Source organism: Arachis ipaensis, chromosome B10 (assembly GCF_059453495.1).
Source record: "Arachis ipaensis isolate K30076 ecotype BB chromosome B10, ASM5945349v1, whole genome shotgun sequence".
Classification (NCBI taxonomy): Eukaryota; Viridiplantae; Streptophyta; class Magnoliopsida; order Fabales; family Fabaceae; genus Arachis; species Arachis ipaensis.
Genome location: NC_142435.1, coordinates 37,627,441 through 37,699,529, shown reverse-complemented (window position 1 = coordinate 37,699,529; position 72,089 = coordinate 37,627,441). Strand labels below are relative to the sequence as shown.

The 72,089-nt window shown below is 38.4% G+C and overlaps 2 non-coding genes and 1 pseudogene across 2 annotated transcripts; 1 reads left to right on the top strand and 2 right to left on the bottom strand.

Annotated features, from left to right (window-relative positions):
- Nucleotides 1-15,669: 15,669 nt before the first annotated feature.
- LOC148579724 (small nucleolar RNA R71) lies at nt 15,670-15,777 on the top strand. The gene has a single exon (XR_015895730.1). It is a non-coding gene; the product is annotated as a small nucleolar RNA R71 (small nucleolar RNA).
- A 38,211-nt stretch (nt 15,778-53,988) lies between these two features.
- On the bottom strand, nt 53,989-54,092 carry LOC148579723 (small nucleolar RNA R71). The gene has a single exon (XR_015895611.1). It is a non-coding gene; the product is annotated as a small nucleolar RNA R71 (small nucleolar RNA).
- An 11,882-nt stretch (nt 54,093-65,974) lies between these two features.
- On the bottom strand, nt 65,975-67,159 carry LOC148579722 (uncharacterized; annotated as a pseudogene).
- Nucleotides 67,160-72,089: the final 4,930 nt, after the last annotated feature.

The following is a 72,089-nucleotide window of genomic DNA, read 5'->3' as shown; positions in this document are numbered from 1 at the left end:
TAGAGATTACAGAAATAAGATAGACTGGACTCTTAGTGCGAAAATCCACTTCTTGGGCCTACTTGGGGAGTGTTCAGGCTGAGTTTGGGGTGACTCCACGTGCTGGAACTCCTCTTGGGGCGTTAGACGCCAGGCTTGCTCCCTTTTGGGCGTCCAAACGCCAGCTTGCTCCCTTTGGGGTGTTGAAACGCCAGATAGGGGGTCAGATAGGCGTTCAACACCCGTTTTGGGACTTCCTCTTCAAAGATAAGTATGGATCATTATATATTATTGGAAAGCCTTAGATGTTAGCTTTCCAATGCCATTGAGAGCGCGCCAATTGGACTTCTGTAGCTCCAGAAATGCTCATTCGAATGCACGGAGGTCAGAGTCTGACAGCATCTGCAGTCCTTTCTCTGTCTCTGAATCAGGCTTTTTCAAAACTTGCCAGAATCACCCAAAAATCACCTAAAAACATAAGAAAAACACAAAAACTCAAAGTAACATCGAAAAAGTGATTTTTGCATAAAAACCTACTAAAACTTGATAAAACTTAACAAAACATAACTAAAACTCTATGAAAATAATGCCAAAAAGCGTATAAAATATCCGCTCATCAGAACACCAAACTTAAACTGTTGCTTGTCCCCAAGAAACCAAAAACAAAGTAGGATTAAAAAGAAGAGAAGGAGATAATAAATCTCAGAGATTTCAGTGAAGCTCAGTTCTAATTGATGAGCGAGGCTAGTAGCCATTTACTTCTGAAGAGTTTTGGCATCTCACTTTCCTTTGAATCTCAGAAGCATTGACATCCTTAGGAACTCAGAATGTGGATGATATTATTGATTTTCTTAGTTTATCTTTTCTTGATTCTTGAACACAACTTCTTTTTGAGCCTAGCCATGACCCTAAGCATTTTGTTTTTCAGTATTACCACCGGATATATAACGCCACAGGCACTTAACTGGGTGAACCCAATTGGATTGTGATTCAGCTTTGCTAGAGTCCCCAGACAGTGGTACCCAGAGTTCTTAGGCACACTCTTTTGCTTTTGGGATCACAACTTTAACTGCTCAGTCTCAAGCTTTTCACTTGACACCTTCATACCACAAGCATTTAGTTAGGGGAGGCAGCTAATTTGAACTTTTTAGGCCAAGATTTTGTTTCTTTAGAACCTCCTAACCATTGATGTTCAAAGCCTTGGATCCTTGCTCTTGCCTTTTAGTTTTAAGAGCTATTGGCTTTTTCTTTTTCTCCCTTTTTTTTTTGTTTTCTTTCTCTCTTTTTTTTTTCGCTTTCTCTTTCTCTTTTTCTTTTTGGGCCTTTTTCTTGCTTTAAGAATCAATTTTATTGATTTTTCAAATTACCATTAATACTTTTCCTTTTTCATCCCTCTTTCAAAAGCCAACACACTTTACTCCAACATCAAATATGCACTGTTAATTCATGCATTCAAAAAGTAAAAGCAAGGCCACCATATCAAATAATTGGACTATTCTTATTATATAACTCGAAATTATGTATCTCACTTTTCTCTTTTTTCAAATAAATTTTTTGTTTAAGCATGGTGAGAGATATATGAAATATTTCGTAGCTTAAGACAAAACAAAAAGATGATCATGCACTAAAACCAGAAAACAGACAATGAAACACAATGGAAAACAGAAAAATGACATTAAAATAACATAAGCAAGGGGGTAATAGAATGTGACCACCTTAGTGATGGTGGCTACTACTTCCTCTAGTGGATCCAATGGAGCATTTAAGCTCCTCTATGTCTTGCCCTTATCTTAGTTGTTCTTCCCTCAAGGCTCTTTGATCTTCTCTTATTTCATGAAGATTGGTGGACTGCTTTAGGTGTTCTAACCTCAGCTGATCCATGTTGGAGCTCAATTCTCCCAAAGAGGTATTCAGTTGGTCCCAATAGTTTTGGAAAGGAAAATACATTCCTTGAGGCATCTCAGGAATTTCTTGTTGAGGCGGCTGCACACGCTCTTGTTGTGGTGCCTGCGCAGGCTCTCTAACATGCTCCATCCTTCTTTTCGTGATGGGCTTGTCCTCCTCTATGGGGGTGTCTTCTTCTGTGACAATTTCAGCTGAATTGTATAGATGACAGATGAGATGTGGGAATGCCAGCCTTGCTTGGGTGGAGGGCTTTTCTACCACCTTGTACAGCTCTTGAGGTATCACCTCGTGTACCTCTACCTCATTTCCAAGCATAATGAAGTGAATCATTATTGCTCGGTCTATGGTAACCTCATAATGGTTACTTGTTGGGATGATAGAGCGTTGGATAAATTCCAACCATCTTTTTGCCACGGGCTTGAGGTCAAGCCTACCTAGTTGGTATGGCCTGCCTTGCGCATCCCTCCTCCATTGTGCTCCTTCCACACAAATGTTCGCAAGCACTTGGTCTAACCTTTGGTCGGTGTTGACCCTTCTAGTGTAAGAGTGTGGGTCTCCCAACATTTGTGGCAATTTGAGCGCCACTCTTACACTCTCCGGACTGGAATCCAAGAATCTCTCTTGGACCATGGTGCGCCAATTCTTGTGACTTGGGTTCACACTTGTATCATGCATTTTTGTGACCCATGCATTGGTATAGAATTCTTGCACCATTAGTAATCCAACTTTCAGGATAGGATTGGTTAGGACTTCCCAATCTCTTCTCCAGATTTCTTGTTGGATTTTTGGGTACTCATTCTTTTTTAGTCTAAAGAAGATTTCGGGGATCACCCTTTTCTTTGCAACTACTTCATAGAAGTGGTCTTGATGAGCCTTGGTGAGGAATTTCCTCATTTCCCAAGGTTTGGAGGCGGAAGTAATGGCTTTTCCTTTCCTCTTTCTAGTGGACTATCCAACTTTGGATGCCATACTTAGGAATGGTAGAAGTCAAAAAGTAAACCTTTTGCAACACTAAAGTTAAGAATTTTTCTCGACCTCGAGCAAATATGAACAAAAGGGAAGAGAATAGTAGAGATAGAGAGAGAGAGAGGGTTTCGGCCAAGTGGGGGTTATTGTGTATGAGGTGTGTGTTTGAAGGGTTGTATGATGGCTTATTTATAGAAGCGGGTTAGGGTTAGGTTTCGGTCATGAGGAAGGGGGAAATGGGTGGAAAAAAGTTTGAATTTGAAGTGAGTGGGGGTTGGTGGGAGTTATGATGGGTTTAGGGAAGTGTGTGTATTGGGAAAAGAGAAAGTGGTGTGTGGGTTCAAGGTATAGAAAGGTGAGAGATAGAGGGTGGGGTAGGTGGGATAAGTGGAGATTCTATGGAGCCCACTGATGAGTCCATATTTGATGGTATATTTTGACACAATTTGGATGGATTCTAGCACATGAACTCACACTTAAGCACCAAAATAGCATACTTTTGTGTTCTATCCCCAATTTGATCCTAAATGTGAAAACATACAATTTTGTGCTCGAAATGAGCAATTTAATTCCACTTTTATTCCATTTGATACCATGACATGTTTGCTGAGTGCTTTCAGACCTTAGAGGTAAGAATGAATAGCCAAAAGTGGAAGAAAGCATGTACAAGGAAGAAAACATGAAGAAAACAAGGAAAAGCACACACAGCGAAGTGTGCGTGCGCACAAGTAAGTGTGCGTGCGCACAAGAAAGAATTTCCATGTGTGTGGGCGCATAAGCACCTGTGGGTATGCACAGGTCAATGTTCATCCAAGTGTGCGTACGCACACATCTGTGCATACGCACACATCTGTGCATACGCACAGGACCTAATGACGGCGAAAATTATTGTCGGTCTAGAATTTCTCTTGTAGAAATAAGAATTTTGTTGTAAGCATAGATCCAAACCAACAAACAACTCTCGCATCAAATTAAAATATAGTTTTGTCACATGTACAAACCCCAAATAAGAATTAACCGAAGTATTTAGACTCCGGGTCGTCTCACGAGGAATTGCAATGAAGTGTATGCTTATTGGCTAAAAAGGGGTAAGGGGGATTTTTTTTTTTGAAAAATTTTCAAACATACTAAAAACAAAACTTATACTATAAGAAAATTGCAATTCAAAAATAACTAGACTAATCAAAACATGAATGCAACAAATAACCTATCAATAAAAGCAAAATACATAAGAGTATAGAAAATAACAAAAACTACCTACAATGGCAACTCCAATCACTTATTAACCAAATCTAAAAGAGAGTGGAAAGAGTTTACCATGGTGGGGTGTCTCCCACCTAGCACTTTTAGTTTAAGTCCTTAAGTTGGACATTTGGGAGGCTCCTTGTCATGGTGGCTTATGCTTGTATTCATCCTTGATCCTCCAAGAATGCTTGCTCCTCAATTGGTTGTCAGAATTTCCAACCATTTCCACCAAGCTTGGGTGAGATTCTTCCCAAGATATGAGCTCCCAAAATTGATCCTCATATATTCCCGGATCCCAAATCTTGTTTCTACACCCATCTTCAAGTTGATAATCACAATTCCAATTGGGTGAGAAGTGATCCGAATTCTCAAGCAAACACCAAAGCATCTTCCTAGACCCCTTTAGTTGAGAACTATACCAACCATTGCACTTAGACTTCGAGTTTCCAACCATAAGGAACCTTGATTGGCATTTCCACCCACTAACCAATTCTCTCCTACTCTTGACTCCACAAAGAGCTCTAAGTTGCCCATCCGTCTCAAGTAAACCATATTCAAGTGAGAAATTAAAGCTTAGGGATAAGAATTTTATCCCCTTGAATGTTGTATTGGATGGTGACTTAGGAAGGGGTGGTTCCAATGATCTTGCAAGCTCCACTCCCTTGTGCTCTTCTTTGACTATCTCCACCTCTTTATAACTTTTCTCAACTTCAACCTCTTCCTCTTGGTGGCTTGCTTCCACTTCAATTTCTTCTTCATTGCTCACCAAAGGCATGAGAGGTTGTGCATCTTTTTCTTTGATCTCCATGTCAAACCCAATTGGAGAGGATTCAATTGTACATAAGAATTCTTCAATGATTGAATCCATCTCTTGGTTAACTTCTTCAAAGGCTTCAATCGCTTCTTCCGGCTCCATTATCTTAACTTCCTCCTCTTGTTGCACTCCTTGCTTCAACTCCTCTTCTTTACCTTGAAGCTCTAAACTCACTCCCTTACTAGGCTCCTTAATTGCTTCTCCACATTCGTCAATGGGAGTGCCTTGGTTGCTTAGGCTTAGTCGGGAGGAGGCTATATTGCTAACGGCTTCCACTAGGATAACCATCTTGGCTCCTAGCTCTTTAAACTTCTTTTCATCCTGTTCTTGTCGCCTTAAGATATGAGATTCAAGATCTCTCAATTCCAACATGGAGGCTTCATCGGAGGGTAGTGGTGGAAGAGAGGGTTCATTGTTTGAGGGGAAGGCATTATAGTTGGAAGGTGGTTCATTTTGGTAAGGGTATGGAGTTGGTGTATATTGAGGTGGTTCTTGAGAGTAATTGTGTTGGAATGGTGGTGGTTCCATGTGTGGTTCATATGGTTCACAAGGTGGTTGGTATGGTGGATAAGGATTAGGGTCATATGGGGGTGTTTGGTGATAGGGGGCTTGTGAGTAAGGCAGTTCAAAACCATGTTGAGGGGGTGGTTCATAGGCATGTGGTGGTGGTTGTTGACAATTACAATAAGGATCACCACATCCATTAGATTGATATGCACTAGGATTAGAATTATACGCATAAAAAACCGGAGGTTGTGGTTGCCAATAAGGTTGATCAATCCTTTGAGGCTCCTCCCATCCTTGATTGTTCCATCCTTGATGCACATCCTCATTGTAGCTTCCATTCCCTACAACATAATTTGAGCCAAACTCATAGCCAAAGTGAGGATGAGAATTCATAATAGTAAATAAAAACAAAAGCTAACAAAAAAAGCAACAAAGTCCTAAAACTAACAAAAACTAACAAATAAGCAAAAAGCAAACATATTCACAATATTCACAATAGCCAACAATATAACACCATTGCAACTCCCCAGTAACAGCGCCATTAATTTGACACAAGGATTTATATCGGTTCGGAATTCCACAAAATAACTCCGTTGTTAGTATAGTTCAAACCAATAGTCAATCCTCAAATCAAATTAAATTTGAGTTGTCACAAGTAACAAACCCCAAATAAGAATTAACCGAAGTATTTAGACTCCGGGTCGTCTCACAAGGAATTGCAATGAAGTGTATGATTATTGGCTATGAAGGATGCAAGGGGGTTTTTAGTTGATAAGAGGGGCAACAAAATAAGTGACAAGAAAAGTAAATCAAACAAGTAACTAAAGAAAGCAAGTAATAAAGAGAGACATTCATGGCAAGTGTTGAGATCATAGGCTTTCTATCCTAGTCATGCAATGATTAATTTATCTTATTTAGTCAACTCCAACAAATAGGGAGAAAGTCAAACAAGACTAATCAATCATACCACAATAATAAACAAGAATTTATCTTATTACGTCATATAAACAAGAATTTATCTTATTACGTCATCTCCAACATTGGAAGAAGATATAGGTTATCTTCCATGAGAGAAAGTCTAACAAGACTAGCTAATCTCAATCCAAAAGTCCTAATCAACTTACTAATTAAATTAGCAAAAGATTAGCGTCAATGGAAATAATATTAGCTAACAACTCTAGATCACCAACATGAGTTGGGTTTTTATGACTCAAGATTGCCTAATTACTCTCTCCAAGCCAAGAATGCTCAAAATCTACTCTAACATCCAACCAAGCATTTTGTCAAACACTTGGAAGGCATAAAAGGGAAGCATAATAAATGACAAGAAATAGTAAAATCTATCAACTACCAATTACAAGAAAAGTAAATCAACAACTTAAATCCTCAATAAAAGAACATCAAACATTAAATTTCATTAAATGTAAACAAATTCAACATGAGCATTCAAAAACATAAAAGAGACATAAAAGTAAAATTAACAAGAGAACTAAGAAGAATAGAGTAGTAGAAACAAAAAATTGGAAAGGAAACAAGATGAAATTAAGAAATCATGCCTAGATCTAAGATGGATTAACCTAACCTAATTCTAGAGAGAAGAGGGAGCTTCTCTCTCTAGAAACTAACCTACATGATGCTATACTACCAAACAATTTCTCCCCCCTCAATCCTTGAGTTCAATAGCATCAGAAATGAGTTGAATTGGGCCCAAAATGAGCTAGAAATCGCTGGTCACAATTTCTCTTTAGTGGACCCACGTCCTCCATCGGCGCGCGCGCGTACATGGCGTGTGCGCGCCCCTATGCATCAGACAACATATGGCAAATTTTATATCATTTTGAAGCTCCGAATGTTATCTTTCCAACGCAACTGAAACTGCCTCATTTGGATATCTGTAGCTCAAGTTATGGTCGATTGAGTGCAAAGAGGTCGGGCTTGACAGCTTTGCGGTTCCTTCATTTCTTCATGAGTTTCTCCCACTTTGCATGCTTTTCTCCTCACTTCTTCCATCCAATACTTGCCTTATGAACCTGAAATTACTCAACAAACATATCAAGGCATCGAATAGAATTAAAGTGAATTAAAATCACTAATTTTAGGGCCTAAAAAGCATGTTTTCACATTTAAGCACAAATCAAGGGAGAATTACAAAACCATGCTATTTCATTGAATAAATGTGGGAAAAGGTGATAAAATTCTCCAAATTAAGCACAAGATAAACCACAAAATCGGAGTTTATCACCCAACACGTGATTTCATTAATGAAACACGTGCAACGCGTTTTATGAGGCCTTTTGGGCCATTTTGGAAGGCTTGAATGCTGATTTTGGATGCTATATGAAGGGAAATTCAACACATATGAAGTCATTATGTTGTAGTTTTAGGTTCTCATTAGGTAGAATTAGCTTAGGAAGCTTCCATAGGAGTAGGAGTAGAGTAGAATTGCATTCTTAGGGTTTCATTTCCATCTTCATGTAGCATTTTATAGAAGTTTTGATCTTGATTTTGCTCATCTTTATTGTAAGTAATCTCAATTTCTTCTTTAATTATAGCACTTTTACTTTCATTTCCTTTTAGTTCAAGTTACTTGTTCATAATTGCAATTTTGAGTTTCTTGAAGTTTTGATTGATGAATTTAATGCTTTATGCTCTCTTTATGTTTTATTGCTTGTTTATATTTGATTTTGTGAATGGTTGATTATAGTTTTCCATTTTCCCTTACAATTTTTCATGTTTTACTTTTATGCACACGAGATGTTTGTGAAAATGCCAATTATGAGTTTTGAGCAGATTTTCACACCTTGGCTTGGGATTTGAGTTCCTAGGGTACTAGAGTCATAATGTCCGACATTTAGTGGTAATTCTTGGGTAGTTAGTTGACTCTTGTTTCCATTGACGCTAGCTTTTTATCAACTAGTTTGGTGAGTTAGCTAGGACTTATGGATTAAGGTCAATTATGCTTGCTTGACTTACTCCTCGATGTAAGGGGTTAACTAGGCGAGATTGACTCATCATAATTACCATAGTTGTGGTTATGGCGATGATAGGATTCCTTGGATCCTCATTCCCAAGTCAAGGCTCTTTTATGCATATCTTAGCATTTTTACTAGTTTTAACCTCATATTCTATTTAATTGCATTAATCTCAATTTTGATCATCTCTTGGTTCTTTGACTTCTTAAGTTCTTTTAATCTTTTGTTCTTTGATTGCAAAACCCCCATTTTTTTGTCCCTTTAACAACCAAAAGAGAAACATTCTCAATTGCGTCCTAGGGAGAACGACTCGAGGTTTCATTACTCTCGGTTAATTATTGATTTGAAAATTAAACTTTGATTGAGAGGATTAATTATTGATTTGGGCTATACTAGCAATGAACCTATATATATATATACATATATTTTGATTAATCCTAGATCAACAATAGCTCTCTCATCAAGTTTTTGGCGCCGTTGCCGGGGATGCAATTGAGTGCTATCTTTTGGTTGTTGTAAATATGTTGATAGTGTAAATATCTTACTTTTTGGTTGTTTGGTTATTTTTTTGTTTATACTGAGGTGTTTATTTTTCTTGTTTGTTAATGTCCTTTGTTTTTATTTTCTACTCTCTCTATGAGCTATCACCCTTATTGCTTCGAGCTTAGTTGTGATTATTGGTGCACGAAATTGTGATCTCTGGTAATGGCTCCAAAAACTTGGTGCTCTAATCTCAATTCATAATTTGTCACAACTTCGATACAACTAACCAACAAGTGCACTGGGTCGTCCAAGTAATAAACCTTACGTGAGTAAGGGTCGATCCCATGGAGATTGTCGGTATGAAGCAAGCTATGGTCACCTTGTAAATCTCAGTCAGGCGGATAATAATTGATTATGGAGTTTTTGAAAATAATACTAATTAAACAGAAAATAGGGATAGAAACACTTATGTAATTCATTGGTGAGAATTTTAGATAAGCGTGTAGAGATGCTTTTGTTCCTCTGAATCTCTGCTTTCCCGCTGTCTTCATCCAATCAGTCTTACTCCTTTCTATGGCTGGCTTTATGCAAGGGCATCACCGTTGTCAATGGTTACATCCCCTCCTCTTGTGAAAATGGTCTAAATACTCTGTCACAGCACGGCTAATCATCTGAGGTTCCCGATCATGCTGGAATAGGATTCACCCTCCTTTTGCGTCCGTCACTACGCCCAGCAATCGCGATTTTGAAGCTCGACACAGTAATTCAATCCCTGAATCCTACTCGGAATACCACAGACAAGGTTTAGACTTTCCGGATTCTCATGAATGCCGCCATCAATCTAGCTTACACCACGAAGATTCTGATTAAGAGATCCAAGAGATACTCATTCAATCGAAGGTAGAACGGAAGTGGTTGTCAGGCACGCGTTCATAGGGAATGATGATGATTGTCACGTTTATTAAATTCAGGTTGAAGTGCGAATGAATATCTTAGAAGCGGAATAAGTTGAATTGAATAGAAAAATAGTAGTACTTTGCATTAATCTTTGAGGAACAGCAGAGCTCCACACCTTAATCTATGGAGTGTAGAAACTCTACCGTTAAAAATACATAAGTGAATAGAGGGTAGGCATGGCCGAGTGGCCAGCCTCCTATGGAGGTCTAGAGATCTACAAATTATCAAAAGATAATCCAAAGATGTTTCCAAAGATCCCCTCATACAATAGTAAAAAGTCCTATTTATAATAAACTAGCTACTAGGGTTTACAGAAGTAAGTAATTGATGCATAAATCCACTTCCGGGGCTCACTTGGTGTGTGCTTGGGCTGAGCTTGAAGTCTACACGTGGAGAGGTCATTCTTGGAGTTGAACGCCAGCTTTTGTGCCATTTTGGGCGTTGAACTCCACTTTGCAACTTGTTTCTGGCGCTGGACGCCAGAATTGGGCAGAGAGCTGGCGTTGAACGCCAGTTTGCGTCATCTAAACCTGGGTAAAGTATGAACTATTATATATTGTTGGAAAGCCCTGGATGTCGAATTTCCAACGCAATTGGAAGCGCGCCATTTTGAGTTCTGTAGCTCCAGAAAATCCATTTTTAGTGCAGGGAGGTCAGAATCCAACAGCATCAGCAGTCCTTCTTCAACCGCTGAATCTGATTTTTGCTCAAGTCCCTCAATTTCAGCCAGAAAATACCTGAAATCACAGAAAAACACACAAACTCATAGTAAAGTCCAGAAATGTGAATTTAACATAAAAACTAATGAAAATATCCCTAAAAATAACTAGATTCTACTAAAAACATACTAAAAACAATGCCAAAAAGCGTATAAATTATCCGCTCATCACAACACTAAACTTAAATTGTTTCTTGTCCCCAAGCAACTGAAAATCAAATAGTATAAAAAGAAGAGAATATACTATAAATTCCAAACTATCAATGAAACATAGCTCCAATCAGATGAGCGGGACTTGTAGCTTTTTGCCTCTTGAATAGTTTTGGCATCTCACTTTATCCATTGAGGTTCAGAATGATTGGCATCTATAGGAAATCAGAGTTCAGATAGTGTTATTGATTCTCCTAGTTCAGTATGATGATTCTTGAACACAGCTATTTTATGAGTCTTGGCCGTGGCCCTAAGCACTTTGTTTTCCAGTATTACCACCGGATACATAAATGCCACAGACACATAATTGGGTGAACCTTTTCAGATTGTGACTCAGCTTTGCTAAAGTCCCCAATTAGAGGTGTCCAGGGTTCTTAAGCACACTCTTCTTTTGCTTTGGACCTTGACTTTAACCGCTCATTCTCAAGTTTTCACTTGACACCTTCACGCCACAAGCACATGGTTAGGGACAGCTTGGTTTAGCCGCTTAGACCAGGATTTTATTCCTTTAGGCCCTCCTATCCACTGATGCTCAAAGCCTTGGGATCCTTTTTATTTGCCCTTGCCTTTTGGTTTTAAGGGTTATTGGCTTTTTGCTCTTGCCTCTTGGTTTTAAGAGCTTTTGGCTTTTTCTGCTTGCTTTTTCTTTCTCTTTTTTTTCGCCTATTTTTTTTTCTGCAAGCTTTGTTCTTTGCTGCTTTTTCTTGCTTCAAGAATCATTTTTATGATTTTTCAGATTATCAAACAACATGTCTCCTTGTCATCATTCTTTCAAGATCCAATATATTTAACATTCTTAAACAACAACTTCAGAAGACATATGCACTGTTCAAGCATTCATTTAGAAAACAAGAAGCATTGTCACCACATCAATATAATTAAACTAAGTTCAAGGATAAATTCAAAACTCATGTACTTCTTGTTCTTTTGAATTAAAACATTTTTCATTTAAGAGAGGTGATGGATTCATAGGACATTCATAACTTTAAGACATAGTTTCTAACTACTAATGATCATGTAATAAGACACAAACATAGATAAGCACTTAACATAGAGAAAATGAAAAACAGAGAATTTAAGAACAAGGAATGAGTCCACCTTAGTGATGGTGGCGTTTCCTTCTTGAGGAACCAATGATGTCCTTGAGCTCTTCTATGTCTCTTCCTTGTCTTTGTTGCTCCTCCCTCATTGCTTTTTGATCTTCTCTTATTTCATGAAGGATGATGGAGTGCTCTTGATGTTCCACCCTTAGTTGTCCCATGTTGGAACTTAATTCTCCGAGGGAGGTGTTGATTTGCTCCCAATAGTTTTGTGGAGGAAAATGCATTTGAGGCATCTCCGGGATCTCATGGTGATGAGCTTCCTGCGCCTCTTGAGCTCCATGAATGGGCTCTCTTGCTTGCTCCATCTTTTTCTTAGTGATGGGCTTCTCTTCCTCAATGTGAATGTCTCCTTCTATGAAAGCTCCTGCTGAGTAACATAGATGGCAAATAAGATGAGGAAAAGCTAGCCTTGCCATGGGGGAGGACTTTTCGGCTATTTTGTAGAGTTCAAGGGAGATGACTTCATGAACTTCTACTTCCTCTCCAATCATGATGCTATAAATCATGATGGCCCGATCCACAGTAACTTCAGATCGGTTGCTAGTGGGGATGATGGAGCATTGGATGAACTCCAACCATCCTCTAGCCACAGGCTTGAGGTCCAGTCTTCTTAATTGAACCGGCTTGCCTTTGGAGTCAATCTTCCATTGAGCTCCTTCCACACATATGTCCATGAGGACTTGGTCCAACCTTTGATTAAAGTTGACCCTTCTAGTGTAGGGGCGTTCATCTCCTTGCATCATAGGCAAGTTAAACGCCAACCTCACATTCTCCGGGCTAAAATCTAAGTATTTCCCCCGAACCATTGTAACATAATTCTTTGGATTCGGGTTCTTACTTTGATCATGGTTCCTAGTGATCTATGCATTGGCATAGAACTCTTGAACCATTAGGATGCCGACTTGTTGGATGGGGTTTGTTAGGACTTCCCAACCTCTTCTTTGGATTTCATGTCGGATCTCCGGATACTCATTTCTTTTGAGCTTGAAAGGGACCTCGGGGATCACCTTCTTCTTGGCCACAACATCATAGAAGTGGTCTTGATGAGTTTTGGAGATGAATCCTTCCATCTCCTATGACTCGGAGGTGGAAGCTTTTGTCTTCCCTTTCCCTTTTCTAGAGGATTCTCCGGTCTTTGGTGCCATCAATGGTAATGAAAAAATAAAAAGCTTATGCTTTTACCACACCAAACTTAGAATTTTGCTCGTCCTCGAGCAAGAGAAGAAAGAATAGATGAAGAAGAAGAAGAAAATATGGAGAGGAGGGGGAGGTGTGTTTCGGCCAAGAAGAGAAAAGAGGGTTGTGTTGTGTGAAAATGAGGAAGAATGGAGGGCTATATAGAGGGAAGGGAGGGGGGGTAAGTTTCGGCCATTTAGGGTGGGGTTGGGTGGGAAATTGATTTTGAATTTTGAAGGTAGGTGGAGTTTATGAGGTAGTTTATGGGGAAGAGTGGATGGATGTGAGTGGTGAAGTGGTGATAGGGAAGAGAGATTGAGGTGATTGGTGAAGAGTTCTGGGGAAGAGTGTTTATGGGATTGTGTGAAAGAGGGGTGCGAAGAAGTGAGTGGAGGTAGGTGGGGATCCTGTGGGATCCACAGATCCTGAGGTGTTCAAGGATTTACAACCTTGCACCAAATTGGGCATGCAAAATGCCCTTGCACACAACTCTGGGAATTCAGCGCCAGATTGGTGCTTGTTCTGGGCGTTGAACGCCCATTTGTGGCCCATTTCTGGCGTTGAACGCCAGAACCATGCTTGTTCTAGGCGTTCAGCGCCAGCTCTTCTCCAGGGTGCATTTCTGGCGTTCAAACGCCCAGATGCTGCCCATTTCTGGCGTTCAGCGCCAGAACCATGCTCTGTTCTGGCGTTGAACGCCCAAAACATGCTTCTTACTGGCGTTTAAACGCCAGTAAGGTCTTCCTCCAGGGTTGGATTTTTCTTCTGGTGTTTTTGATTCCATTTTTAATTTTTATATTTATTTTGTGACTCCACATGATCATGAACCTAATAAAACATGAAAAAAAACAAGAAAAATAAAATTAGATAAATAAAAATTGGGTTGCCTCCCAACAAGCGCTTCTTTAATGTCAGTAGCTTGACAGTGGGCTCTCATGGAGCCTCACAGATGTTCAGAGCATTGTTGAGACTTCCCAACACCAAACTTAGAGTTTGGATATGGGAGTTCAACACCAAACTTAGAGTTTGGTTGTGGCCTCCCAACACCAAACTTAGAGTTTGACTGTGGGGCTCTGGTTGACTTTGTTTTGAGAGAAGTTTTTTATGCTTCCTCTCCATGGATGCAGAGAGAGATCCTTGAGTTGTAAACACAAGGTTGTCCTCATTTATGTGAAGGATCAATTCTCCTCTGTCCACATCAATCACAGCTCTTGCTGTGGCTAGGAAAGGTCTTCCTAGGATGATGGATTCATCCTCATCCTTCCCAGTATCTAGGACTATGAAATTAGCAGGGATGTAAAGGCCTTCAACCTTTACTAACACGTCCTCTACTTGTCCATAAGCCTGTTTTCTTGAATTGTCTGCCATCTCTAATGAGATTTTAGTGGCTTGCACCCCAAAGATTCCCAGTTTCTCTATTATAGAGAGGGGCATGAGGTTTATCCCTGAACCAGGGTCACACAGAGCCTTTTCAAAGATCATGTTGCCTATGGTACAAGGTATTACGAACTTTCCAGGATCCTGTTTCTTCTGAGGCAATCTCAGTTGATCCAGATCACTTAGTTCATTGGTGAACAAGGGAGGTTCATCTTCCCAAGTTTTAATGCCAAATAATTTGGCATTCAGCTTCATGATTGCACCAAGGTACTTGGTAACATGCTCTTCAGTAACATCCTCATTCTCTTCAGAAGAGGAATACTCATCAGAGCTCATGAATGACATAAGGAGGTTTAGTGGAATCTCTATGGTCTCTAGATGAGTCTCAGATTCCTTTAGTTCCTCAGAGGGAAACTCCTTATTGATTACTGGACGTCCCAGGAGGTCTTCCTCCTTGGGATTCACGTCCTCTCCTTCCCTTACAGGTTCAGCCATGGTGGTTATGTCAATGGCCTTGCACTCTCCTTTTGGATTTTCTTCTGTATTGCTTGGGAGAGTACTAGGAGGGATTTCAGTGATCCTTTTACTCAGCTGGCCCACTTGTGCTTCCAAATTTCTAATGGAAGACCTTGTTTCATTCATGAAACTTACAGTGGCCTTAGATAGATCAGAGACTAAGTTTGCTAAATTAGAGGTATTTTGTTCAGAGTTCTCTGTCTGTTGCTGAGTGGATGATGGAAAAGGCTTGCTATTGCTAAACCTATTTCTTCCACCATTATTAAAGCCTTGTTGAGGCTTTTATTGATCCTTCCATGAGAGATTTGGATGATTTCTCCATGATGGATTATAGGTGTTTCCATAAGGTTCACCTAAGTAATTCACCTCTGCTATTGCAGGGTTCTCAGGATCATAAGCTTCTTCTTCAGAAGACGCCTTTTGAGTACTGTTGGATACAGCTTGCATTCCATTCAGACTCTGAGAAATCATATTGACTTGCTGAGTCAATATTTTGTTCTGAGCCAATATGGCATTCAGAGTATCAATTTTAAGAACTCCCTTCTTCATAAGCGTCCCATTACTCACAGGATTCCTCTCAGAAGTGTACATGAACTGGTTATTAGCAACCATGTCAATGAGTTCTTGAGCTTCTGCAGGCGTTTTCTTTAGGTGAATGGATCCACCTGCAGAAGTATCCAATGACATCTTTGATAGCTCAGATAAACCATCATAGAATATATCCAGGATGGTCCATTCTGAAAGCATGTCAGAAGGACACTTTTTGGTCAGCTGCTTGTATCTTTCCCAAGCTTCATAGAGGGATTCACCTTCCTTCTGTCTGAAGGTCTAAACATCCACTCTAAGCTTGCTCAGCTTTTGAGGAGGAAATAACTTGGCTAAGAAAGCCGTGACTAGCTTATCCCAAGAGTTCAGACTGTCTTTGGGTTGAGAGTCCAACCACACTCTAGCTCTGTCTCTTACAGCAAAAGGGAAAAGCATGAGCCTGTAGACTTTAGGATCTACTCCATTAGTCTTAACAGTATCACATATCTGCAAGAATTCAGTTAAGAACTGAAAAGGATCTTCAAATGGAAGTCCATGAAACTTGCAGTTCTGCTGTATCAGAGAAACTAATTAAGGTTTCAGCTCAAAGTTGTTTGCTCCAATGGCAGGAATAGAGATCCTTCTTCCATGTAATTAGGTGCAGTAAAGTCACCAAGCATCCTCATTGCATTATTATTATTTTCGGCTGCCATCTCCTCTTTTTGTTCGAAAATTCCTGACAGGTGCTCGCTGGATAGTTATAATTTAGCTTCTCTTAGTTTCTTCTTCAGAGTCCTTTCAGGTTCTGGATCTGCTTCAACAAGAATATTCTTGTCCTTGCTCCTGCTCATATGAAAAAGAGGGAACAGAAAAATAATAATAATAGGGATCCTGTTTACCACAGTATAGAGGTCCCTGTGTGAGTAGATGAATAAATAAATAGAAGGAGATGAGAGAGAAAGAGAATTTTCGAAAATAATTTTTGAAAAAGAGTTAGTGATTTTCGAAAATAGTTTTTTGAAAAAGGTTAGTAATTTTCGAAAATTAAAATAAAAAATGAAACTAATTAGTTAATAAAAAAAAGAAATTTTGAAAAAAAGGTGGAGATATTTTCGAAAATTAGAGAGAGAGAGTTAGTTAGGTAGTTTTGAAAAAGATAAGAAACCAACAAAAAGTTAGTTAGTTAGTTGAAACAATTTTGAAAATCAATTTTGAAAAGATAAGAAGATAGGAAGTTAGAAAAGATATTTTAAAATCAAATTTTTGAAAAAGATAAGATAAGAAGATATTTTTGAAAAGATATGATTGAAATTAGTTTTTGAAAAAGATTTGATTTTTAAAATCACAATTAATGACTTGATTCACAAGAAATCACAAGATATGATTCTAGAACTCAAAGTTTGAATCTTTCTTAACAAGCAAGTAACAAACTTGAAATTTTTTAATCAAAACATTAATTGTTATTGTTATTTTCGAAAATTTGATATAAAAATAAGAAAAATATTTTTGAAAAATATTTTTAGAATTTTCGAAAATAAATAAGAAAAATGAGAAAGATTTGATTTTTGAAAAAGATTTTGAAAAAGATAAGATTTTTAAATTGAAAATTTAATTTGACTCATAAGAAATAACTAGATTTTAAAAATTTTTGAAAGAGTCAACTCAAATTTTCGAATTTATGAGAGAAAAAAGGGAAAGATAATTTTTTTGATTTTTTGAATTTTTTATGATGAGAGAGGGAAACATGAAAAATGATGCAATGCATGAGAATTTTGGATCAAGGTATGTGATGAATGCAAGAACACTATGAATGTCAAGATGAACACCAAGAACACTTTGAATGTCAAGATGAACATCAAGAACATATTTTTGAAAAATTTTTAATGCAAAGAAAACATGCAAGACACCAAACTTAGAAATCTTTAATGCCTAGACACTAAGAATTCAAGAATGCATATGAAAAACACCATACAACACAAAACAATATAATATGAAGATCAATCAAGAAGGTTTATCAAGAACAACTTGAAGATCATGATGAATGCAATGCATGAATGCAATTTTCGAAAAATGCAAGATGAATATGCAATTGACACCAGACTTTCAACTTGACTCAAGACTCAAACAAGAACACAAAAAATATTTTTTGATTTTTATGATTTTATGATTTTTTTGTATTTTCTTTTAATTTTTTCGAAAATCATTTTGAAAAAGAAAAATAAGGATTCCCAAAATTTTTAATATGAATTCCAGGAATCTTATGCTCTTTTGTCTAAAGCTCCAATCAAAGGGTCAGGCATGGCTTAATAGCCAGCCAAGCTTTAGTATGTAACTCAGACATGACATGCCTGACATTCCCTACAGCCAGCCAGGCTTCAACATGTTTCATGAAACACTAGAATTCATTCTTAAAAATTCTGAAGAAAAAATATATTTTTTGAAAACATTTTTATTTAAATTTTTTTTTTCGAAAACAAAGGAGAAATTTTTGAAAGATTTTTGAAAAATTTTTGAAAAATAAACAAAAAGAAAATTACCTAATCTGAGCAACAAGATGAACCGTCAGTTGTCCAAACTCGAACAATCTCCGGCAACGGCGCCAAAAACTTGGTGCACGAAATTGTGATCTCTGGTAATGGCTCCAAAAACTTGGTGCTCTAATCTCAATTCATAATTTGTCACAACTTCGATACAACTAACCAGCAAGTGCACTGGGTCGTCCAAGTAATAAACCTTATGTGAGTAAGGGTCGATCCCATGGAGATTGTCGGTATGAAGCAAGCTATGGTCACCTTGTAAATCTCAGTCAGGCGGATAATAATTGATTATGGAGTTTTCGAAAATAATACTAATTAAATAGAAAATAGGGATAGAAACACTTATGTAATTCATTGGTGAGAATTTCAGATAAGCGTGTAGAGATGCTTTCGTTCCTCTGAATCTCTGCTTTCCCGCTGTCTTCATCCAATCAGTCTTACTCCTTTCTATGGCTGGCTTTATGCAATCATCACCGTTGTCAATGGTTACATCCCCTCCTCTTGTGAAAATGGTCCAAATGCTCTGTCACAGCACGGCTAATCATCTGAGGTTCCCGATCATGTTGGAATAGGATTCACCCTCCTTTTGCGTCTGTCACTACGCCCAGCAATCGCGAGTTTGAAGCTCGTCACAGTCATTCAATCCCTGAATCCTACTCGGAATACCACAGACAAGGTTTAGACTTTCCGGATTCTCATGAATTCCGCCATCAATCTAGCTTACACCACGAAGATTCTAATTAAGAGATCCAAGAGATACTCATTCAATCGAAGGTAGAACGGAAGTGGTTGTCAGGCACGCATTCATAGGGAATGATGATGATTGTCACATTCATCACATTCAGGTTGAAGTGCGAATGAATATCTTAGAAGCGGAATAAGTTGAATTGAATAGAAAAACAGTAGTACTTTGCATTAATCTTTGAGGAACAGCAGAGCTCCACACATTAATCTATGGAGTGTAGAAACTCTACCGTTAAAAATATATAAGTGAATAGAGGGTAGGCATGGCCGAGTGGCCAGTCTCCCATGGAGGTCTAGAGATCTACAAATGATCAAAATATAATCCAAAGATGTTTCCAAAGATCCCCTCATATAATAGTAAAAAGTCCTATTTATAATAAACTAGCTACTAGGGTTTACAGAAGTAAGTAATTGATGCATAAATCTACTTCCGGGGCTCACTTGGTGTGTGCTTGGGCTGAGCTTGAAGTCTACACGTGGAGAGGTCATTCTTGGAGTTGAATGCCAGCTTTTGTGCCATTTTGGGCGTTGAACTCCACTTTGCAACTTGTTTCTGGTGCTGGACGCCAGAATTGGGCAGAGAGCTGGCGTTGAACGCCAGTTTGCATCGTCTAAACTTGGGCAAAGTATGGACTATTATATATTTCTGGAAAGCCCTGGATGTCTAATTTCCAACGCAATTGGAAGCGCGCCATTTTGAGTTTTGTAGCTCCAGCAAATCCATTTTGAGTGCAGGGAGGTCAGAATTCAACAGCATCAGCAGTCCTTCTTCAACCTCTGAATCTGATTTTTGCTCAAGTCCCTCAATTTCAGCCAGAAAATATCTGAAATCACAGAAAAACACACAAACTCATAGTAAAGTCCAGAAATGTGAATTTAACATAAAAACTAATGAAAACATCCCTAAAAGTAACTAGATTCTACTAAAAACATACTAAAAACAATGCCAAAAAACGTATAAATTATCCGCTCATCAATTATATAGTAGGGTATAATGAATTCAAGTTTGGATTGTATCAAGGGGTGGGAGAAGAGATCGATGGAGGAGCAATCTTCCCTATACTACAACGAGTCAAATCCTTCCCCAAACTCTCCACTATATGAATATCAAACCCAAGGATATGAAAGATACCCCCTACACAACACCCAACCACCAAACCTTCAAGTACCCCACCATACACCCTCATGGAATCCCAATGTCTATACACCTTGCTACCAACCATATGAACCATCACCCCCTTATACACCACCTCAATATCCCCACCTACATGACACATCTTCCAATTACACAACCTTTCTTCCAACCTTTGAACCTTCTCTTCCACCAAAATGTGACGTTTTCCAACCCTTTCCCCAGAACAACAAGACCTTCAAGCATTCTTTCAAGAGCAAGAAGTGTTCCGAAGGAAGCTAATACACAAAAACTGTCTCTCAACAATTTTCTTCCGGCAAGTGCACCGGATTGTCGTAAAGTAAAAACTCACAAAAGAGTGAGGTCGAATCCCACAGGAATTGGTAGATCCATCAATTATAATTGGTGAATTATACTAGTTGAGCAAAATCAAATTGAAATTGGGATTGCTGAATGTAAAATGGTGGGAAACTTAAATTGCAAGAAATTAAAGGAACAGAAAATTAAATTGCAGGAAATTAAAATGATAGAATCTTAAATTGCTGGAAATTAAATGGGATCGGGGAATTAAGCATGAAATTAAAGAGCAGAAAGTAAACAGAATGGGGAGATCAGAGATGGGGGTTCATTGGGTTTCAGGAGATATTGAATTCTCCGGATCAAATCATTTTCACCTCTTCCTCAATCAATGCATTCATTGACATTGCTTGGCAATCTTAGATGATTGGATCCCAATGTCTTGGCTCACTAATCTCTCTAAGCATGAACAATTGCCCAATGTCTTGATTTAATTGCTCATGGAAAGAGTTGAAGTTCGATCATTGACTATACCACACAAATTCATAGATCAAAGTGTTGGTAGGATTACATGTCACTATATCCATCCAAACCCCAATCTAATCCAATGTGAGAAAGAAATTCTAGCATGAATTCTTCATTCCTCTCTCAAGGCTCCGAAGAATTCCAATTATGGATAGCTTCTCTCTCAAGACAACTATCCAATTGAATTAAGACCGAAAGCTTTCTAACAAAAATCAAGAGAAAAGAAGAAGAAGAAGATGAAAACTACTATTGATCCGTTGAATTACAATAGAGCTCCCTAACCCAATGAAGGGGGTTTAGTTGTTCATAGCTCTCAAAATGAAAATTGGAATTGTAAAATACATCCTGAAATTCAAAGTGCAGTAAGTGAAAACTAAAAAAATGGAAAAAATATGTAAAAGTCCTTCTAACTTAAATTCTAAGCTATTTATACACTTTCTTCTATTGATCTTCAAGCCTTGAATTGGGCTTTTGGCCTTGATGGAATTGGGTTGAAGATGGCTCCAATTGGTTTCCCTGGATGTTGAGAAGAGATTCTGTGTAAAATTTGAATCCTGATGCTTCAGGTTTGAGTCAACGTTTGAGGGCCAACGTTGACTCAAACGCCATTTAAAACAAACCAGCAAAAACCAGAAAGCTTGCTGTCATTGGCCTTTGAATCAACGTTGGAGGGGCAACGTCAACTAACCCACGCGTACGCGTGCCTTGCGCTTCCGCGCACAATGGTAAAAAATGTTCATCCACGCATACGCTTGCTTCACGCCTGTGCGTGGATGCTAGATTTTCATTTTATAGCTTCAGGGAACGTTGGCCTCAGTGTTGGACCTCAAACGTTCCCTCCAACGTTGGCGTTTTCACGCGTACGCGTACTCCACGCTCACGCGTGCATTGGCATTTTTTTCCATCCACGCGTACGCGTGCTGTATGCTTAAACGTGTATCGCCCTTTTTTCTCTATCCACGCGTACGCGTCATTGACGCGTGTGCGTCGATTGAAAATTTTCAAATCTGGATTCTGGGCTATGCATCACGGACATTGGAGGCCAGCGTTTGAGGTAACGTTGGACCTCCAACATTCGATTTTGATGCGTATGCGTGGCCCACGCGTATGCGTGGATGGTCAATTTTTGCCATTCCACGCGTGCGTGTGACGCACGCTTGCGCGCAGATATCAAATTTTGCGTTTTCACGCGTTCACGTCATAGACGCGTGCGCGTCAATAAAAAAAACTTTCAGCCCCAGAATTGATCATTTTCCCACAATGTTGGGGTTAACGTTGGACCCCCAACGCCACCTCCAACGTGAGCATCAGCCATGTTTACAAAGATGTGCTCTGTTTCTTTCTCAACGTTTGAGGCAACGTTGGTGGTCCAACTTGGCCACCAACGTTGCTTCCTCTTCATCCTTTCCATGGTTCTTCTTCAACCTTCCTCCATGCCTTCCTTCACCTATCATCAACCAATGAATGCATCAAAACCTTGCTAAAATCATGAGAATTCTTATCATTCTTAGCATTCAAGTAATCATAGCATAAATCATCATGAGGTTGCATCAAAGTACTCATGGTTGAATGAATATAGGCATACATGAATTTCTACCCAATTTGCTTACTTATACCTCAAGAAAGTGCATAAAACCTATCAAAAAACAAAGAAAAAGGCTAGTGAAACTAGCCTAAGATGCCCTGGTATCACAACACTAAACTTAAATCTTGCTTGTCCCTAAGCAAGTACTAAATTATTATGAAGAAAGAATGAAACAGAAGGGAGTATTCATATCAGCAAAGCATTATTTCTTAGTTGATGGGGTTTTATGCAGAAAATGCAGTAGCTAACTTCTTATTGATCTTTAAGCATAGAATGTCTCCTTCAAACATCAATTAACACACTACTATGACCTCTTATTATTTACTTATCCTTGGTAATTGCTTTTCTTCATTTTCTTTTCCTGTAAGCTTTAGCTCAGTGTCACGTGTTATAGCAGTTTCTTAGCTTATATGTACTTAACACATTATTCACTACAGACACTTGGCTCACAATTCTTCTTAGAACGTTGATGCCCAGCACCTCTTTGGGTTACTAAATATTTTGTAACTAGGTTGCTCTTGATAATAGACTTTCGGTTGATAATCCCAGGTTTGTTAACCCAAGTTACCAAGTGTTAAAGCACTCCATAGAACCTAATCATCCAAGCAGATCCTAGTACAAAGACACCACAGGCATATGTCCTAAGGTCCAAGCTATTGGTGTTGGTGCACGAAATTGTGATTACACTTTTCACAACTCCGTACAACTAACCAGCAAGTGCACTGAGTCGTCCAAGTAATACCTTACGTGAGTAAGGGTCGATCCCACGGAGATTGTCGGCTTGAAGCAAGCTATGGTTATCTTGTAAATCTTAGTCAGGAGATTAATGATAAAAATGATTTTGTTTATGAAAAGTAAATAACATGAAATAAATGGTACTTGTGATTCAGTAATGAGGAACAGGTTGAGGTTCCGGAGATGCTCTGTCGTCTGAATCTCTGCTTTCCTACTGTCTTCTTCTCCAAACATGCATGACTTCCTTCAATGGCAAGCTATATGTTGGTGGATCACCGTTGTCAACGGCTACCATCCGTCCTCTCGGATGAAAAATACCAGGCACGATTTCTGTACGGGTAATCAATTGTCGGATCTCTCGTCTCGGATGAAAAATACCAGGTACAGCTACCGCACGGCTAATCATCTGTCGGTTCTCACTTGTGTCGGAATAGGATCTCTCTACCCTTTTGCACACTGTCACTGTGCCCAACATTTGTGAGTTTGAAGCTCGTCACAGTCATCCCGTTCCAGATCCTACTCGAAATACCACAGACAAGGTTTAGGCTTTTCAGATCTCAGGAATGCTGCCAATTGGTTCTAGCCTCTACCACGAAGGTTCTAATCCCACGGACTCGGTCCATGGATTAGAGACCCAAGAGATACGTACTCAAGCTGTCGCCCAATGACTACGTTGAGCTCAGGTAGAACGGGAGTGGTTGTCAAGAACGCATTCATAAGTTTGAGAATGATGCTGAGTGTCACGGATCATCATATTCTCTATATTGAAGTATGAGTGAGTATCTTAGAACAGAATGAAGCGTGATTAAATAGAAAACAATAGTAATTGCATTAATACATTAGACACAGCAGAGCTCCTCATCCCCACCTATGGTGTTTAGAGACTCATGCCGTAGAAGATACAATATGAGATGTAAAATGTCATGAGTTACAAAATGAATCTCTAAAATTAGTTTTTATACTAAACTAGTAACTTACGTTTACAGAAAATGAGTAACTAAGTGCAGATAGTACAGAAAAAGGGTGAGTGTTTGGGTGTTTGGGCTGATCTTTGAAGCTTTCATGTAAATACGCCATTCTTGGAGTTAAACGCCAGCTTGGGTGCCAGTTTGGGCGTTTAACTCCATTTCTGGTGCCAGTTCTGGTGTTTTACGCCAGAAAAAGGGTCTCTGGCTGGCGTTGAATGCCAGTTTGGGCCATCAAATCTTGGACAAAGTATGTATTATTATATATTTCTGGAAAGCCCAAGATGTCTACTTTCCAACGCAATTGAGAGCATGCCAATTGGGCTTCTGTAGCTCTAAAAACTCCACTTCGAGTGCAGGAGGGTCAGAATCCAACAACATCTGCAGTCCTTTCTCAGCCTCTGAATTAGATTTTTGCTCAGGTCCCTCAATTTCAGTCAGAAAATACCTAAAATTACAGAAAAACACACAAACTCATAGTAAAGTCCATAAATGTGATTTTTGCATAAAAACTAATAAAAATATAATAAAAGGTAACTAGAACATACTAAAAACTATGTAAAAACAATGCCAAAAAGGGTATAAATTATCAGCTCATCACAACACCAAACTTAAATTGTTGCTTGTTCCCAAGTAACTAAAATCAAAATAGGCTAAAAAGAAGAGAAAACACAATAAATTTCAAAATATCAATGAAGCTTAGTTCCAATTAGATGAGCGGGACTAGTAGCTTTTTGCTTCTGAACAGTTTTGGCATCTCACTTTATCCTTTAAAGTTCAGAATGATTGGCATCCATAGGAACTCAGAATTCAGATAGTGTTATTGATTCTCCTAGTTCAGTATGTTGATTCTTGAACACAACTACTTTATGGGTCTTGGCCGTGACCCTAAGCATTTTGTTTTCCAGTATTACCACCGGATACATAAATGCCACAGACACATAACTGGGTGAACTTTTTCAGATTGTGACTTAGCTTTGCTAGAGTCCCCAGTTAGAGGTGCCCAGAGTTCTTAAGCACGCTCTTTTTTCTTTGGACCACGACTTTAACTGCTCAGTCTCAAGCTTTTCACTTGACACCTTCACGCCACAAGCACATGGTTAGGGACAGCTTGTTATAGCCGCTTAGGCCAGGACTTTATTCCCTTGGGCCCTCATATCCATTAATGCTCAAAGCCTTGGATCCTTTTTACCCTTGCCTTTTAGTTTAAAGGGTTACGTTATTGGCTTTTTCTGCTTGCTTTTTCTTTTTCTTAATTTTTTGCCCTTTTTGTTTTTTGTTTTTTATTTTTTTCGCAAGCTTTGTGTTTTTCACTGCTTTTTCTTGCTTCAAGAATTTTCAGATTATCAATAACATTTCTCTTTTTTCATTATTCTTTCAAGAGCCAACAATTTTAACATTCATAAACTTCACTATAAAAAATATGCACTGTTCAAGCATTCATTCAGAAAACTAAAAGTATTGCCACCATATAAAAATAATTAAACTATTTTCAAGATAGAATTCAAAATTTATGTACTTATTTTTCTTTTTCAGAAAACATTTTTCATTTAAGAAAGGTGAAAGATTCATGGAACATTCATAGCTTTAAGACATAGACACTAAACACTAATGATCATGTAATGAAGACACAAATATAGTCAAAACATAGCATAAAAACCGAAAACAGAAAAGAAAATAAACAAGGAGATTAAGGAATGGGTCCACCTTAGTGATGGTGGCTTATTCTTCCTCTTGAAGAACCAATGGAGTTCTTGAGCTCCTCTATGTCTCTTCCTTGTCTTTGTTGCTCCTCTTCCTAGAGGTTTTTCCGGCCTTAGGTGCCATTAATGGTTATGGAAAGTAAAAAGCTGAGCTTTTCCACACCAAACTTAAAAGCTTTGCTCGTCCTCGAGCAAAATAAGATAGAAGGGAGTAGAAGAAGAATGATGCAATTAATTATGAAAACTTATTACTGTATACAAGAAAAATTAAAAAGAGTTGAAAAAGAATTTGAAAAGATATGTAAGTTTTAAAAACGTTTTGGAAGAAATTGAAAAGAATTGAAAAAGAATTGGAAAGATTATTAATTTTTGAAAATAGAAATTGAAAGATGAACGTTTAAAATATGTTTGATGCAAAAAATTATGAATTAAAACATGAAAAATTGAAAAAAAATTGAATTGGAAACAAAATTACCGCCCTTGTGTTATCCTGGCGTTAAATGCCCAAAATGCTATCCATTCTGGCATTTAACGCCCACTTGACTGCCTCTTTGGGCGTTAACACCCAGCCAGATACCCTGGCTGGCGTTAAATGCCAGGAATCCTTCTTTACTGGGCATTTTCTTGAATTTTCAGAATGCTACCATTTCTGGCGTTAAGCGCCCAAAATGTTGCCCATTCTGGCATTTAACGCCCAGAATGCTACCAGCATGGGCGTTTAAACGCCCATTCTGCTATCCTTATTGGCATTTAAACGCCAGTAAGCCTATCCTCTAGGGTGTGCTGTTTTTGCTGCTGTTTTGATTCCGCTTTAATTCTGCAGCTGCTTTTGTGACTCCACATGATCATTAACCTAAAAAAAACATAAACTAACAATGGAAAATGAAATGAAAAAGTAATTAACATAGATAAATAAGATTGGGTTGCCTCCCAATAAGCGTTTCTTTACTGTTGATACGTAAAAAATTAATTTCACGTAATTACCAGCAAGTATACCAAGTCGTATCAAGTAATAAAACTCACTAAGAGTGAGGTCGATCCCACGGAGTTTGGTAGATTAAGCAACTTTAGTTAAATAGTAGATTTAGTCAAGCAAACATGGTTTTGATTTCATGAGATTTGTGATTTTTGAACATAATTGCAAAAATTAAATGACAAGGAATCTAAAGAATTGCAAGGAAGAAAGAAAATAAAAATAAATGACTGAAACTTAAAGTGCAAGAAACTTAAAAGACATCAAAAGTAAATTGCAAGAAAGTAGAGTGCTGAATTGTAGAGAGCGGGGAAGTAAATTGCAAACAATTGAAACTGAATCTAAATAGCAGGAAAGTTAAAGTGCTTGAATGTAAAAGGGAATTGGGTAATGGGCATTCAAAATAACTAAAGAGGAAAAGAAGTGAGAATTAATGATGGAAAAGATCATTAGGGATCGGAGATGCAAATTCTCATGAATTGATGTTGATCAATTTCTTCTCAATCATGGGTATAGATCCATGGTAAATTGTGGGTAATTGAGTCCCAATCTCTTGGTAACTCAATTTCTCTCAACACAACCAATTGTCACTCTCGTGATCTAATTGTTCATGAGAAGAGATGAAGTTCAATTTCTAATCCAAACCACACAACTTCCAGAATCTCAACTAAGGGAGGTTACATCTCACATACCAACCAAAGTGTATTGATTAAGGAAATCATGAAAGGATGAACTCTAAACTGAATTATGTGACTCATTTCTCAAACTCACCACATAATTCATATAGATTAATCCCTCTCTCGATGGTGATTGAATCTGTGAAGAACAAGAGTTTCCTCTTAGATGAACCACTTGAATTGAGAAGGAAAAGAAAAGTTATCAATCCATTCAAATGAGCAGAGCTCCTCCCCCTAATGAAAATGGGGTTTAGTGAATCATAGCTCCAATTTCAACAACAATTGCAAAGATGAAAATTAAACTAAGTATAGAGAAGAATGAAGAAGAAGAAGAAGAAGTTCTTAATACTGAATTTCAAAGTTGCCAAAAGAAAACAAAATAGAATATGGTTGAGAAGCAGTGAAAATAAAAAAAAACTCTAAGTGTAAAAGTAAAAGTCTAAGAGTAAAAATTGCTAAAAAATAAAAGTCTAAAAAGTCTCTTCAAAGTACCAAACTCTTCTCTATTTATACTAATCCTAAAAATCCTTCAGAGATCTTTAATTTGGGCTAGCAATGTGGGCTTTCTCTTTGTTGAATTCCTGGCTCAATGGAAGAAGTGTTGCTAAACATGGAAGGAGGAGTTCATTCATAATGCTTCTGGCCCAATGGCTTGGTGTTTTTGCCAATAATGCTAGCCTTAATGCACGTTGGCAACGTGCATGGTGTTTTCCTGGGAGTGGGCTTTGATACTTGGGCGTTGTTAGCCCAAGTTGTTGCTAACAACTTGCTTTTCTTCTTCTTGACTCTACTTTCATGCTTAATGTTGCCCAGAATTTGATTATCAATCCTCTACTTCCATATAAACTATCATACATCATTAGAAAGCTCAGAGTGTCTTCTTTCTAATGCACTTGGAATCATCTCAATTGGATTTTTCTAGCTCAAGTTATGCTTCCTCAAAGAAGGTAAGGTCAGGCTGCCAAGTTTGTTGAAATTGTTGCTGAACACGCCCCTCTCTTCCCAAGTTGGCAACGTGCCAAGCCTCCCAAGGCTGATTCATGGGGCTGGCGTTGTTGCTGAACACGCCCCCTCATCTTCTAGGTTGGCAACGTGCTCGAAGCTTTGGAATTGCTCTCCAAGGTTGCTTGCTACATTGTCACTAAACACGCCTATAGAACTTGGCGTTGGCAACGTGCATGCCTCTTCCTATGAGTGCTCCTGGCGTTGTTATGGAACACGCCCTTGTTCTTGGAGTTGGCAACGTGCCACCCTTCCTCATGGCTCCATGCTTGCTGCCTTGAGTTGTTGCCAAACACGCCAGTAGTAACCCAAGTTAGCAACGTGCAAGTCCTCTGCTTCCTTACCAAGCTTGAAATGTTCTCAAGCCTTCTTGCTTCATCACCTAACATAAACCAAAGAAACTTCCTCAATGTATTGCTATTCTATGCACCCAATTTCAAGAGATTCATTCATACTAATGCATTTATAAGATTCTTGAATTATTTGCATTAATTTGGCCAAATTTTACTTAGTTCTTGGTTCATGGATGCATGGAGAAAAACTCACAAAATTGCTTGTTTATTTTAGTAATAATGAACGAAATTGAACTAAAGCTAACTAAACTAACTAGTTAAAATAGCAAATATGCGAATGCATCACAACACCAAACTTAAACCTTGCTTGTCCTCAAGCAAGAAAAGAATCATGCAATAGAGATTGACAATCCAAGGTAAGAAGAATAGCAACTCAATGTTCATGGTAAGCTAGTTTTCTAAGCATGCTACAATCACAAAAGAAATGTAAATGATTGATGCTTCTATCCAGCTCAATTTATGAAATCTTTTTCTTATATTTCTTCCTTGAAACAAGCTTTTGATTTTCTTATTAACTTCTCCTTTTGGGTGCTTTGCCTCATGAGTTGATAACAAAACTACGACTCTAAATGCTTTGTTTTCAAGTATTACCACTTGATACATAAGCACCACAAGCATTTAATTAGAGGACTTCATTAAGCTCATTTATTTCTTTTCTTGACTCTCTAATCATTGATGCTTAGAGCCTTGAGCTTTGAGGGAGTGCTTTTGCATTTGAGCCTAGCCTTGACTTCTAAGTGTTTTGTTTTCAAGCATTTTACTTGATACATAAACACCACAAGTACATAACAATGAAATTGTCATTGGTACTCATAGCCTTCAGCTTTCTCATTCTTTCCCTTTTTCTTTTCTTGCCTTAATTGCATTTGCTTCTTCAAGGTTTTCATGATTTTCAAAAGATTTCACAAAATCTCCTAGATGAAAACTTCAATTAAATAAAATCTAATATACTTGAGCAACAATCAATCATACTAGCTTTCCAATACTTGTATGCACATACTAAATTCTTCTTTAATTCCTTGTTTGCTTAAGATCATGATACTTTATTGCTTTTGTATTCACAAAACTCAAGTTGGTAGTCATAATGTCACAGCAGCATGTTGCAATTTAGAAATCAAACTATGCCTATTCATACCACACATGTATACAGAGAAGGTAATAAGACAATCATGCAATTTAAAGTGCTGAAAACAAATGAGAGGAAAAAGAACTTTACAACCTTGTAATTTATCTTCTCTATTGTTGTTCTTTTCCTCCTTTTCTTTTCCTTCCCACACCAAACTTAGAATGATTGCTTGTCCTCAAGCAACAATTAGAACCGTAGCTATGGGGCTAAGATAGATCATGAATGTCTTACACAATGAAACATTAGTAGCACATGTGTTTCAATTAAGCAAAATTAAAGATAACAATTAAGGCACAAGAGACAGAGACATTTTGATTGCAAACTTAAGAAGGTGAGCACAATACATTGCATAAAAGATAAGTGGCACACCAAACTTAGTGTGACACTTTCACTTGGAATTAATGCATGTATCCAGTAAAGATTGGAAACAAATTTTGTTGCATAGCAACACCAAACTTAGGATGCAATCATATGTCAATTTATTTGAATTAAAACTAAGCAAATGAAACTGTTGTATGTTAAATACAATCCCCCAGCTAAGAATCTGTCATGAATAAGGATCTCTTGGTAATGTATTAACAAAAACAGTTAATAAGCAAACTAAAGGAAAGCATTTAAAGATAGAAAAATAACTAAAGCAATAGAATGAAAAAGTGTCAAATCAAAAGAGAAAAATAAAACTGCAGAGGCATTATGATTATGCAGACAAGTAGTGTTGCTTGAATAAATTGCATAGAAAATAAATGGCACACCAAACTTAGAATCTTGGTGTGTCACTTTCATTTTTGATTTGATGCAATCATCCAAAAAGATTGAAATCAATTTGTTGCAAGGCAACACCAAACTTAGATTGTAACCATATGCCAATTTATTGAATTTAAATAAAATAAAGAACGAAAACAAAGCAGAGAAGAGAAATTATAGCTATGGTTGACATGTTGTTCACTTTCTTCCTCTTCTTCCAGTTTGTTAATAGGAATGACCTTAAGGGGGGAGAAGATTCAGCTAGTGTCCCCTGTCTTGGCCTCTCCTCAGTAAGCTTTCTTTTGTTAATGGCTTGATTGAGCTTGCTTGCTGGATCAGGGGGAGGGTTGCTTGTGGTTGACCCTTTTTTCTTCATGAATATTGTCCTTGGTAGCTTGGTCACAATCCTCTTGTTGGTGCTTTTGTTAATTGCCTTCACTTCCTTGAATCCAAGTCTTGGTGGTTGTGTGATTGTTGGAGTCTTCTTTTCATCAAGAGTTCCTTGTAATAGTGGTTCAATGAGCTCTTCCTCTGTGTACTTCTCTACTTCACTTGAGTGTGACTTCTCTTGAGTGTCTTCCTCACTTTCTTGTTCTTCCACTTCTTTTTTTACACTCAATATTTGTTTTAATAGCTCTTTCATGGAGGAGGTTTGTTGATCTTCCCAAGATTTCTTCATCTCCTCTTCATATCTTTCAATCATGGATTCAATTGTTGAGCCATTTTGTTTCAGGGAAGTTTGAGAGAGTTGTGAGTTTTCATGTTCCCGTGTCATCTCAAGTGGCTTTTGTGAAGATGAAGCCACAGGTTCAAACACCTCCACAACCTCCTTTTCCATTGAACTTTCACTTGATACAGAGGTTTCCTCATTTTGTTTTTCCACTTCCTCTCCCACAATTTGGTCTTCATCCTCACTATTTGTTCTAAGTTTCTCCTTATTTGCTCTAAATGCCCATCCATCTTATTGAAGAGGATTTCTTACCTTTTCTAGGATTGTTCTTGTCTTTCCAATAGTTCTCTGGATTTTTGAAGGAGGTCCTCGGCTACTAGCTCAAAAGATGAAGGTTGAGAGAAATTTTGTGGATATGGATGTGTTGTGGTGAGGTTGTTTTGAGTGGTATGGAATGAATCTTGTGAATTGGGGAATAAGTTTTGTGGTTAGTGGAATGAATGGTGTGGATCTTGGAGGAGACTTTGTGTTGGGACATAATCAAATGAGGAAGAATTTTCAAGTGAAAAAATGGGAGGTGAGGTTGGATAATTTTGCATAAATGAATTGAAGGTTTGCTCAAGTGATGATGGCTCTTGATTAATGGAGTATGACACATTGAGTGCTCTCTGATTTTGATCCTCCCATCTACAATGTGAATCATTGTAGAATTCTTCAGAGTGAGAATCATTTTGTGGCCACGGGGAGCAATCTTCCATGTATGTATTGACAGCACAATCAAATGAATTATTAAAATTTCCTTCCCAGCCATAGTTTGTGTAATTGTCATAACAGTATGAGTCACTTTGTGGTTCTGGGAGAAAATTCATTTCACTTGATTGCTCACACTCTTGTTGATATGCCCAAGCACCATGAGGGTAATGACATAAATCATTTTGTGGTTCTGGACAACATCTCATGTGATTAGCTTGATCAATTTGTGGCTCTGGAGCAAATCTCCATGGATTGGAGTGCTCAGAATTTGCAATTTCTTGGCGATACTCCCAGCCACCATTAGAATAATGACTTGAATCATTTTGTGGTGGTGAGAAATATCCCATATGATTCTCTTGCTCATCTTGTGGTTCTGAAGCACATCTCCATGAATTGGAGTGCTCAGGATCTGTAATTTCTTGGTGATATTTCCAACCACCATTAGAATAGTCAATTGGTGATGGTGGGTGATATCCCAGAAAATTTGTTTGATCACAAGATGAGTTGAACTCCATTTGAATTTTGTAAAACACAACACCAAATAAAATTGAAATTCATGTCACAGAGAAGAATTTCTTAGTGAGGCAATAACTCAAACGCCTTAGTGTCAAAAAGAAAATAAAAAAAAATTAAAAGAACTGTACAAAGCAAAAACAAAGAAAATGCTTAATCTAAACTACCATTCACTTAATCATTGTTAATCTTTTCCAATCTCCGGCAACAGCGCCAAAAACTTGATACGCGAAAAATTAATTTCACGTAATTACCGGCAAGTATACCGAGTCGTATCAAGTAATAAAACTCACTAAGAGTGAGGTCGATCCCACGGAGATTGGTAGATTAAGCAACTTTAGTTAAATGGTAGATTTAGTCAAGCAAACATGGTTTTGATTTCATGAGATTTGTGATTTTTGAACATAATTGCAAAAATTAAATGACAAGGAATCTAAAGAATTGCAAGGAAGAAAGAAAATAAAAATAAATGACTGAAACTTAAAGTGCAAGAAACTTAAATGACATCAAAAGTAAATTGCAAGAAAGTAGAGTGCTGAATTGTATAGAGCGGGGAAGTAAATTGCAAACAATTGAAACTGAATCTAAATAGCAGGAAAGTTAAAGTGCTTGAATGTAAAAAGGGAATTGGGTAATAGGCATTCAAAATAACTAAAGAGAAAAAGAAGTGAGAATTAATGATGGAAAAGATCATTAGGGATCGGAGATGCAAATTCTCATGAATTGATGTTGATCAATTTCTTCTCAATCATGGGTATAGATCCATGGTAAATTGTGGGTAATTGAGTCCCAATCTCTTGGTAACTCAATTTCTCTCAACACAACCAATTGCCACTCTCGTGATCTAATTGTTCATGAGAAGAGATGAAGTTCAATTTTTAATCCAAACCACACAACTTCCAGAATCTCAACTAAGGGAGGTTACATCTCACATACCAACCAAAGTGTATTGATTAAGGAAATCATGAAAGGATGAACTCTAAACTGAATTATGTGACTCATTTCTCAAACTCACCACATAATTCATATAGATTAATCTCTCTCTCGATGGTGATTGAATCTGTGAAGAACAAGAGTTTCCTCTTAGATGAACCACTCGAATTGAGAAGGAAAAGAAAAGTTATCAATCCATTCAAATGAGCAGAGCTCCTCCCCCTAATGAAAATGGGGTTTAGTGAATCATAGCTCCAATTTCAACAACAATTGCAAAGATGAAAATTAAACTAAGTATAGAGAAGAATGAAGAAGAAGAAGAAGAAGTTCTTAAAACTGAATTTCAAAGTTGCCAAAAGAAAACAAAATAGAATATGGTTGAGAAGCAGTGAAAACCAAAAAAAACTCTAAGTGTAAAAATAAAAGTCTAAGAGTAAAAATTTCTAAAAAATAAAAGTCTAAAAAGTCTCTTCAAAGTACCAAACTCTTCTCTATTTATACTACTCCTAAAACTCCTTCAGAGATCTTTAATTTGGGCTAGCAATGTGGGCTTTCTCTTTGTTGAATTCCTGGCTCAATGGAAGAAGTGTTGCTAAACATGGAAGGAGGAGTTCATTCATAATGCTTCTGGCCCAATGGCTTGGCATTTTTGCCAATAACGCTAGCCTTAATGCACGTTGGCAACGTGCATGGTGTTTTCCTGGGAGTGGGCTTTGATACTTGGGCGTTGTTAGCCCAAGTTGTTGCTAACAACTTGCTTTTCTTCTTCTTGACTCTACTTTCATGCTTAATGTTGCCCAGAATTTGAGTATCAATCCTCTGTTTCAATATAGACTATCATACATCATTGGAAAGCTCAGAGTGTCTTCTTTCTAATGCACTTGGAATCATCTCAATTAGATTTTTCTAGCTCAAGTTATGCTTCCTCAAAGAAGGTAAGGTCAGGCTGCCAAGTTTGTTGAAGTTGTTGCTAAACACGCCCCTCTCTTCCCAAGTTGGCAATGTGCCAAGCCTCCCAAGGCTGATTCATGGGGCTAGCGTTGTTGCTAAACACGCCCCCTCATCTTCTAGGTTGGCAACGTGCTCGAAGCTTTGGAATTGCTCTCCAAGGTTGCTTGCTACATTGTCACTAAACACGCCTATAGAACTTGGCGTTGGCAACGTCCATGCCTCTTCCTATGAGTGCTCCTGCCGTTGTTATGGAACACGCCCTTGTTCTTGGAGTTGGCAACGTGCCACCCTTCCTCATGGCTCCATGCTTGCTGCCTTGAGTTGTTGCCAAACACGCCAGTAGTAACCCAAGTTAGCAACGTGCAAGTCCTCTGCTTCCTTACCAAGCTTGAAATGTTCTCAAGCCTTCTTGCTTCATCACCTAACATAAACCAAAGAAACTTCATCAATGTATTGCTATTCTATGTACCCAATTTCAAGAGATTCATTCATACTAATGCATTTATAAGCTTCTTGAATTATTTGCATGAATTTGGCCAAATTTCACTTAGTTCTTGGTTCATGGATGCATGGAGAAAAACTCACAAAATTGCTTGTTTATTTTAGTAATAATGAACGAAATTGAACTAAAGCTAACTAAACTAACTAGTTAAAATAGCAAATATGCGAATGCATCAACTGTCTTTAGCTGGACTTTCATTGAGCTTTTAATTTAGTCTCAGTTTTGAGCACTCTTGCTCAACATTGCCTTCAAGATAATGTTTGACTCTCTGTCCATTAATAATGAATTTTTTGTCAGAGTCAATATCCTGAAGATCTACATATCCATATGGTGACACACTTGTAATCACATATGGTCCCTTCCACCGGGATTCAAATTTCCTAGGGAATAATCTGAGCCTAGAGTTAAACAGCAGAACCTTCTGTCCTGGCTCAAAGACTCTAGCTGCCAGCTTTCTGTCATGCCATCTTTTTGCTTTCTCCTTGTAAATTTTAGCATTTTTGAAAGCATTGAGTCTGAACTCCTCTAGCTCATTCAACTGAAGTAATCTTTTCCCTCTAGCTACCTTAGTATTAAGGTTGAGGAACCTGGTTACCCAGTAGGCCTTGTGTTCCAGTTTCACTGGTAGATGACAGGCTTTTCCATACACAAGCTGGTATGGAGAGGTCTCTATAGGAGTCTTGAATGTGGTTCTGTATGCCCACAGAGCGTCATCCAGACTTCTTGCCCAATCCCTTCTACCGGTACTTACAATCCTTTCCAGGATTCATTTTAATTCTCTATTTGAGACTTCAGCCTACCCATTTGTCTGTGGATGATATGGAGTCGCCACTTTGTGGTTAATTCCATGTCGGACCAGAGCAGAGTCAAGCTGTTTATTGCAGAAATGAGTGCCTCCATCACTGATCAGTACCCTAGGGACACCGAACCTGCTGAAAATATGCTTTTGGAGGAACTTCATCATTATCTTAGTATCATTAGTGGGTGTTGCAATTGCCTCTACCCATTTAGATACATAGTCTACTGCCACCAGAATATAAGTTTTTGAATATGATGGTGGGAAAGGACCCATGAAGTCAATACTCCATACATCAAACAACTCAATCTCTAAGATCCCTTGCTGAGGCATGGCATAACTGTGAGGCAGATTACCAGCTCTCTGGCAACTGTCACAGTTACGTACAAACTCTCGGGAGTCTCTATAGAGAGTAGGCCAGTAGAAGCCACATTGGAGAACCTTTGTGGCTGTTCGCTCACCTCCGAAATGTCCTCCATATTGTGATCCATGGTAATGCCATAGGATCTTCTGTGCCTCTTCTCTAGGCATACATCTACACGTTATTCTGTTTGCACATCTCTTAAAGAGATATGGTTCATCCCACAAGTAGTACTTTGCATCAGAAACCAATTTTTTCGTTTGCTGCTTACTGTACTCTTTTGGTATGAATCTCAAAGCTTTATAGTTTGCAATGTCTGCAAACCATGGTACTTCCTGAATGGCAAAGAGTTTCTCATCCGGAAAGGTTTCAGAGATCTTAGTAGGGGGAGGGACGCTCCTGCTACTGGTTCTATCCTGGATAAGTGAGCAGCTACTTGGTTCTTTGTCCCTTTTCTATCTCTTATACCGTGGTACTGGCACTTTTCAAACTTACGCACTAAATCTTCAGCTTCTGCTCGCAAAGTAGGCCAATAAAAGCCATCTTCCTTATCCTTTCTAGCCAGTGACATTCCTTCTACAACAAGCGATCCAGTTCCAGTCTATTCATTTCCAGTTGGAGTAGCTTCTCTCTTCTCGTGGTAAGCCCCTAAGGTCGAGCTGCTATCGCTGCTTGCCCCTCTCATCTAGTGGCTTTTGCCTTTTTAAAAAACGAGGGGAAGAGATCACGTCTCAGCCCAAGGCTACTTTACATAGCTATGATTCGATCTCTCAAGATCTCAGATTCGGATTTGATGCTTTTCATCTCTGTTTTCTATATCAAACTCTTGCAGAAGCAACACCCATCTTATGAGTTTGGGTTTTGAATCCTGCTTTGTGAGGAGATATTTTAGAGCAGCATGGTCAGTGTACACAATCACTTTTGATTCTACTAAATAAGATCTAAACTTGTCAATGGCATAAACCACTGCAAGCAACTCCTTTTTTGTGGTTGTGTAATTCCTCTGCACGTCATTTAAAACACGGCTAGCATAATAAATGACATGCAGAAGCTTGTCATGCCTCTATCCCAATACTGCACCAATGACATGGTCACTGGCATCACACATTAGTTTAAATGGTAATGTCCAGTCTGGTACAGAAATGACTGGTGCTGTGACCAGCTTAGCTTTCAGAGTCTCAAACGCCTGTAGACTCTCTGTGTCAAAGAAAAATGGTGTATCAGCAACTAGCAGATTGCTTAGAGGTTTTGTAATTTTTGAAAAAATCCTTTATAAACCTCCTATAGAATCTTGCATGCCCCAGAAAGCTTTTGATTGCCTTAACATTGGCAGGTGGTGGTAATTTTTTAATTACCTCTACCTTAGCTTGATCCACCTCTATTCCCTTGTTCGAAATTTTGTGTCCAAGGACAATTTCTTCAGTCATCATAAAGTGACATTTCTCCCAGTTTAAAACCAGGTTAGTCTCTTGGCACATTTTCAGAACAAGTGCTAGATGGTCAAGACAGGAGCTGAATGAGTTTCCAAATACTGAGAAGTCATCCATGAAGACTTTCAGAAACTTCTTTACCATATCAGAGAAGATGGAGATCATACACCTCTGAAAGGTTGCAAGTAAATTGCACAGACCAAATGGCATCCTTCTGTAGGCAAATACTCCAGATGGACATGTGAATGCTGTTTTCTCTTGGTCCTGAGGATCTACTGCAATTTGGTTGTAACCTGAATAGCCATCCAAAAAGCAGTAGTATTCATGACCTGCTAGTCTCTCTAGCATCTGGTCTATGAATGGTAAAGAAAAATGATCCTTCCTGGTGGCTGTATTGAGCCTTCTGTAGTCAATACACATACGCCACCCTGTAACTGTTCTTGTAGGAACCAGTTCATTCTTTTCATTATGAACCACTGTCATGCCTCCCTTCTTGGGGACAACTTGGACACGGCTCACCCAGGGGTTATCTTGTGTGTCCTTAGCACCTGAATTAGTGCTTTCTCTTCCTGTGGCTCTAAAGCAGAGCTTATGATCACGGGAAAAGTGTCATCTTCTCCCAGAAATACATATTTCAGGGATGGTGGTAGTGGTTTGAGCTCAGGTTAAGGAGGCTTCTCCTCTTCCTGAGGAGTTTTCAGAGGTTCTTCTATTTTCTCTGGTTCCTCCAGATCAGGCTGAACATCTTTAAAGATGTCCTCTAGCTCTGATTCGAGACTCTAAGTTATATTGACCTCTTCCACTAGGGAGTCAATAATATCAGCGCTCATGCAGTTTTTTGACGTGTCTGGATGCTGCATAGCTTTGATAGCATTCAACTTAAACTCATCGTCATTGACTCTCAGGGTTATCTCCCCTTTTTGGATGTCAATGAGGGTTCATCCTGTTGCTAGGAAACATCTTCTTAGAATGAGAGTTGCACTCTTGTGCTCCTCCATTTCCAGCACTACAAAGTTAGTGGAAAAGGCAAATGGCCCAACCTTGACAATCATGTCCTCAATTACGCCTGATGGAATTTTAATGGAGCCATCAGTAAGTTGGAGACATATTCGGGTTGGTTTGACTTCTTCAGTCAAACCAAGCTTTCTGATAGTGAATGCAGGTATCAGGTTGATACTTGCCCCAAGATCACATAGAGCTATCTTGGTACAAGCATCCTCTAATGTGCATGGTATCATAAAGCTTCCGGAATCGTTAAGCTTCTCTGGTAAGCTTTTCAGAATGACTGCACTGTATTCTTCAGTGAGGAAAACTTTTTTGGTTTCTCTCCAATCCTTCTTATGACTTAAGATCTCTTTCATGAACTTAGCATAAGAGGGTATCTGCTCAAGTGCCTCTACAAACGGAATCTTTATTTCAAGAGTCATGAGATAGTCTGCAAAGCAGGCAAATTGTTTATCCTATTCCGCTTTGCAGAGTTTCTGAGGATAAGGCATCTTGGCTTTATATTCTTCAACCTTAGTTGCTGCAGGTTTTCTTCCTACAGAAGTGGTTGAAAAAGCTTGCCTAAGGGGTTGTTATCAGCATTTGCAGATGTCTGATCCCCTATTGGCATTTAAACACCAGAATTGGGTGCTGTATAGGCGTTTAACGCCAGATTGCCACCTTTTCTGGCGTTTGAATGCCAGAATCATTCCTCTTTGGGCTCTTACTGTCCTCAGAGGGATTTTGGGTAGTGGCTTGGTCATCCTCTATCAGTTATTCCTTTCTTGGCTTCCTGCTGCTTTGAGTTGAGACATTCAATGTCTTTTCACTCCTTAAATGAACGGCTTGGCATTTTTCTATTATCTGTTTAGATAACTGCTGTCTTGTTTGATTCAAGTGTTTTTCGATATTATGGTTAGCATTTTTGGTTTCTTGTAGCATCTCTTTAAATTCTGCTAACTATTTTATCATAGAAAATAGTTGTTGATTGAGTTCAGCAATTTGTTCTAGAGGACTAAGTTCAGTGGATACTGCCTCAGCCTCTTCTTTCATGGAGGACTCACCACTTGAGTACATGTGCTGATTTCTGGCAACTGTATCAATGAGTTCTTGAGCTTCTTCAATTGTCTTTCTCATATGTATAGATTCACCAGCTGAGTGGTCTAGAGATATTTAGGTCTTTTCTGTAAGTCCATAGTAAAAGATGTCTAACTGCACCCATTCTGAAAACATTTCAGAGGGGCATTTCCTTAGCATCTCTCTGTACCTCTTCCAGGCATTATAAAGAGATTCATTATCCTCTTGTTTAAAACCTTGGATGTCTAGCCTTAGCTGTGTCATCTTTTTTGAAGGGAAATATTGATTCAGGAATTTGTATGATAACTATTTTCATGTTCTTATGCTTGCTGTGGGTTGGTTATTTAACCAGCTCTTAGCTTGATCTTTTACAGCAAATGGAAATAGTAATAATCTGTACACATCCTAATCTACTTCCTCATCACATACTGTGTCAGCAATTTGTAAGAACTGTGCCAGAAACTCAGTAGGTTCTTCCTGTGGAAGACCGGAATACTGGCAATTTTACTGCACCATGATAATGAGCTGAGGGTTTAGCTCAAAACTGCTGACTCTGATGGGGGGTATACAGATACTTCTCCCATATGAAGCAGTAGTCGGGTTAGCATATGACCCCAGAGTCCTTCTGGACTGTTCATTTCCACTTAGGTCCATTATGGAGAAAAGGAGATGATGTGGATTGTAAATAAAAATTTTATTCTCCCTTTTTTTTGAAATTAAAGAAATTAAAATAAAGTAAATAAAAAATTGATGCAAGTTTCGAAAATTAAGAAAAGAAAAAGAAATAAAAGAAATTAGAAAACTAAATTAATTAATTAATTAAAAAGATTTGAAAAATTATGGGTGAGGATTTTCGACAAATGGAGAGAGAGAAAGTGGTTAGGAGGATGTTTTAAAAAAGATATGGCTTAAAATTAAAGATACTTGTAAGAAAATAAATAAAAGAAAAGATAAGATAAGTTAGGTAAGAGAAGATAAGGAATTTAAGAGAAGATAAGTTTTTAAATAAAAAAGTTTTGAAATTTAAATTTTAAATTTGAAAATTAAATTTTGAATTTTAAATTTTGAAATTTAAAATTTGAAATTTGAAATTTAAATTTTGAATTTTGAATTTTGAAAAAGTCAACAATATAAGATAAAGATTTGAAACAGATTTAAATTTTTGAAAAGGTTTGATTTTTAAAATTTTAAATTTAAATTTTAAAATTTAAAATTTGAATTTTAGAATTTATTTGAAATTTGAAATTTGAGTTTGAAATAAGATAAGATAAGATTTTGAAAAAAGATATGATTTTTGAAAAAGATTTAAATTTTTGAAATTTAAAACTAAGATAAGATAAGATAAAAATTTTAAAATAAAAATCTGAAAATTTTTTTTTAATGTAAATTTCAAAAATTCAATTAAAATAAAGAGAAAAGATATTTTTTTGAATTTAATGAGGAAAGAGAAAAATAATAAAATGACACCAAACTTAGAATTTTTAGATCAAAACAAAGAAAACAAACAAGAAAACTTTGAATGTCAAGATAAACACCAAGAACACTTTGAAGATCAAGATGAACACCAAGAACAAATTTTAAAAATTTTTAAGGAAATAAGGACACAAAAAATACCAAACTTAAAAATTTTTATACTTTGGACAATAATAATTCGAAAATGTAGAAGATAAACAACAAAAGACACCAAACAAGAAAATTTAAAGATCAAATAAGGAAAATTATCAAGAACAATTTGAAGATCAAGAAAGAACTAAGAACATGTAATTAAAAATATGAAGAAAAATAAAAACATGCAATTCAAAAAATTGAAGGAAAATAAAAACATGCAATTGACACCAAACTTAAAACATGAAACTAAACTCAAACAGAAGACTCAAAGAAAAATTAAAGATTAATAAAGAAAAATAAAATTTTTGAAAAGAAAATAAAAGACTCAAATTTAGTGACTCTAAACCAAAAAGATAAATTTTTCCCAATCTAAGGAACAAGATGAATCGTCAATTGTCCAAACTCGAACAATCTCCGCCAACGGCACCAAAAACTTGGTGCACAAAATTGTGATTACACTTTTCACAACTCCACACAACTAACCAGCAAGTGCACTAGGTCGTCCAAGTAATATCTTACGTGAGTAAGGGTCGATCCTACGGAGATTGTTGGCTTGAAGCAAGCTATGGTTATCTTGTAAATCTTAGTCAGGAGATTAATGATAAAAATGATTTTATTTATGAGAAGTAAATAACATGAAATAAATGGTACTTGTGATTCAGTAACGAGGAACATGTTGAGGTTCCGGAGATGCTCTGTCGTCTGAATCTCTGCTTTCCTACTGTCTTCTTCTCCAAACACGCATGGCTTCCTTCAACGGCAAGCTGTATGTTGGTGGATCACCATTGTCAATGGCTACCATCCGTCCTCTCGGATGAAAAATACCAGACACGATTTCTGTACGGGTAATCAACTGTTGGATCTCTCGTCTTGGATGAAAAATACCAGTACAGCCACCGCACGACTAATCATCTGTCGGTTCTCACTTGTGTCGGAATAGGATCTCTCTATCCTTTTGCACATTGTCACTGTGCCCAACATTCGTGAGTTTGAAGCTCGTCATAGTCATCCCGTTCCAGATCCTATTCGGAATACCACAGACAAGGTTTAGACTTTTCGGATCTCAGGAATGTTGCCAATTGGTTCTAGCCTCTACCACGAAGGTTCTAATCCCATGGACTCGGTCCGTGGATTAGAGACCCAAGAGATACGCACTCAAGCTGTTGCCCAATGACTACGTTGAGCTCAGGTAGAACGGGAGTGGTTGTCAAGAACGCCTTCATAAGTTTGAGAATGATGATGAGTGTCACGGATCATCATATTCTCTATATTGAAGTACAAGTGAGTATCTTAGAACAGAATCAAGCGTGATTGAATAGAAAATAATAGTAATTGCATTAATCCATTGAGACACAACAGAGCTCCTCACCCCCACCTATGGGGTTTAGAGACTCATGCCGTAGAAGATACAATATGAGATGTAAAATGTCATGAGTTACAAAATGAATCTCTAAAAGTAGTTTTTATACTAAACTAGTAACTTAGGTTTACAAAAAATGAGTAACTAAGTGCAGATAGTGCAGAAATCCACTTTCGGAGCCCACTTGGTGAGTGTTGGGCTGAGCTTTGAAGCTTTCACGTGCATAGGCCATTCTTGGAGTTAAACGCCAGCTTGGGTGCCAGTTTGGGCGTTTAACTCCAGTTCTGGTGCCAGTTCTGGCGTTTTACGCTAGAAAAAGGACTATTACTGGTGTTGAACGCCAGTTTGGGCCATCAAATCTCAGAAAAAGTATAAACTATTATATATTTCTGGAAAGCCCAAGATGTCTACTTTCCAACGCAATTGAGAACGCACCAATTGGGCTTCTGTAGCTCTAGAAAATCCACTTCGAGTGCAGGAGGGTCAGAATCCAACAGCATTTGAATCAGATTTTTGCTCAGATCCCTGAATTTCAGCCAGAAAATAACTAAAATTATAGAAAAACACACAAACTCATAGTAAAGTCCAGAAATATGATTTTTTCATAAAAACTAATAAAAATATAATAAAAAGTAACTAGAACATACTAAAAACTATGTAAAAATAATGCCAAAAAGGGTATAAATTATCCGCTCATCAGGTGTCTGGCCTTATTCATTAGTTTGTTCTGTTTTTGTTGCCACTTTGGGTTTTCTTTTCTTTCTTTCTATTTGTTTCTCTTTCCAACCAAGGACTTTTTATTTACTAAGGTTCATAGACAGTAAGCTAACTTTTACTTAGAAATAGAGCAATCTATCCTTTTATTCATTTGTAAGTGAGCTACTTGATAAACCACTATTTTATGGTTTATCTTGTGCTCAATTGAGTAGTTTTTATCAACTCTTTACCCACTTATTCATACTATTTACATGGTTTTACGTTTTTCTTCCTGATTCTGTGCTATGATTGAAAACATGCTTCTTTGGCTTTTATTTTCCTATGTTTAAATCCTCTCTTATTACCATTCGATGCCTTGATATATGTGTGTTAAGTGTTTTCAGGGATTACAGGGCAGGAATGGCTTAGAGGATGGAAAGGAAGCATGCAAAAGTGGAAGGAATACAAGAAGTTGAAGAAATTGCTAAGCTGTCCAGCCTGACCTCTTCGCACTCAAACGGTCATAACTTGAGCTACAGGGGTGCAAATGATGCGGTTTTAGTTGCATTGGAAAGCTAACGTCCGGGGCTTCGATTTGATATATAATTTGCGATAGTGTCCGTACAGATAAGCGACCCGAACGCGTGCTTCACGCGGACGCATTGCAGTGACGAAAATCAGCGTGGCAGATTTCGCCTCCAGCGATTTTTGGGCTGTTTCTGGCCTAGTTTTCGGCCCAGAAAACACAGATTAGAGGCTATAAAGTGGGGGAATCCATTCATTCATAAATCACGCTTTAATATACATAATTTTAGGATTAGATGTAGTTTTAGAGAGAGAGGTTCTCTCCTCTCTCTTAGGATTAGGATTAGGATTAGGATTTAGGATTTCTCTTAATTTTAGGATTGCTTCTCAATTTACAGGTTCAATGTTCCTTTTATTTATTTTCCCAATTTAATTTATGAATTCCTATGTTAGATTTGATTTCTTTTATTTATGTTACTGTTGCTTCCCATCTGAAAGCATTTTTATTCAAGTAAATTTTCTCCCTTTTTGCTTTGGTTAAGTAATTGGAGACACTTGAGTTAACAAACTCCTTGTGATTGATGATTGTTATCTTTGTTAGTTAATTTGTATTCCAATAACTCTAGTCTTTCCATAGGAATTGACTAGGACCAGAGGAATCAAATTGATTCATCCACTTGACTTACCTTCATAGTTAGAGGTTAACAAAGTGGGAGAAAAAATCCAATTCTCATCACAATTGATAAGGATAACTAGGATAAGACGTCCAGCTCTCATACCTTGCCAAGAGATTTCCTTAATTATTAATTTATTTTTTCTGTCATTTAAATTACTTGTTCCTTATTTTAAAAACCCAAAAACAAAATATACATTTTCCATAACCAATAATAAATCATACTTCCCTGCAATTCCTTGAGAGACGACCCAAGGTTTAAATACTTCGGTTATAAATTTTATTTGGTTTTGTTACTTGTGATAACCAAACTTTTGTACGAAAGGATTCTCTGTTGGTTTAGAAACTATACTTACAACGCGATTATATTTTTATAAATTTCTTTACTAGCAGAAATCCGATCGTCAAAAATGGCACAGTTGCCGGGGAATTGCAAACGTGTGCCTTATTATTGGTTATTGTAAATATTTACTTTTAAATTGATTTTTTCGAAAAAAAATTTATTCAGATTTTTATTTTAAAATTTTTTATCTTATCTTATCTTAGTTTTAAATTTCAAAATTCAAATCTTTTTCAAAAATAATATCTTTTTCAAAATCTTATCTTATCTTATTTCAAATTCAAATTTTAAATTACAATTAAATTCCAAAATTCAAAAGTCAAAATCCAAAATTTAAATTTAAAATTTTAAAAATCAAACCTTTTCAAAATTTAAATCTTTTCAAATTTTATCTTATATTGTTGACTTTTTCAAAATTCAAATTTCAAAATTTCAAAATTCAAATTTGAAAATTTAAAATTCAAAATTTAATTTTCAAATTCAAAATTTAAATTTCAAAAACCTTTTAATTTAAAAAAACTTATCTTCTCTTACCTAACTTATCTTATTTTTTCTAATCTTAATGTCAAATCTTTTTCAAATTTTTTCTCTTATTTACTTTATTTTATTTTATTTTCTTTTGCTTGTTTATTTATTTTTAATTTTAATTTTTATTAGCTACTATGAATTCTCACCCATTTGGCTATGAGTTTGGTTACAATCATGTTACAGGAAGAGGAGATTACAATGAAAGCCTGGGTCATGGATGGGACAATCAAAGATGGGAGGAGCCACAAGGATTTGATCAACCCTCTTGGCGACTGATAAACCCATATTTTATGATGTATTTTGTGCTCAATTTAGGTGATTTATTCAATCCTTCACTCACTTATTCATGTAAATTGCATGGTTTTACTTTCCCTTCCTTATTATGTGATATATGTAAAAAACATGTTTTCTATGCTTTAGAAATATTAAAATTAATCATCCTTTATTACCATTCGATGCCGTGATTTGTGTGTTGAGTGCTTTCAGGATTTATAGGGCAGGAATGACTTAACGGATGGAAAAAAAACATACAAAAATGAAAGGAAAGCACAAAAATGGAGTTTTGAAGAAAAGGGTAGCGACGCGAACGCATGGACGAAGCGGCCGCGTGCCCAGCGCGAAAAGGCAGCGACGTGGACGCGTGACTGATGCAAACGCGTGCCTTGAGCAGAACGCAAATGATGCATACGCGTGAGCGAAGCGAACGCGTGATAAGGAAAACTCCCAGATGACGCGACCGCGTGACCCACGCGGACGCGTGACAGACGCCACGTACCGAAAACTGCAGAAAATGCCCCCAGCGACTTCTGAAGCCCGTTTGGCCCAGATCCAAGATCAGAAAACCCAGATTAGAGGTTATAAAGTGGGGAAATGCATCCATTCAAAAAAGGTCTTCCGATTATTCACTTTTCATAGTTTAGATGTAGTTTTAGAGAGAGAGGTTCTTTCTTCTCTCTTAGGTTTTAGGATTAGGATTCCTCTTAAAGGAATTAGGATTTCTTATTATTTCAACTTCCTCTCAGGTTCAATATTCCGTTTACTTTATATTTCTCTTTTACTTTCAGATACCTTAATGCTTTTATTTAATTACTTATGTTGCCAAATTGGCTTATGAACCATTCATGTTACGATTTTCTTTATTTGATATAAATTGAGGTATTTTAGATTTATGATTCTTATTTAGCTTTTTATATTCTTGGTTTTAATTGATTAACTGAAGGCTCTTGAGTTATCAAAATTATCGTGATTGTTAATTAATTTCTCTAGTTGAATTGAATTCCACTAACTCTAGTCTTTCCTTAGGAGTTGGCTAGGACTTGGGGATCTAACTAATTAGTCCACTTGACTTTTCCTTGCTTTCGTAAAGGTTAACTTAGTGGGATTAAACTCAATTCTCATAAGGATAACTAGGATAGGACTTCTGAATTTTCATACATTGCCCAGAGTTTTATTAGATATTAATTTATTAATTTCTGCAATTTATTTTCCTTGTTCAAACCTTTCAAAACCCAAAAATACTGTTTTCTATAACTAATAATAAGAACACCTCCCTGCAATTCCTTGAGAAGACGACCCGAGGTTTGAATACTTCAGTTTATAAATTTTATTGGGTTTGTTACTTGTGACAACCAAAATGTTTGTAAGAAAGGATGATTGCTTGGTGTAGAAACTATACTTGCAACGGGAATTTATTCTGAATTCTAAACCGTCAATCTTCCGTTCTTCAAAAATGGCGCCGTTGCCGGGAAATTGTAAACGTGTGCCTTATTATTGGTTATTGTAAATATTTTTTTCCTTTTACTTGTTTATTTGTTTTTGTTTTTCCCTTTTATTTCTATTAGCTACTATGAATTCTCACCCCTCTCGCTTTGAGTTTGGTTCTAAATCTGTTGAAAGGAGTGGAAGCTATAACAGGAATATGCATCAAGGTCTAAGCAATCAAAGATGGATGGAGCCAAGAGGCCCTGATCAACCCTTTAGGCAACAACACCCTCCAAGATATCATGGGCAAGGACCACTCTACAATGCATACCAAGCTGATAGATATGGTGGACCCCCTTGTAATTACCAACAAGCCCCACCCTGTGCTTATAGACCATCCTCTCAACGTAGCTTTGAACCACCACACTCACAAGTTCCTTTTCACCATTCACCATCATATGACCCTTATCCACCACAATCCCAATCCAATTACTCCCAAGAACTACCACATTCTTATTTTGAACCCTCTTTCCCAACCAATGAACCCTCATACCCACTCCAACCTCCAATGAATGACAAACTTCGTGTTCTTCTTTAAGGGCAAGCGAAGATGCAAAGGAACGTACTGGAACTCACTACTGCCTTAACTGAGGTAGTAAATATAATATCTTCCCAACATCTGAGCACTCAAAGTACTCCCATGGCTACATATGAAGAATCTAGAGAAGAGCGTAGCATGAAGGAGACACTAGAAACTTTGGTGGACAATGAGGAGCATGGCTTTGTATTGGAACAAGTGGAGGAATCCATGATAGTTGTAGAGGAAGAAGTGGTTGAAGATTTAGGAGATGTTGAACCTCCATGGGAATCGAGAACTATAAAAGATTCCGCTGAGAAGTTCGAATTTGATGCCAGGAAGGATAGTGCACAACCTCCGAAGCATATACCTTGTAAGAAATTGGACAGAACAGATCAAGAAATTGATTCCATAGGCAGTGATGATCATGAATCAAACTCTCCTAGTCATGAACTTACATCTGCAACTGAACTCCTTGAGCCTGAAGAACCTCATCCAAGTGAATATGAAGATGATATCGAGGTAGATTTCTCTCAACCTCCAGCTTATGACTTGAGTGACGAGGAAGACATAGAAGACTTTGATCAGGACGCAGTTGCTGTTGAAAAATTTTGCAAAGAAGTGGAGGAATTCACAGAAGAATACAAGGGAGTAGAGCTTACAGAACCACTGGAAACACCTATGCCATGGCCATTACCACCTAATACAAGCTTCAAGTGGGTACAATCCTTAACCTTTATCTTTACTTTTCCACTTGAATATGGTTTGCTTGAAACAGATGGCCAGCTTAGAGCTCTCTGTGGCTTTAAGAGCAAGAGGGAAATGGCTCGTGCTCAGAGCTAGTGTGCAGGATTCAATAAGGTTCCACGCTTCAATTTGAAGTGCACGGATTGGTACCAAGTTCAATTGAATGGGTCTCGAAAGATGTTTGGTCATCTTGGTGAGAATACAATTTCTAAACCGCCCAGATGGAAGAATATAGATCAAGACGAAGGCGGATTTAAAAGCAAAGTTTGGGATCCTGGAAAATATTCTGACATTCGTCACCCCGGGAGCCTGAGAATCTGTTTGAAGCTGCTCAGAAGCTTTACATGCCTAGTTTGGGACCCCGGAGGCTGTTGGCATTCCAAATATTGGTGGAGATTTCTGGATGAATTTAAGCATAAGCCACCAAAACAGGAAGCTCATCAAATGTCCAACTTAAGGACTTTAACTAAAAGTGCTAGGTGGGAGACAACCCACCATGGTATGATCGTTCCTGTTTCAATTTTATTTCGTTTTGTTTGTTTTTATATTATATTATTTACGTTGAACATGAATATTATTCATAGCATTTGCATCCGCATTGCATACTGCATAATTACAAAAAAAAAATTTGCATGCGACGCGTAAGCATCGCTGACGCGTCCGCGACACACAAAGTGCATTAGGAAGAAAAAAAGTGAACAGAAAGTCACGCAAAAGCGTGGCTGGAGGCATGCCTTTGGCACAAATTGACCCACGCAACCGCATCGCTAACGCATTCGCGTCAGTTGAGAAAACATACCTCCGACGCGTTCGCGTCACTCACGCGAACGCGTGACTTGAAAATCGCGTAAAAATCCAACGCCCAGAAATCTGGGCTGGAATCGTGCGACTGGTGTGCGTTTAGCACAAAACAGCCCACGCGTTCGCGTCCTTGACGCGAATGCATCACCTGCAAAACACTCATCCCACGCGGAAGCGTGAGCGACGCGTCCGCGTCGTGTGGATATCATGGCCCCCTAAATGGAAACAGAGAGTTGTACTGAAATGACGCTGGAATTGTGCGTTTAGCACAATTTACAGCGATGCGGTCGCGTGCCTCACGCGTCCGCGTCATCAATCTTTTACACAACCTACGCGATTGCGTCAATCATGCGACCGCGTCAATCCCATTTCACCCTAGTCACGCGATCGCGGGCTCCACGCGTTCGCGTGAATTTAAATCCACTAACCCCAAGTCACGTGAACCCTAACCCCATCGCGCCCCCATACCCCTCCTTCTTTTTCCCTTCTCTGCAACTCCCTCCTCTGCAACCATCACCACCGCCGCCCCCCTCTGCAACCACCCACACCACCGCAACCACCCAAACCCTCCGCCACTACCCCCCTCTCTTCCTTCTCCCCTCATTCTCTTCCCTTCTCTTCTCTTCCCTCCGCCACTGCCCCCCACCGCGGCCAACTGAAGAACGGAAGATTGACGGTTTAGAATTCAGAATAAATTCCTGTTGCAAGTATAGTTTCAAAACCAAGCAATCATTCTTTTTTACAAACGTTTTGGTTGTCACAAGTAACAAAACCCCTTAAAAATTGATAACCGAAGTATTCAAATCTCGGGTCGTCTTCTCAAGGAACTGCAGGGAGGTATGTTCTTATTATTGGTTATGAGTTTTGTAAATTGAGGGTTTTGAAAGTAAGGAACAAGTAATTTAAATGACAAGAAAAATAAATAAATAACTTATAAAATAAACTCTTGGCAAGGTATGAAAATTTGAAAGTCCTATCCTCGTTATTCTTATGAGAATTGAGTTTAACCCCACTTAGTTAACCTTTACGAAAGCAAGAGAAAGTCAAGTGGACTAATTAGTTAGATTTCCGAAGTCCTAGCCAACTCCTAAGGAAAGACTAGAGTTAGTGGAATTCTAGTCAATTAGAGGAATTAATTTAACAATCACGATAAGTTTAATAACTCAAGAGCCTCCAGTTAATCAATTAAAGCCAAGAATATAAAAAGCTAAATAAGAATCATAAATCTGAAATACCTCAATTTATATTAATTAAAGAAAATCCTAACATGAATGGTTCATAAGCCAATTTGGCAACAAAAGTAATTAAAGGAAAGCATTAAAGTATCTGAAAGTAAAAGAGAAATATAAAGTAAAAGGAATATTGAACCTGATAAAGAGTTGAAATACTAAATCCTTTAAGAGGAATCCTAATCCTAAAACCTAAGAGAGAGGAGAGAACCTCTCTCTCTAAAAACTACATCTAAATTATGAAAAGTGAATGATTGGAGACCTCTCCATGAATGGATGCATTCGCCCACTTTATAACCTCTAATATGTGCTTTCTGGACTTAGATCTGGGCCAAAAAGGGTTCCAGAAATCGCTGGGAGTATTTTCTACCGTTTCGGGTGCGTGGCGTCGGTCACGCGTCCGCGTGGGTCACGCAGTCGCGTCATCTGGGAGTTTTCCTTGTCACGCGTTCGTTTCGGTCACGCGTACGCGTCATCTGTGTTCTGCTCAAGGCGCGCATCCACGTCAGTCACGCGTTTGCGTCGCTGCCTTTTCGTGCTGGGCGCGCGGTGATGCCAAGGCATCTTAGGCTAGTTTCACTAGCATTTTTCTGTTAGTTTTAGTTGTTTTATGCATTTTCTTGAGCTTAAAGTAACCAAGAATGGTTAAATGAATAACAAAGCAATGAACCATCCAAACAGTATGATTTTGATGCAAATTCCATGAGTTTTAGTTATATTACTTGAATGCTATGACTGGAAGATTTCTCATGAAATTTTGCAAGACTTTGATGCAATTGTTTGGATGATTTCAGGGAAGAAGAGGCTAGGCAAGGAAGCAACAAAATCAATAAAGGAAGCTTGAATATCACATGTGGAGTTTAAGTTCCAGTTTAAGCTTAAACTGGAACTTAAACTACCAAGCCATATAAAGCTGGAAATGGCGTTTAAGTTCCAGTTTAAGCCTAAACTGGAGCTTAAACGCCAGAATCATGAAGGCTAAGAAATGCTGAAACTGAAGTTTAACCTCCAGTTTAACCTTAAACTGGAGGTTAAACGCCAGAATGAGAATTCCACTCAGGAAGCATTTCCACGTTTAACCTCCAGTTTAACCTTAAACTGGAGGTTAAACGCCAGAAGTGAGAAAGGCACCAGGAGCATTTCCACGTTTAAGCTCCAGTTTAACCTTAAACTGGAGCTTAAACGTGTTCGACTATTTCTCCCCTCCAGGGTTGCTTTCTTCATTTCCACGTTTAAGCTTCAGTTTAACCTTAAACTGAAGCTTAAACGTGTTCGACTATCTTCCTCCTCCAGGGTTGTTTTCTTCATTTCCACGTTTAAGCTTCAGTTTAACCTTAAACTGAATCTTAAACGTGTTCGACCCAATTGCTCCTCCAGGGTTGCTTTCTTCATTTCCACGTTTAAGCTTCAGTTCAACCTTAAACTGAAGCTTAAACGTGTTCGCCATTTCACACTCCTGGGTTGCTTTCTTCCATTTCCACGTTTAAGTTCAGTTTAACCTTAAACTGAAACTTAAACTTCAACTTAAACGCCACTTTTTGAAAGAGGTTTCTGGGCCAAATATATTGAAGTTTAAGTTAGCATTTGAGCACAAACATTAACTTAAACGTATTATGGTATGAAACCCAATTGAATATCATGGTTTATGGGATTGGGCCTGAAGAATTGATGAGTCTGGAGCTTTAATTTGTTGAGTCTTGTGTCATTACTTGTTTATCACTAAGTTTGCTCAATGAATGTTACAGAATTGGATCACAGCCTCATCAAGGATTATGGACCATAAACCCAAAGCAAAAGGAAATCAGGGAAAGGCCTCAAAGCCCAAGAAACACAACAGAAGCTCAATATAGAAAGTGTATAAATAGGATAGAATTTAAGTTAGGAAGGACTGGACCTTTTCATTTTGCTAGTTTTCATACCTTTGTAATTGAATTCAGAGCTATGACTCACTAAACCCCCTTTCATTGGGTTAGGGAGCTCTATTGTAATTCAATGAATCAATAATAGTTTTATCTTCTTCTTCAATCTTTTCTCTTGAATTTTGTTAGAAAGCTTCTCGATCTAATTCCATTGGGTAGTTGTCTTGGGAAAGAAACTACCCATAATTGGAATCCTTCGGAACCTTGGGAAAGGAATGGAGGATTCATGCTAGAGAAGCTTTCTCACAGTGAATTGGATTGGGGTTTGGATGGATATTGTGACATGTAATCCTACCAAATTGTGGTTCAAGAAACTGTGTGGTATAATCAGTGATCGAGCATCATCTCTTCTTATGAACATTTAAACCAAGGGATTGGGAATTTGTTTGTTTTTAGAGAGAATTGGTGAGCCAAGGGATTGGGATCCAATCATATAAGATTGCCAAGCAAAATTCAATGAACGCATTGGTTGAGGAAGAGATAAAAATGTTTTGATTCGGAGATCTCAATATCTCCTATAACCCAATGAATTCCCCATTTCTAATTTCCACTTTCTCTTTACATTCTGCAACTCAATTCATGCAATCACCCCCATTCCCTTTTAATTTCAGCAATTTAGCTTCTGCTCTTTAATTCATGCAATTTAAGATTCCGCCATTTCAATTTCTTGCCATTTACGTTTCCCGCCAATTTTACATTCCGCAATTCTCATCTAATTCTTGATTCCGCTCAACTAGACACACTTCTAATCCGAATTGCTCATTCAACCAATCCTTGTGGGATTCGACCTCACTCTATTGTGAGTTTTTACTTGACGATAACCGGTGCACTTGCCGGAAGGAATTTTGCCGATCGTGCAATTTCCTAAATCGTGGCATAATAAGTTTATGCGCATCAAGTTTATGGCGCCGTTGCCGGGGATTGGTTTTCGATTGACAATTCTCAAATTGGAAGTTAACTAGATTGAGCATTTTTCTTGCTTTGTTAATTCAGTTCAAGTTATTTGTTGAATTTTAATTTCTGCACTCTGTACATGCTTTCTTTCTTTATGCCTTTAAATTCAAGCAACTAACTCACTGACTCACTAACTATTTGAATTAATTCCTCAACTGCTCTAACCATACTCTTCCATTAACCAAGAGTATTTTACTTGTTTGTTGCCTGTGCTGTGTTCTTGTATGACAGGTAGGAGAGGAGAGACATCAACTCCTCCATATACCGAACCAGAGAGGACCCTTCATAGACTTAGAAGGGAAGCAAGAGGGAAGAGAGTACTGGGAGAAGAAGAATCTGAAGGAGAATCTGAGGACAATTTTGAGGAAGCTCTAGATCTCAACATGGATAGAGAAGTTCACAACTATGAGAGAGCTGATGGAAACAATGCCATTCCTGAGAGGAGGGTTCTTGGTTCATACATAAACCCAACCTCTGGGAATTGTGGTAGCAGCATTCAGAAACCACCCATTCAGGCCAACAATTTTGAACTCAAACCACAGCTAATATCACTTGTGGAGAATCATTGTTCATTTGGTGGGAGTGCTAATGAAGATCCAAACCAACATCTCACAAAATTCCTGAGAATTTGCGACACTGTGAAGTCCAATGGAGTCCAGGAAGATACCTATAAACTGCTCTTGTTCCCATTTTCACTTAGGGACAAGGCAGCTAAGTGGCTGGAATCATTCCCAAGGGGGAGCCTAACAACCTGGGATGAGGTGGAAAGCAAGTTTCTGGCACGTTTCTACCCCCCACAAAAGGTCAATAGGCTTCGATCTGAGGTTCAGACTTTTAGACAACAAGATGGTGAAACTCTCTACGAGGCATGGGAGAGATTCAAGGATTTGACAAGGAAATGCCCACCAGACATGTTCCATGACTGGGTGCAATTGCATATTTTCTATGATGGACTTTCTTATGAATCAAGGAAGGCTGTAGACCATTCATCAGGAGGTTCATTGAACAGGAAAAAGACTGTGGAAGAAGCCATTGAAGTGATTGAGACAGTGGCTGAGAATGAGTACTACTATGCTTCAGAGAGACACAACACTAAGGGAGTCATGGAGCTGAACCATGTTGATACAATTTTAGCCCAAAACAAGGTGTTTGCCAAGCAACTAGCAGAGCTCACCAGGAAATTAGAAACAAAGCAAGTGGCTGCAATACACACACAAGATCAAGAGGAAGTAAGCACTAAAGGAGGTGATTGGGAAGAGGCCAACTATGTGGGAAACCAACAAAGGCAATCATATGATCCACATTCCAACACTTACAACCCAGGATGGAAAAACCACCCAAACTTTGGGTGGGGGAACCAACAAACCCAACCACAAAACCACAAACCTTACAACCATAACCAACATAACAATTCCACATACCAAAACTCCAACCAAAGATCATACCAAGCCACACAAAACACTTACTCCCAACCATCATATCATGGCCAAAATAATCAACCTACGCAACCTAATCCGAACCAACAATTTCAAGATCAATTAAACAGGATAGAAGGAACGCTTGCAAACATGTGTCAGGACATAAGTGAGTTGAAAAGCTTTAGGAATGATGTGAGATCTACCTTAAGGAACCATGGTGAAAAACTCAAGAGGATGGAGTCTCAAGTAGGAGAGCTATCTCAACAGGGCCCCAAATCAACTGCAGTGTTCCCTAGTGACACAGAAAAGAATCCTAAAGGGGAACAAAAGAGAGTGAGATGGGAAGAATGCAAGGCCATCACCATATTGAAGGAAGTCTCAGAAGAAGAAGGAATCAGACCCTCAGAACAGGAGCCAGAAATCTTGAAGGAAGGTGTGGAAGAAGCTAAGCAGGAAAGTGAAACTGAGCAAGCCAAGGAACTGCAAAAAGGCATGCTGGAAACATACCAACCAAAAGCACCATTTCCTCAGAGGTTAGGAGGAGGTGAAAAAGGGAAAACCTATTCAAGGTTTTTAGAGACATTTAAGTCTCTCCATATCAATATTCCCTTTCTTGAGATTCTCCAGCAGATGCCTACACATATCAAGTATTTAAAGGAATTGCTGAGCAAGAAAAGAGTTTTGAAGGGAGGACAAACTGTAATAATGAACAAAGAATGCAGTGCCCTCATCAAGAAGGACATAATCTCTAAGAAAACAGACCCAGGAAGTTTTCATATCCCCTGCATCATAGGGGAAACAAAAATTGACAGAGGATTCTGTGATCTAGGAGCTAGCATAAATGTGATGCCTCTGACTCTTATGAAGAGGCTACAACTGAATGAGGTGAGATCCACTGATGTAATCATACAACTGGCTGACAAAACTCAGAAGCAAGCTGAAGGGGTAGTTGAGAATGTGCTGGTGAAAGTGGGAAATTATTTCTTCCCCACAGACTTTGTCATTTTGGACATGGAGGAAAACTACCTACACCCCATCATTCTGGGAAGGCCATTTCTAGCCACTGCTAGAGCACTCATAGATGTAGAACAAGGAGAGCTAATTTTGAGAGTACATGATGAACAGCTCATTTTCAATGCTTTCAAACCTGCATCTGAGCCTGAACCAGAACCTGAAAAGCCTAAGGATGATAGTAGCCATCTGTGTTTGGAGGAAAGCAATCCAGCAGCTGAAATTCTGAAACAGTCCTTGGAAGGCAAACAAGAATTGCAAGAGTTAAAGCCACAAGAATCAATAGAAACAGATCAGAAGGATCCTCCTGGCATAAGGGTCAATGAAGAAATCCTCAAGAGAAAGGGAAGAATTGTAAAGAAATTGCCAAGAGGGTGGAGAAACAAGAAAATTCCCACTGAAGGTTTCTCTCCGGGAGATAAAGTGATATCAAGTCATTATCTGCCAATCCCACCTGGCCTCAAAACCATTCCTTCCCAGCTCCCTCAAGTGTTCACAATCAGGAAAGTTCTTTCTATGGAACATTTAGAAGTCATGAAGGAATCAAATGGGGACGTTTTCATAGTGAGAGGAGAAGACATCAAGCACTACAATCCACCCTAACAAGGGGCAACCGTCAAGCTAGTGACGTTAAAGAAGCGCTTGTTGGGAGGCAACCCAACCTGAGGTAATACTCCCTTGCTGTTTCTTTTATTTGTTTCAATAAAAAGGTGAAGTAGTTTCTGTGCATTGCAAAGAATTAAGTTTGGTGTTTCACACCAAACAATGAATTCGTGGATCAATAATTCAAAGGGGAATGTGTGACTCTAAGTTTGGTGTTCCACCATAAAGATCAACTGAACACAACAACCTTTGAATTATATGAAAGGAACAACCATTCTAAGCAATCACAGAAATGCTTAAAATCCTTAGCAGCAACTTCATTCCAAGGAGAATTCAAGGATTCAAAGAACAGAGAAGTAAGTAGGAGACTAAGTTTGGTGTTCACACACCAACTTAAGACTCAGACACTTGCCCATACATAGTTGAGCTAACCACTCAAGTGCTTGAGAAGCAAGCAACTTCATCACTCTTTGCAGGAAAGGAAACAAGGATCTGAGAAAGAACATGAAGCAACAACTAGGAGAAGAAGGAGAAATCAAATTGTTCCCTGGCAACAAAGAGAAAACAAGGAATTTCACAAGGTGGTGTTGTTCCTTGACAATTCTTTAAAAAGGGCAAACAAAAGCATGCTTGTTCTGGTTTAAACTGTAATTGTTGAATCTTTCTGGAATGTGAAGTTTCTAGTATGTTTGTCTGTTTATTGCTTTGAATAAAGTGAATGCCTAGATGTTTGGATATAACTTCACCTTCTTAAACAAATGCTTGCCATGCTTGTTCTGTTTCCAAAAATAAAAGAAAAGTTTGAACAAAAGTAACTTGGCTCAATTAGTGACAAATCAAGTAGAATTAAGTGGTGGTATGCATGCTTGATTGTTTAGTCAGATCATTGGAAATAGAGTATAGAATTATCATTTTTTGTGTAGAAATTGAAAACTGTCTATGGATCTTAATGAATAAATGTCTTTGGCCATGAAAAAGAAAGAAAAAGAAGAAGAAAAAGCCACTGAAAAAGGACAACCAAAAAGCAAAAAATTGAGAAAATAAGCTAGGCACCAATGGTTTGAACTTCTGAGACAAATGCCTGTGGTGTTTATGTATTAAGGATATGCTTGGATGAATAGGTTCTGAGGAGTGTTTCAACACTTGGTAACTTGGGTTAACTAACCCGGGATTATCAACCAAAAGTCCATTATCAAGAGCAACCTAAATACAAAACATTTAGTCACACAAAGAGGTGCTGGGCACCAATGTCTCAAGAAGAAATGTGAACTAAAATGCCTGGAGTGGATATGTGTAGTGCACTGATAAGAAAAAGAAAATGCTAAAGGCTTGTGCAACACATGACACTAAGCAAACAAGGAGCAAATGAGCTCTAAGAAAAAAAAAAGAAAAGAAAAACAAAGAAGAGAAAAGTGCCAAGGACATAAGAATAACAAGAGGCCATAGCAGTGTTTGATGGATGCAATGAAAAAGTGATAATCTTACCTGATAAGAATGAAAAAGTGATACTGCAACTTTCTGCATAAAACCCTTCTGATGAACTTCAAATGCTTGCTAATATAGCCAATGTAACTGCTTTCTGTTTCATATTTTCTTCTCAAATAACTCAGGACTTGCTTAGGGACAAGCAAGTATTAAATTTGGTGTTGTGATGCCAAGGCATCTTAGGCTAGTTTCACTAGCATTTTTCTGTTAGTTTTAGTTGTTTTATGCATTTTCTTGAGCTTAAAGTAACCAAGAATGGTTAAATGAATAACAAAGCAATGAACCATCCAAACAGTATGATTTTGATGCAAATTCCATGATTTTTAGTTATATTACTTGAATGCTATGACTGGAAGATTTCTCATGAAATTTTGCAAGACTTTGATGCAATTGTTTGGATGATTTCAGGGAAGAAGAGGCTAGGCAAGGAAGCAACAAAATCAATAAAGGAAGCTTGAATATCACATGTGGAGTTTAAGTTCCAGTTTAAGCTTAAACTGGAACTTAAACTACCAAGCCATATAAAGCTGGAAATGGCGTTTAAGTTCCAGTTTAAGCCTAAACTGGAGCTTAAACGCCAGAATCATGAAGGCTAAGAAATGCTGAAACTGAAGTTTAACCTCCAGTTTAACCTTAAACTGGAGGTTAAACGCCAGAATGAGAATTCCACTCAGGAAGCATTTCCACGTTTAACCTCCAGTTTAACCTTAAACTGGAGGTTAAACGCCAGAAGTGAGAAAGGCACCAGGAGCATTTCCACGTTTAAGCTCCAGTTTAACCTTAAACTGGAGCTTAAACGTGTTCGACTATTTCTCCCCTCCAGGGTTGCTTTCTTCATTTCCACGTTTAAGCTTCAGTTTAACCTTAAACTGAAGCTTAAACGTGTTCGACTATCTTCCTCCTCCAGGGTTATTTTCTTCATTTCCACGTTTAAGCTTCAGTTTAACCTTAAACTGAAGCTTAAACGTGTTCGACCCAATTGCTCCTCCAGGGTTGCTTTCTTCATTTCCACGTTTAAGCTTCAGTTCAACCTTAAACTGAAGCTTAAACGTGTTCGACATTTCACACTCCTGGGTTGCTTTCTTCCATTTCCACGTTTAAGTTCAGTTTAACCTTAAACTGAAACTTAAACTTCAACTTAAACGCCACTTTTTGAAAGAGGTTTCTGGGCCAAATATATTGAAGTTTAAGTTAGCATTTGAGCACAAACATTAACTTAAACGTATTATGGTATGAAACCCAATTGAATATCATGGTTTATGGGATTAGGCCTGAAGAATTGATGAGTCTGGAGCTTTAATTTGTTGAGTCTTGTGTCATTACTTGTTTATCACTAAGTTTGCTCAATGAATGTTACAGAATTGGATCACAGCCTCATCAAGGATTATGGACCATAAACCCAAAGCAAAAGGAAATCAGGGAAAGGCCTCAAAGCCCAAGAAACACAACAGAAGCTCAATATAGAAAGTGTATAAATAGGATAGAATTTAAGTTAGGAAGGACTGGACCTTTTCATTTTGCTAGTTTTCATACCTTTGTAATTGAATTCAGAGCTATGACTCACTAAACCCCCTTTCATTGGGTTAGGGAGCTCTATTGTAATTCAATGAATCAATAATAGTTTTATCTTCTTCTTCAATCTTTTCTCTTGAATTTTGTTAGAAAGCTTCTCGATCTAATTCCATTGGGTAGTTGTCTTGGGAAAGAAACTACCCATAATTGGAATCCTTCGGAACCTTGGGAAAGGAATGGAGGATTCATGCTAGAGAAGCTTTCTCACAGTGAATTGGATTGGGATTTGGATGGATATTGTGACATGTAATCCTACCAAATTGTGGTTCATGAAACTGTGTGGTATAATCAGTGATCGAGCATCATCTCTTCTTATGAACATTTAAACCAAGGGATTGGGAATTTGTTTGTTTTTAGAGAGAATTGGTGAGCCAAGGGATTGGGATCCAATCATATAAGATTGCCAAGCAAAATTCAATGAACGCATTGGTTGAGGAAGAGATAAAAATGTTTTGATTCGGAGATCTCAATATCTCCTATAACCCAATGAATTCCCCATTTCTGATTTCCACTTTCTCTTTACATTCTGCAACTCAATTCATGCAATCACCCCCATTCCCTTTTAATTTCAGCAATTTAGCTTCTGCTCTTTAATTCATGCAATTTAAGATTCCGCCATTTCAATTTCTTGCCATTTACGTTTCCCGCCAATTTTACATTCCGCAATTCTCATCTAATTCTTGATTCCGCTCAACTAGACACACTTCTAATCCGAATTGCTCATTCAACCAATCCTTGTGGGATTCGACCTCACTCTATTGTGAGTTTTTACTTGACGATAACCGGTGCACTTGCCGGAAGGAATTTTGCCGATCGTGCAATTTCCTAAATCGTGGCATAACAAGTTTATGCGCATCACGCGGCCGCGTCGTCCATGCGTTCGCATCGCTGCCTGTTTTCCTCAAAAACTCCATTTTGTGTTTTCCTTCTATTTTTGTATGTTTCCTTTCCATCCTTTAAATCATTCCTGCCTTAGGATTTCTGAAAATACTCAACACACAAATCACGGCATCGAATGGTGATAAAGGGTAATTAAAATTAATATTTTTAAAGCCTAGGAAACATGTTTTTCACATATATCACATAATAAGGAAGGAAAAGTAAAACCATGCAATTTACATGAATAAGTGAGTGAAGGATTGAATAAATCACTTAAATTGAGCACAAAATATATCATAAAATATGGGTTTATCAACCTCCCCACACTTAAACAATAGCATGTCCTCATGCTAAATCCAAGATAAAGAATAAGGTAAGGTTAAAGTGGTGGAATCTCATGCAATGCATTCTATTCTAAATGCAACTACCTAAATGAATCATGCAATTCTAATTATTATTCACTTTTATATAAAGCTTACATGTAGTTAGGTTAATTCATATCCTCAAGGAATCATATATGCATAGCCAGATCCTAGATAATGTTAAAGCACCTTTACAATTGAGATGGGTAAAAAATATTTTACAAACTTGCAAGACAATTAACAATTAAGCAAAGATATATAGTGATGAGCTATTGAACCCTCACTGGATTTTGTGTTTACTCTCTAGTCACTCAGTGTTTATTGGGTTAATCACTCTATTCTTTTTCTATCCTTACTTTCTATAACTTTGTTCTTCATTTAACCAATCAACAAATATGGAAAATAGACATACAAAAATCATGAGGTCTTTTTCAAGGTTGTAATGGGGCCAAGGTAAAGGTGAAGGCATATGTATAAGGCTAAGTGAGCTAATAAGCGAATCCTTGATTAGTCTAAGATCTCACCTAACATACATACTTTATAAATCAAAGTTTCTTAACCTATTTGCCCAAATTTTCCCTCTTTGTATTGCAAACTCATGCATTAAATTTAATTTTGTCCCATGTGCATTGATTTTTTTATTTTGCAATTGGAGAATTTTTGTATCCCTTTTATTTAAATACTGAAATTTTTTTTTCAATGCACATGGTAATTCAATTGTTTTGATTTCACATGAGCATGCTTCCCAAATTTTGTTTTTGAAACAACTCATTCTTTTTAAATTCCTACTTTGTTTCTATCATCCCATGTTCCCATAAAAATTTCCCACACTTAAATAATGCACAATTTCTATCTTAAGCTAACCAAGGATTCAACTTGGGATTCATATTTTATTTTTCTGCTTAAGGCTAGTAATGTGGTTATAGAAAAAGAGGGGATTAAAAGGCTCAAGGGGGCTAACAAGGGTGATGTAAAAGGTAGGCTCATTTGGGACACTACAAGAAAATACGTCTTTTGCCACACTTTTAAAGCGTGGCGAAAAGCTGAAAAAAGGGTAAAGCTCAAAACTCAAATGATGGCCTCAATCATCTCTTTGGTATGTATCTATATTCTATATAGGACATATAGATTAAAACAAAGTAAAGAGAATCAGAATGAAAAAGAAGGGTAAAACACACAGGAATAAAATTTATGGTTTGAATGTAACCATACAATTAAGCTCAAAACACACAGGGTTGTGTGTTCTCCAGCTCAAAAATCATATATCAGTTATATATGTCATGCAAGTAAAAATTAAGAGTTCCCATTATTCTCAATGTAAATCTTAGGGTGGCCCTTAAAATCTTAGTGCTCCACTTTGATGAAATGTTGTTAACTAACTAACATGTATTGCTATATATACAAGGTGTGTGGATTGTTTGATTATGTTAAAGTCTCTAGTTTACTCCTTTTATTTTCAATTAAATCAAACTATTATATGCTAAAAGGGTAAACTTTATACTAATTAATCCACATATTCTATAACTAATAAGTTTAGAATTGCAAACTAAACTAAATATCTAAGGTATAAACTAAGGTGCAAAATGCGGAAATAAAGTAAAAATACAGCAAAAGAACAATGTGTAAGTGCTGAAAAATAAAAATAAAGATAAAAATACAGAAAAATAAACAAAATAAGATAAAAAGAGTCTGTAGTGGTTCACCAAAATGATATGTCAGGGATGGCTACCACCCCACACTTAAAATAAAGCATCGTCCTCAATGCTCACTCAAGCTGGGTGTGAAGAAGTGCCATCACCGGAAGGATGGGCTGCTGGAGTCTCTGAGGTGGCCTGAAGGTCTGCAGACTGGATGAGGGTAGGAGGATCTGTCTGCTGCAGTAGAGGCTCTGACTGTATAGGAATCTCTGGATCTGTGGCCTGTATCTGGTGTAGTTCCTCATGCTGTGGCGCAGCCTGCTTTGGGCCTGCCTGCTCAGCCTGGGCATGTGTCTCCTCCTCATGATCGCTCGCCTCCGCCTCATATGTATCAGAAGGGGTGTCAGACTCGGAGGGATGTTATTGCTGGATCGGATCAACTTTAGGTGCTCATAGCGCTGCTTGTTGCGACGCTCCATACAATCCAAGCGGGCAAAGAGTCGATGCACCAAATGATAAATGGGCTCAGGGGCAGGTGGATGTGCAGTGGATGAGGCTGGTGCAGCAGTGGAGGCAGAAGGGGCAGCTGAAGATGTGGCTGCCTCACCAGAAGCGGTGAGGAATGGAGGTCTGTAGCCCAAAGCCTAAAACTTCCTGCTGTGAGGAATGATCTTCTTGCAGTCTACAGCAGGTGACTTCTCATCAGCAAGCTCCCAAGGCACGTCAGCTCGACGGCCTAGCTGGGTGACCAGATAAGGGAAGGGGAGAGTGCCTCTGACATGAACCCTAGCCATGTAATGCCGGATGAATCGTGGAAGATACAAGTCCTTACCCTCCAGCACACACCAGATGAGGGAGATCATAGCAGCGGACAGCTCCGTCTCATGAGTGCTCGGCATAACAAAGTTGCTCAGAATCTGGTGCCAGAGCCGAGCCTCATCATTCAGATACATCAGCTTGATTCCTTTAGGCATTGCTGTATTCTTTCCCATTACCCAGGGGACAGTAGGATCAATGGCTATTCTCTGCTTGACAGCATCCCAGTCAAATCTCATAAACCGCATATCCTCTTTAGCCTTTTGGTAACCGTCATGCTGATCTGACTTAGGCTGAAGCTGGAGGATATCCTCAATAGCTTCCTCAGTGACCAGTATCTATTTCCCTCTGAGGTGCACTGTATCCAGCAAAGTCTTGAAATAGTTACAGTAAAACTCTCTGACCCAGGAAGCATTGACCTCTGTCAAGTTTCTCTCCAAGAAGAACCAGCCTCTCTGTTTGATCTGATCGGAGGTGTACTGCTGTAGTTTTTCTAGGTACAAGTTCCTGGAGGAGGCAAACACTGGATACTTCAGCTCACAGTATCTATTTGTAAATTTTATCGAATCTATGGTAGTGAGGAGCTGGTCAGCCTTTTCCTGCGGGGTAAAATACTTTTCCCGCCAGGAGTCATCATGCATAATGTCCAAGATAGACATAGAGGATTCGCCTCTTTTTCTTTTGCCGGTGGTTGCTTTGCCTTTTCCTTTACGCTGAGGGTCAGACATCCTGAAAAACAGAAGTTCCACGATATAATTGAAGAACAAAGTAGGAAAACAAGTAGGCAAATAGAATAAAAACAATATAAGCACAGTGTGGCAAAAGAGTAGTAGAATTATTAAATGAGTTAAGTATATGTGCATTATGGATTGTATTTGAGTTAGAAATTTGAGATGAAAAATCACAATCCAAAATGTAATATAAGTAGAATTCATGTTAATTAGAAAAAACAATAATTATGCCCTGAGTTAGAAAGTTAAAGTAAATAGTTAAAAACCAAAAAGAGAAGTTTGAAAGTTAGATCGGTTAGGTTTGAGAAAGAGGTTAGAAAGTGGAAATCAGTGAGTTAGTAAAAATAAAGTCAAAGTAAGTGGTATGATGATCGATTTCTAAGTAACAAGAATTTCACAATTTTAAACAACAGTCAACTCATATTCAAGCAAGGAAATCACGTTGTTGATGATAATGCATATAGATGTAGAAATAGCAAAAATTGAAATCTAATCATTAAAAGTGTAATTTTTGAACCGGGAAATTGAAAGGAAAAAGAATGCTAGCCCGTGCATTCATGAAATGGTGTGGGTATAGCGAAGTAATGCAAAATTCAAAATTGCCAAAACCAGAACATGAATGAAAATAGAACAATTTGCAGAAAATTGGGCAACATTCCGGCTAAAATTTGATGTTCCCGGGTAATAAACAGCAAGCAGAACAGTTCATATAAATTAAAATAAAGCTGCAAATACACATAAGTAATATGAACATGAAAGAGCAGTGTAACAGCAGCATGAAACAGTAAAGAACAGCATATAAACAGTAATAACATCACAGCCAGACCAAAATTGCAGAATAGGTAAAACAAGCAACAAGTACGGCGCAATTATCAAGCCTAAATCCACTAATCACATCCTAGCTACCTAACCACCTAGAATCCACTACAAACATGCATCTCTAACTAGCCTAATTTGAACATAATCGGAACAATAAGTAACTACGAATGAAAGAAAAGTGGCATTCTGCGGAACCTGGTATGCGTAGGAACTAAGGTAGGGATCAGAGAGATTGTGGTGGTGAAGTGGCAGTGCTGGGAGGGGGCACGACGGCGCGGTGGCGGAATAGGGCGGCGCGGTGGTGGAGCAAGTTGGGTTGGAGGGTGGGGTTTGGGTTGGGTGATGGGTTGTGATGGTGGGAGGGGCGGTGAGGGTTGTGGGTTGTGGGTTGGAGGGGGTTGGAATGGGAGGCGGCGCTGGTGGCGTGGTGGTGGTGGCTGGTCGCGGTGGGAGGGGGCAGCGGTGGTGGAGGGAAGAAGAGAAAGAAGAAGGAGAGGGGAGGAAGAAGGAGGGAGGAGTGTTGGTGGTGTGGTGCGGTGGTGGCCGGCGGTGGTGGTCGGGGCTGAGTGGTTGGGCGCGGTGGTGATATTTGGGGAGGGTGGGTTGCAGAGACGAGATGAAGAAGAAGGGGGTATGGGGGTCGCGAAGGGTTTCGCGTGATAGGGGGTTAGTGATTTTGAATCCACGCAAACGCGTGGAGCACGCGATCGCATGGCTAGGGTGAAATGGGGATTGACGCGGTCGCGTGATTGACGCAAACGCGTGGAATGGGTAAAAGATGGATGACGCGGACGCGTGAGGCACGCGGCCACGTCGCTGGAAATTGTGCTAGACGCACACTTCCAGAATCGTTTCAGCGCAACTCTCTGTCTCCATTTAGGGGGCCATAATATCCACGCGACGCGGACGCGTCGCTCACGCTTTCGCGTGGGATGAGCTTTTGCAAATGACGCGTTCACGTCAGGGATGCGAACGCGTGGGCCGTTTTGTGCTAAACGCACACCAGCCACACGATTCCAGCCCGGATATCTGGGCGTTGGATTTTTACGCCGATTTCCAGATCACGCGTTCGCGTGAGTGACGCGGGCGCGTGGGATTTATTTTTCGCACTGACGCGAACGCATTAGCGATGCGGTCGCGTGGAACAATTTGTGCTAATGGCACCCCTCCAGCCACGCTTTCGCGTGACTTTCTGTTCACTTTCCTTTTCTTCCTAATGCACTTGTGACGCGGACGCGTCAGCGACGCTTACGCGTCGCGTGCTTTTTTTTTATGCAATTATGCAGTATGCAATGCTAATGCAAATGCTATGAATAATATCCAGGTTCAATGAAAATAAAACAATATAAAAATAAACAAAATGAAATAAAACTGAAACAGGAACGATCATACCATGGTGGGTTGTCTCCCACCTAGCACTTTTAGTTAAAGTCCTTAAGTTGGACATTGGATGAGCTTCCCGTTATGGTGGTTTATGCTTAAATTCATCCAGAAATCTCCACCAATGTTTGGAATGCCAACAGCCTCCGGGGTCCCAAACTAGGCATGTAAAGCTTCTGAGTAGCTTCAAACAGATTCTTAGGCTCCTGGGGTGACGAATGTCAGAATAGATTCCAGGATCCCAAACTTTGCTTTTAAATCCGCCTTCGTCTTGATCTATATTCTTCCATCTGGGCGGTTTAGAAATTGTATTCTCACCAAGATGACCAAACGTCTTCTGAGACCCATTCAATTGAACTTGGTACCAATCCGTGCACTTCGAATTGAAGCGTGGAACCTTATTGAATCTTACGCACCAGCTCTGAGCACGAGCCATTTCCCTCTTACTCTTAAAGCCGCAGAGAGCTCTAAGCTGGCCATCTGTTTCAAGCAAACCATATTCAAGTGGAAAAGTAAAGATAAAGGTTAAGGATTGTACCCACTTGAAGCTTGTATTAGGTGGTAATGGCCTTGGGATAGGTGTTTCCAGTGGTTCTGTAAGCTCTACTCCCTTGTATTCTTCTGTGAATTCCTCTACTTCTTTGCAAAATCCTTCAACTGCAACTGCGTCCTGATCAAAGTCTTCTATGTCTTCCTCATCACTCAAGTCATACATTGGAGGTTGAGAGAAATCCACTTCGACATCATCTTCGTATTCACTTGGATAAGGTTCTTCAGGCTCCTAGAGTTCAGTTGCGGATGTAAGTTCATGACTAGGAGAGCTTAATTCATGATCGTCACTGCCTGTGGAATCAATTTCTTGGTCTGTTCCGTCCAATTTTTCACAGGGTATATGCTTTGGAGGTTGTGCACTATCCTCCTTGGCATCCATTCCGAGCTTCTCGGCAGAATCTTTTACAGTTCTTGATTCCCATGGAGGTTCAGTGTCTCCTAAATCTTCAACCATTTCTTCCTCTACAGCTATCATGGCTTCCTCCACTTGTTCTAATACAAAGCCATGCTCCTCATTGTCCACCGAAGTTTCTAGGGTCTCCTTCATGCTACGCTCTTCTGTTGATTCTCCACATGCAGCCATGGGAGTACTTTGAGCGCTCAGATGTCGGGAAGCTATTATATTTACTACCTCGGTTAAGGCAGTAGTGAGTTCCAATACGCCCCTTTGCATATTCGCTTGCCCTTGAAGAAGAACACGAAGTTTGTCATTCATTGGAGGTTGGGGTGGGTATGAGGGTTCATTGGTTGGGAGAGAGGGTTCAAAATAAGAATGTGGTGGTTCTTGGGAGTAATTGGATTGGGATTGTGGTGGGTAAGGGTTATACGATGGTGAATGATGAAAAGGAACTTGTGAGTGTGGTGGTTCAAAACTATGTTGAGAGGATGGTCTATAAGCACAGGGTGGGGCTTGGTGGTAATTACAAGGGGGTCCACCATATCTATCAGCTTGGTATGCATTGTAGAGTGGTCCTCGTCCATGATATATTGGAGGGTGTTGTTGCCTAAAGGGTTGATCAGATCCTCTTGGCTCCATCCATCTTTGATTGCTTAGACCTTGATGCATATTCCTGTTATAGCTTCCACTCCTTTCAACAGATTTAGAACCAAACTCAAAGCGAGAGGGGTGAGAATTCATAGTAGCTAATAGAAATAAAAGGGAAAAACAAAACAAATAAGCAAGTAAATGAAAAAATATTTACAATAACCAATAATAAGGCACACGTTTGCAGTTATACGGCAACGGCGCCATTTTGAAGAACGGAAGATTGACGGTTTAGAATTCAGAATAAATTCCTGTTGCAAGTATAGTTTCTAAACCAAGAAATCATCCTTTGTTACAAACATTTTGGTTGTCACAAGTAACAAAACCCCTTAAAAATTGATAACCGAAGTTTTCAAACCTCGGGTCGTCTTCTTAAGGAACTGCAGGGAGGCATGTTCTTATTATTGGTTATGAGTTTTGTAAATTGGGGGTTTTAAAAGTAAGGAACAAGTAATTTAAATGACAAGTAAAATAAAAAAATAACTTATAAAATAAACTCTTGGCAAGGTATGAAAATTCGGAAGTCCTATCCTCTTTATTCTTATGAGAATTGAGTTTAACCCCACTTAGTTAACCGTTACGAAAGCAAGGGAAAGTCAAGTGGACTAATTAGTTAGATTTCCCAAGTCCTAGCCAACTCCTAAGGAAAGACTAGAGTTAGTGGAATTCTAGTCAATTAGAGGAATTAATTTAACAATCACTATAAGTTTAATAACTCAAGAGCCTCCAGTTAATCAATTAAAGCCAAGAATATAAAAAGCTAAATAAGAATCATAAATCTGAAATACCTTAATTTATATTAAATAAAGAAAATCCTAACATGAATGGTTCATAAGCCAATTTGGCAACAAAAGTAATTAAAGGAAAGCATTAAAGTATCTGAAAGTAAAAGAGAAATATAAAGTAAAAGGAATATTGAACCTGATAAAGAGTTGAAATACTAAATCCTTTAAGAGGAATCCTAATCCTAAAACCTAAGAGAGAGGAGAGAACCTCTCTCTCTCTAAAAACTACATCTGAATTATAAAAAGTGAATAATTGGAGACCTCTCCATGAATGGACGTATTCCCCCACTTTATAACCTCTAATCTGTGCTTTCTGGACTTGGATCTGGGCCAAAAAGGTTCCACAAATCGCTGGGAGCGTTTTCTGCAGTTTTGGGTGCGTGGCGTCTGTCACGCGTCCGCGTGGGTCACGCGGTCGCGTCATCTGGGAGTTTTCCTTGTCACGCGTTCGCTTCGGTCATGCATACACGTCATCTGCGTTCTGCTAAAGGCGCGCGTCCGCGTCAGTCACGCGTTCGCGTCGCTGCCTTTTCGTGCTGGGCGCGCGGCCGCGTCGTCCATGCATTCGTGTCGCTGCCTATTTTCCTCAAAAACTCCATTTTATGCTTTCTTTCCATTTTTGTATGTTTCCTTTCCATCCTTTAAATCATTCCTGCCTTAGGAGATCTGAAAATACTCAACACACAAATCACGGCATCGAATGGTGATAAAGGGTAATTAAAATTAATATTTTTAAAGCCTAGGAAACATGTTATTCACATATATCACATAATAAGGAAGGGAAAGTAAAACCATGCAATTTACATGAATAAGTGAGTGAAGGATTGAATAAATCACTTAAATTGAGCAAAAATATATCATAAAATATGGGTTTATCACCAACCTCCGACCGCCGCCTCCCACCACCGACCACCACCACAGCATCACCACCATCGCCCCCTTCCTCCTTACCCCCTCTCCACCATTAACCCCAACCCGAAGCCCCCTGCCACCGCCATTGCTCCGCCACCGCGCCGCCGTGCTCCCTCCCAGCGCCGCCGCATCACCACCACCATCTCTCTGCCCTCTCCTCTGTTCTTACACATACTAGGTTCCGCTGAACGCCAATTTCTCTATCACTTGTAGTTATTTATTTTTCAGATTATGTTCGAATTAGGCTGGTTAGAGATGCATGTTTGTAGTGTATTCTAGGTGGTTAGGTAGCTAGGATGTGGTTAGTAGATTTAGGCCTGATAATTGCGCCGTTCTTGCTACCTATTTTATCTATTTCGCAATTCTGATTTTGCTGTGATACTCATATTGTTCATACATTGTTCTTCCATGTTTCTTGCTGCTGTTACATTGCTTTTTCATGTTCATATTATCTGTATCTATTTGCAGCTTTATTTTAATTTATGTGAACTACTTTTTTCATGCTGTTTATTTCCGGGATCATCCATTTTTAGCCGGAATGCTGCCCAATTTTCTGCAAATTGTTTTCATGTATTGAGTTTGGTAATTTACTATTTTGCCTTACTTGGCTACAACCAAACCAACTCATGCCTGCCCGGGCTAGCATTCTTATTCTTTTTGATCCCCTAGTTAATAACTTGCACTATTTATGATTTCATGTTAGTTTTGCACTGAATATGAGTTGATTATTCTTTAAATTTGTGAATTTATTGTTACCTAGGAAACATTTATCATGCTACTCACTTTAATATTCTTTCTCCTAACTCACTGATTTCCACTTTCTAACCTCTTTTTCAATCCTAACCGATCTAACTTTCAAACTTCTCTTTTTGGTTTTTAACTATTTACGTTAACTTTCTAACTCAAGGCATGATTATTATTTTTCCTAATTAACATGAATTCTACTTATATTACATTTTGGATTGTGATTTTTCATCTCAGATTTTTAACTCAAATACAATCCATAATGCACATACACTTAACTCATTTCATAATTCTACTGCTCTTTTGCCACTATGTGCTTATATTGTTATTATTCTATTTGCCTACTTGTTTTCTTGCTTTGTTCTTCAATTATACCCTGGAATTTCTGCTTTTCAGGATGTCTGACCCTCAGCGCAAAGGCAAAGGCAAAGCAACCACTAGCAAACGGAAAAGAGGCGAATCCTCTATGTCCATCCTCGATATTATGCATGACGACTCCTGGCAGGAAAAGCAATTTACCCCGCAGGAGAAGGCTGAACAGCTCCTCACTGCCAATGATCTAGTTAAATTTGCAAACATATACTGTGAGCTGAAGTATCCAGTGTTTGCCACCTCCAGGAACCTATACCTGGAGAGAACTCTGAAAATTCCAGAAGAACTACAGCAGTACACCTCTGATAAATCACTATTTTATGGTTTATCTTGTGCTCAATTGAGTGGATTTTATCAAATCTTTACCCACTTATTCATACTATTTGCATGGTTTTACATTTGCCTTCCTAATTATGTGCTTTGATTGGAAACATGCTTCTTTGATCTTATAATTGCTAATATTAATTCTCTCTATTACCATTAGATGCCTTGATATGTGTGTTAAGTGATTTCAGAGATTACAGGGCAGGAATGGCTTAGAAGATGGAAAGGAAGCATGCAAAAGTGGAAGGAATACAAGAAGTTGGAGAAATTACTAAGCTGTCCAGCCTGACCTCTTTGCACTCAAATGGCTATAACTTTAGCTACAGAGGTCCAAACGACACGGTTTCAGTTGCGTTGGAAAGCTAACGTCCGGGGCTTCGATTTGATATATAATATGCCATAGTTTCCCTGACGCTAGGCGACGCGACCGCGTGCTCTATGCGGCCGCGTCGTAGTGACGGAAATCAGCGTATTTGAATTCTTCTCCAGCGAATTCTGGGCTGTTTCTGACCCAGTTTGCGGCCCAGAAAACACAGATTAGAGGCTATAAAGTGGGGAAATGCATCCATACATAAAAAGGCTATTCATATTCCTAATTTTAGGAGTAGATGTAGTTTTTAGAGAGAGGTTCTCTCCTCTCTCTTAAGATTATGATTTAGGACTTCTCTTAGTTTTAGGAGTGACTCTCAATCCCAGGTTCAATGTTCTTTTATTTCTTTTCTCATTTTTGTTTATGACTCTCTATGTTTAGATTGATTTTCTATTTAATATATTTTGAGGTATTTCAGACTTATGACTGCTTTCTTTTATTTATATAAATAATTTGGATTTTTCCCTTTTGGCTTTGGTTGAGTTATTGGTAACTCTTGAGTTATCAAACTCATTGTTGATTGAAAATTGGAATTCTTCAAGAATTACTTCGAGATCCAATAACTCTAACTTTTCCCAAGGAAAGACTGGGACTTGAGGATTCAAATTAATTCGTCCACTTAACTTACCTTCATAGTTAGAGGTTAACAAAGTGGGAGAAAAATCCAATTCTCATTACAATTGATAAGGATAACCAGGATAGGACTTCCAGTTCTTCATACCTTGCCAAGAGATTTTATTATTGTTAATTTATTTTACTTGTCATTTAAATATACCTGTGCCCATTGCCCAAACTCAACATTCCCCAGAAAACTCATAACCAATAATAAATACACCTCCCTGCAATTCCTTGAGAAGACGACCCGAGGTTTAAATACTCGGTTATCAATTTTAAAGGGGTTTGTTACTTGTGACAACCAAAACGTTTGTAAGAAAGGTTGATTGCTTGGTTTAGTAACTATACCTGCAACGAGAGTTTACTATAACTTCTAAACCATCAATCTTCAGTTCTTCAAAATGGCGCCGTTGCCGGGGAATTGCAAACGTGTGCCTTATTATTGGTTATTGTAAATATTATAAAAAAAAAATCAATT